Raw genomic sequence first — 72,089 nt, 5'->3', positions numbered from 1 at the left:
TGGCAATATTCTTTTATATTTATGCACAAATTTACCTTTCCGTTGCTTTTCAGTTTCTTTCTGCACCTCCAAGCTGTGATCTGTGATAATTTCCCTTCTGCCCAAACACCCATTAGTATTTTCCTGTAGGACTTCTAGTACTTTCCAGTGTTGACAAAATCTGTTTTCATTTGCCTGAAAATGTCTTTTGAAGGATATTTTTGCTGTACATAATCTTCTATGTTGGCTATTATTTTCTGTAAGCTCTCTGAAAATATCACCTACTAGGCTTACTTATTGTTGCTCCTTTGAAAGTGATCTACATTTTCCTCTGGCTACTTTTAAAATTTGTTTTTCAGCAGTTTTACTCTGAAGTAATTAGCTGTGATTTTCTTTGTATTTATCCTGCTTGGAAGCCAATAGCATTTCCTACATCTGTGGCTCAATGTCTTTCATCAATTTTGGAAAATTCTTAGCCATTATCTCTTCAAATATTGTGTCTGCCCTATTCTCCCCCAGCATCATTCTGGATATTTTTTTTTTTTGACCTTTCAGTTTACTAATTCTGTCTTAAACTGTGACTATCAATGCCATCTACTGATTTCTTAATTTCAGCTATATTATTTTTCAATTCTAGAATTTTCTTTTTATATAATTTCCAGGTCTCTACTGAAATTTCTCCATCTTGTCATGTAAATCCTTGATCATTTTAATCACAGTTATTATAAGGTCTCTGTCAGATAATGCTAAATATCTTTTTTTTTTTGCTTTAAATTTTACAATATAATTTAATTTTTACATCTTATTTAAGGGTAATGTTTATTTTTTTCACAACTCACACACACACACTGTATTTTATTTTTACAAGAGATAAACTGACACCAAGCATTGTAAATGGATGACCACAACAAAAGCAACAATGATTGCAATTACCAAACATGAAACACACTCATACTATGTCATAATATTGACATTCAGTCCAGTAATCCTCCACTGTAACAGCTCCTTTACTTTGCAGTGAAAATTGATTTGTATATTTTTTGCCTCTGAGTCCTTGTGGGATTTTTTTTTTTATTCAAACAGAAAGTCACAAAAATTATACTCATCCTCATCAGTTCACTCAGTCCCATGTAATTAATTTTTTTTATCTTGATCTTTTGTTAGCAGTTTTATGAATTCATCAGTTTTCCATTAGAGTTGTGAAAATGCTTATTCATTCAGTTCAGCAGTATAGTCAGTTACCAGAAAACTGTACTTGTCAGAGTCTTTTCCATGAATTCCTTGAAGATGAAACCCTTTTATAGGAACATTTTTGCAAAAGCATCAGAGTACACCCAGAATGTCTGTAAATGACAAAACACTTAAAAATGACCACGGTTAAAGATTTGATGAAAGTTCATAATAATGCAATTGACAAGGAAATTTAGTTATTTCTGAGATATACATTTTAAAGTAATAACTAGAATTATAACTTATAACATTATACCAGAACATATAAGATTTTTAGAAATTTCATGTAATGTCTGAAACATTTATATTAACATATTTCCATACAAATAACCCAAAGAAAGTTTAGTATTAGTTGTTTTTTTTGTTTGTTTGTTTGTTTATACTGCAGGTTCTTATTAGTCATCAATTTTATACACATCAGTGTACACATGTCAATCCGAATCACCCAATTCAGCACACCACCATCCCCACCCCACCGCGGTTTTCCACCCTTGGTGTCCATACGTTTGTTCTCTACATCTATGTCTCAACTTCTGCCCTGCAAACCGGTTCATCTGTACCATTTTTCTAGGTTCCACATATATGCGTTAATATACGATATTTGTTTTTCTCTTTCTGACTTACTTCACTTTGTATGACAGTCTCTAGATCCATCCACGTCTCAACAAATGACTCAATTTCGTTCCTTTTTATGGCTGAGTAATATTCCATTGTATATATGTACCACATCTTCTTTATCCATTCGTCTGTCGATGGGCATTTAGGTTGCTTCTATGACCTGGCTATTGTAAATAGTGCTGCAATGAACATTGGGGTGCCTGTGTCTTTCTGAAGTATGGTATTCTCTGGGTATATGCCCAGTAGTGGGATTGCTGGATCATATGGTAATTCTATTTTCAGTTTTTTAAGAAACCTCCAAACTGTTCTCCATAGTGGCTGTATCAGTTTACATTCCCACCAAGAGTGCAAGAGGGTTCCCTTTTCTCCACACTCTCTCCAGCATTTGTTGTTTGTAGATTTTCTGAGGATGCCTATTCTAACTGGTGTGAGGTGATACCTCATTGTAGTTTTGATTTGCATTTCTCTAATAATTAGTGATGTTGAGCAGCTTTTCATGTGCTTCTTGACCATCTCTATGTCTTCTCTAGAGAAACGTCTATTTAGGTCTTCTGCCCATTTTTGGATTGGGTTCTTTGTTTCTTTAATATTGAGCTGCATGAGCTGTTTATGTATTTTGGAGATTAATCCTTTGTCCGTTGATTCGTTTGCAAATATTTTCTCCCATTCTGAGGGTTGTCTTTTCGTCTTGTTTATGGTTTCCTTTGCTGTGCAAAAGCTTTGAAGTTTCATTAGGTCCCATTTGTTTATTTTTGTTTTTATTTCCATTACTCTAGGAGGTGGATCAAAAAAGATCTTGCTCTGATTTATGTCAAAGAGTGTTCTTCCTATGTTTTCCTCTAAGAGTTTTAGAGTGTCCAGTCTTACATTTAGGTCTCGAATCCATTTTGAGTTTATTTTTGTGTATGCTGTTAGGGAGTGTTCTCATTTCATTCTTTTACATGTAGCTGTCCAGTTTTCCCAGCACCACTCATTGAAGAGACTGTAGTTTCTCCATTGTATATCTTTGCCTCCTTTGTCATAGGTTAGTTGACCATAGGTGCGTGGGTTTATCTCTGGGTTTTCTATCTTGTTCCATTGATCTATGTTTCTGTTTTTGTGCCAGTACCATATTGTCTTGATTACTGTAGATTTAGTATAGTCTGAAGTCAGGGAGTCTGATTCCTCCAGCTCCGTTTTTTCCCCTCAAGACTGCTTTGGCTATTCGGGGTCTTTTGTGTCTCCATACAAATTTTGAGTTGATTTGTTCTAATTCCGTAAAAAATGCCATTGGTAATTTGATAGCAATTGCATTGAATCTGTAGATTGCTTTGGGTAGTAGAGTCATTTTCACAATATTGATTCTTCCAATCCAAGAACATGGTATATCTCTCCATCTGTTGGTATCATCTTTAATTTCTTTCATCATTGTCTTATAGTGTTCTACATACAGGTCTTTTGTTTCCCTAGGTAGGTTTATTCCTAGGTATTTTATTCTTTTTGTTGCAATGGTAAATGGGAGTGTTTCCATAATTTCTCTTTCAGATTTTTCATCATTAGTGTATAGGAATGCAAGAGATTTCTGTGCATTAATTTTGTATCCTGAAACTTTACCAAATTCATTGATTAGCTCTAGTAGTTTTCTGGTGGCATTTTTAGGATTCTCCATGTAGAGTATCATGTCATCTGCAAACAGTGACAGTTTTACTTCTTCTTTTCCAATTTGTATTCCTGTTATTTCTTTTTCTTTTCTGATTGCTGTGGCTAGGACTTCCAAAACTATGTTGAATAATAGTGGTGAGAGTGGACATCCTTGTCTCGTTCCTGATCTTAGAGGAAATGCTTTCAGTTTTTCACCATTGAGAATGATGTTGGCTGTGGGCTTGTCATATATGGCCTTTATTATGTTGAGGTAGGTTCCCTCTATGCCCACTTTCTGGAAAGTTTTTATCATAAATGAGTGTTGAATTTTGTCAAAAGCTTTTTCTGCATCTATTGAGATGATCATATGGTTTTTCTTCTTCAATTTGTTAATATGGTGTATCACATTGATTGATTTGCGTATATTGAAGAATCCTTGCATCCCTGGGATAAATCCCACTTGATCATGGTGTATGATCCTTTTAATGTGTTGTTGGATTCCCTTTGCTAGTATTTTGTTGAGGATTTTTGCATCTATATTCATCAGTGATATTGGTCTGTAGTTTTCTTTTTTTGTAGTATCTTTGTCTGGTTTTGGTATCAGGGTGATGGTGGCCTCATAGAATGAGTTTGGGAGTGTTCCTTCCTCTGCAATTTTTTGGAAGAGTTTGAGAAGGATGGGTTTTAGCTGTTCTTTAAATGTTTCATAGAATTCACCTGTGAAGCCATCTGGTCCTGGACTTTTGTTTGTTGGAAGATATTTAGTCACAGTTTCAATTTCATTACTTGTGATTGGTCTGTTCATATTTTCTATTTCTTCCTGGTTCAGTCTTGGAAGGTTATACCTTTCTAAGAATTTGTCCATTTCTTCCAGGTTGTCTATTTTATTGGCATAGAGTTGCTTGTAGTAGTCTCTTAGGATGCTTTGTATTTCTGCGGTGTCTGTTGTAACTTCTCCTTTTTCATTTCTAATTTTATTGATTTGAGTCCTCTCCCTCTTTTTCTTGATGAGTCTGGCTAATGGCTTATCAATTTTGTTTATCTTCTCAAAGAACCAGCTTTCAGTTTTATTGATCTTTGCTATTGTTTTCTTTGTTTCTATTTCATTTATTTCTGCTCTGATCTTTATGATTTCTTTCCTTCTGCTAACTTTGGGTTTTGTTTGTTCTTCTTTCTCTAGTTCCTTTAGGTGTAAGGTTAGATTGTTTATTTGAGATTTTTCTTGTTTCCTGAGGTAGGCTTGTATAGCTATAAACTTCCCTCTTAGAACTGCTTTCGCTGCATCCCATAGCTTTTGGATCATCGTGTTTTCATTGTCATTTGTCTCTAGGTATTTTTTTATTTCCTCTTTGATTTGTTCAGTGATCTCTTGGTTATTTAGTAACGTATTGTTTAGCCTCCATGTGTTTGTGTTTTTTACATTGTTTTCCCTGTAATTCATTTCTAATCTCATAGCGTTGTGGTCAGAAAAGATGCTTGATATGATTTCAATTTTCTTAAATTTACTGAGGCTTGATTTGTGACCCAAGATGTGATCTATCCTGGAGAATGTTCCCTGCGCACTTGCGAAGAAAGTGTAATCTGCTGTTTTTGGATGGAATGTCCTATAAATATCAATTAAATCTATCTGGTCTATTGTGTCATTTAAAGCTTCTGTTTCCTTATTTATTTTCATTTTGGATTATCTGTCCATTGGTGTAAGTGAGTTGTTAACGTCCCCCACTCTTATTATGTTACTGTTGATTTCCTCTTTTATACCTGTTAGCAGTTGCATTATGTATTGAGGTGCTCCTATGTTGGGTGCATATATATTTATAATTGTTATATCTTCTTCTTGGATTTATCCCTTGATCATTATGTAGTGTCCTTCCTTGTCTCTTGTAACATTCTTTATAAGTCTATTTTATCTGATATGAGTATAGCTACTCCAGCTTTCTTTTGATTTCCATTTGCATGGAATATCTTTTTCCATCCCCTCACTTTCAGTCTGTATGTGTCCCTAGGTCTGAAGTGGGTGTCTTGTAGACAGCATATATATGGGTCTTATTTTTGTATCCATTCGGCAAGCCTGTGTCTTTTGGTTGGAGATTTAATCCATTCACGTTTAAGGTAATTATTGATATGTATGTTTCTATGACCATTTTCTTGATTGTTTTGGGCTTGTTTTTGTAGATCCTTTTCTTCTCTTGTGTTTCCCACTTAGAGAAGTTCCTTTAGCATTTGTTGTAGAGCTGGTTTGGTGGTGCTGAATTCTCTTAGCCTTTGCTTGTCTGTAAAGCTTTTGATTTCTCCATGGAATCTGAATGAGATCCTTGCTGGGTAGAGTAATCTTGGTTGTAGGTTCTTCCCTTTCATCACTTTAAGTATATCATGCCACTCCCTTCTGGCTTGTAGAGTTTCTGCTGAGAAATCAGCTGTTAACCTTATGGGAGTTCCCTTGTATGTTATTTTTCGTTTTTCCCTTGCTGCTTTCAGTAATTTCTCTTTGTCTTTAATTTTTGTCAGTTTGATTACTATGTGTCTCAGCGTGTTTCTCCTTGGGTTTATCCTGTATGAGACTCGCTGCACTTCCTGGACTTGGGTGGCTATTTCCTTTCCCATGTTAGGGAAGTTTTCAACTATAATCTATTCAAATATTTTCTCTGGTCTTTCTCTCTCTCTTCTCCTTCTGGGACTCCTATAATGCGAATGTTTTTGCGTTTAATGTTGTCCCAGAGGTCTCTTAGGCTGTCTTCATGTCTTTTCATTCTTTTTTCTTTAGTCTGTTCTGCAGCAGTGAATTCCACCATTCTGTCTTCCAGGTCACTTATCCGTTCTTCTGCCTCAGTTATTCTGCTATTGATTCCTTCTAGTGTAGTTTTCATTTCAGTTATTGTATTGTTCATCTCTGTTTGTTTGTTCTTTAATTCTTCTAGGTCTTTGTTAAACATTTCTTGCATGTTTTAGATCTTTGCCTCCATTGTTTTTCCGAGGTCCTGGATCATCTTCACTGTCATTATTCTGAATTCTTTTTCTGGAAGGTTGCCTATCTCCACTTCATTTAGTTGTTTTTCTGTGGTTTTATCTTGTTTCTTCATCTGGTACATAGCCCTCTGCCTTTTCATCTAGTCTGTCTTTCTGTGAATGTGGTTTTTGTTCCACAGGCTGCAGGATTGTAATTCTTCTTGCTTCTGCTCTCTGCCCTCTGGTGGATGAGGCTATCTAAGAGGCTTGATGGGAGGGACTGGTGGTGGGTAGAGCTGACTGTTGCTCTGGTGGGCAGAGCTCAGTAAAACTTTAATTCACTTGACTGTTGATGGGTGGGGCTGGGTTCCCTCCCTGTTTGTTGTTTGGCCTGAGGCAACGCAACACTGGGCCTACCTGGGCTCTTTGGTGGGCCTAATGACAGACTCTGGGAGGACTCACGCCAAGGAGTACTTCTCAGAACTTCTGCTGCCAGTGTCCTTTTCCCCACGGTGAGCCACAGCCCCCCCCCCCCCACCTCTGCAGGAGACCCTGCAACACTAGCAGGTAGGTCTGGTTCATTCCGCCCCGGGGTCACTGCTCCTTCCCCTGAGTCCCGATGCGCACATTCCTTTGTGTGTGCCCTCCAAGAGTGGAGTCTCTGCTTCCCCCCATCCTGTCGAAGTCCTGCAATCAATTCCCACTAGGCTTCAAAGTCTGATTCTCTAGGAATTCCTCCTCCTGTTGCCGGACCCCCAGGTTGGGAAGCCTGGCATGGGGCTCAGAACCTTCACTCCAGTGGGTGGACTTCTGTGGTATAAGTGTTCTCCAGTCTGTGAGTCACCCAACCAGCCGTTATGGGATTTGATTTTACTGTGATTGTGCCCCTCCTACCACCTCATTGTGGCTTCTCCTTTGTCTTTGGATGTGGGGTATCTTTTCTGGTGAGTTCCAGTGTCTTCCTGTCGATGATTGTCCAGCAGCTAGTTGTGATTCTGGTGTTCTCGCAAGAGGGTGTGAGAGCACATCCTTCTACTCCGCCATCTTGGTTCCTCTCCTCAATGCTAAATATCTTAATTTTCTGAGGGTTATCTGTTTTACTTTCTCCTTTTTGTTCAAATCTTATGTTTTTGTATTCCTAGCTATTCCTTTTTATTGCTGAATAGACTTTGAAAAAATTATAGAGAAAATTTGAGAAATTGCACGATATTATCTTTCTTCAGAGGGGATTTATTTTTGCTTGTGGCTGTCCACTAGGTTTGGGGACAATTGCCTCATTCAATTAGGGACTGAGATGATTTGAGGCTGGGCTTCAGTCCTTGTGAGGACAGATCCATTTCCAGTTCACCTTCACTCAAGGGGTAGCCCTTTGGGGATTGAATAAAAAGCCTAGGGTGTTTAAAGGACATTTCTTCTTGTTGCAGCCAGAACTCTAATATTTGTCTCCTATGAGTCTATCAAAAATTTTGCTCAGCTTCTCTCACTTGTTCTTGAATTAGCAAGTGCTTTTAGGGGTAAAATGTGGCACCAAATGTAGGTCTCATCTGTGTGGAATATTGGTCCCTGCTTTGTTGATAGCTTTCTGACGCCCTAATAGATATCTATCTTCTGACTTTTCTGGTTTTCTCAGCAGAGGGCTTGGTGCAAAACAAGTTAATCACCCATTGCTGGAAGCTAAAGTCTCTACATGCTTTATTTGAATGATTAATTTTAAGGAATTCAAGTTCTGAAGTAAAATAGACTTTATTCTGTCACTTACTACCTATAGGACTTTAAGTGAGCTATTTAACCTCTTTGAGTCTTAGTTTCCTCATCTGGAAAATGGAAGTAACAGTAGCACCTACCTTGAATTGTTTTAAGGATTTTTTTTAAATGCAGGTATAGTATTCAGCACAGAGCCAGGAATATAACAAATGTTCATATGTTAGTAATAACAATTTTTAAAGCATTATAATGGTTTTTATTGTTAATTATATAAATTAACACATAATGGCAGCCTCTCTCCTATGCACCCTCTGTGAGGAGTGGTAACTGGTAAAGACCCTATACAGATCTTAATTTTTCCAACTTTCCTATGGCTTTGTAATACCTGAGTGGAATGGCTTACTGTACCACATGAAATAGTTTATGCAGGCATCAGTATGTTCATTTTGGAAAGTAGATCAACTGGAGTAAGAGAGTTAGAATTTAGCAGCAGGATCAAGGAAGTAAGCTTTGGCAAGAAGACTCATGAAACTGACACCCTAGACTGGGGCCTCCAAGGCTTATCCCCCAAGTGTGATGCGAGACAGTAACCACCAAGATTTGCTCTGGAAGGAGTCAGATCTTTTGCTGCCCTCCCCCTATTAGGGCTGAGACCTCATTGTGCTGGGAAAAGCTTTCTATCTACTTACTAAGACTCCTGGACAGTAGAGAAGCTCCAGAAACCCTAATTATTCTGGGCTCTCTTTGTAAGAAAAACCTTTATTTAAAAGATTCCATAGTGTTTTAATAAAAAAGGCTTGCATTGCTCAACAGCACTTATGTTTAAGAAGCATCACCATTTATTCCTCGTTTTTAAATATTTAAATGTTTTTAAATGCTACTGTTATTATACACTTTAAAAATCTGTTGAGAGTGGACCTCATTTTAAACATTCTTACCACAATTCTTTTTTTTATAAATTTATTTATTTATTTATGGCTGTGTTGGGTCTTCATTGCTTCGCACGGGCTTTATCTGCGGTGCGTGGGCTTCTCACTGTGGTGGCTTCTGTTGTTGCGGAGCACAGGCTCTAGGTGCGCAGGCTTCAGTAGTTGTGGCACACGGGCTTAGCTGCTCCACGGCATGTGGGATCTTCCCGGACCAGGGCTCAAACCCATGTCCCCTGCGTTGGCAGGTGGATTCTTAACCACTGCACCACCAGGGAAGTCCCCACAATTTTTTAAATTCAAATGTTTAAATACTGAAACATCCGAAATACTGTTTATGTGTAAGATATAAAATATAATAAACATGCTTTGTACCCACCATGCAGCCAGTTTCCCAGGTTGCAGTTAGAGCGTGTGATGCCACATGGGGAGGTGAGTCAGCCAACCACACTGGGGCTCCCAGGAAAGATTGGTAGTTGGGAATACCACATTCCAGAGCCTGGTGGAGTTTTGCAGATCCATCAACACAATTCCAGATACAACAGGTCTTAAGGTCTGATTTACACCAAACTTACAGAAAGCTGACATACAAATCAGCACACCTCAGTCTTTTCTCAGTGAAGTAAAAACTGCCATGGGGCTCCAAAACTAATGAAACTCCAAATGTGGCCTCTTCTCCCTTAATTTGAAAAGCCAAATTTCAACAGTGATGATGGAGCCAGAGCCAGAGAAACTAGTTAGAAATAATGATGGGTGGTAGCATCAAACTATAGTGAAAATATCTCCAATTCTTCAGCCCTCAGATCATTCTTTCCTTTTACCCAGCTAACAAAATCAAACCGTCTCACCTATACTGCTTGACTGTAGAAAGTCTAGTCTTTATTGTGATGTGTAAGAAATGGGAAAAGTCCTGGGAAGTATTTATGTCCCATCCTGGTTGTTGCTAGTCACCATTTAGCCTAGAGACCAGTGTCTGGGCTTCTGTGCTGCTCTTTTGCCATCTGGAAACCATCTCCAAGCTACCACTGCCCTCTAGGCACCATCTGGCCCCAGCATGGACACAGCTCCTCCCTTAACATCTAAACACAGCTGACACTGGGCTGTAGTTTCTGACAAAGACTTACTGAAAGTAAGACTAACATGAGGGAATTAACAATGTAGGGAAAATAATTAAAATTGAGTAACACATTCCACTGTTCTTAGAACCTTTAGCCACAGCCCTTCAGAGGGGGAGTCTATGACCAGCATCGTTTTCCTTAGGCTCCAACCTACAATTAGGATGCAGAGACCTGCTCATTTCCTTCAGATGGGTGTCCCGCACAATAATGCTCCCCTCTATGAATTCTATGGCTCCAATTCTCCCCTGTCCAACTCCCAACAGAAGAAAGGAGACTGATCAATCTCATAATTATCTTTGCATTCTTACTCTACTCACCTGCTCTATTTTAGCATGTGACCTATGGAACACTTCTTCCAGCTTTGACAGTTTATTTATTTAGTTCCCAGGTTAAAATCCAGACCCTCCCTCTGGATGCAATGATTGCATCAGCCCTGAAACAAGCCATCCCTAACTATGGACCCAAACAGTGTACAAATATACCATAGCTCACCCTGTTGAACATCTGTCAGTCCTAATTTTTTCCTGTTATAAACAATGCAATGAAAATCTTAAAAGGTGGGTTTCCCTGGTGGTGCAGTGATTAAGAATCTGCCTGCCAATGCAGGGGACATGGGTTCAAGCCCTGGTTTGGGAAGACCCCACATGCCACGGAGCAACTAAGTCAGCATACCACAACTACTGAGCCTGCGCTCTAGGGCCCGCGAGCCACAACTACTGAAGCCTGTGCTCCTAGAGCCTGTGCTCCGCAACAAGAGAAGCCACTGCAATGAGAAGACCGTGCACTGCAACGAAGAGCAGCCCCTGCTCGCCAAAACTAGAGAAAGCCTGTGAGCAGCGACAAAGACCCAACGCAGCCAAAAATAAATAAATAAAAATAAATTTATAAAAAAAAAAAAAAAAGAAAATCTTAAAAGCTAAATCACACATGCATGATACCCTTCCAAACCTTTTCTGATTCAAAGGGTGTGCACATTTTCAATCACTCATGCAGTACTGAACTAACTACTGGGCACTCTTCTGGTATGGGGGATACACTAATGAGCATATATTCACTCCCCAACCTTTTAGCTCTCATGTTTTGTAGGACAAATAAGGAAATAAATGTAAACTACCAACAGTGCTAAGTGCAAAGGCCATTAGCTAAGAGCTGATGATTAGTAAGTGGTCACAAGGCAAAGAAGGATGGGACTGTGTTCCAAACAAAAAGAACTGTCATTTTAAATGTCCTGGGGCTGGAAGGAGAGTGCCGGAATTGGAAAGCCAGCCTGGCTAGAACAGAGGTATTAAGGAGAAACACAGATTGAGAGGTTGCAAGGACTCAACCTTTCAGGATGTAGTAAAGCCATTTTTAGGAGTCTGATTTTATTCTACGACCAACAGGATAACACAGCAATTCTGTGCACATTTTGAAAATCTGATACTTGCTGGAAAGGCTATATAGTATTTTACATTCCTCTGTACCTTTACCAACACTGAGTATTATTATCTTACCAATTTGTTAGTCTTAACTTGTCCACATTACTTTTTTTTTCATGTTTATTGCCCATGTTTGTATCTGTTATGGACTTAATGCTTGTGTCCCCCCAAAATTCATATGTTGAAATCTTAACAGCCAATTAGGAGGTGAAGCTTTGGGAGATAATTAGGGCATAAGGGCAGACCCCTCGTGAACAGAGCTGGAGCCCTTGTAAAAAGTGACAGCAGAGAGCTTGCTTCGACTCTCTGCCATGGAGGACACATGAAGACAGCCACCTACAAGCCAGGAAGGCCTTCACCAGATACTGAATCTGCCAGCACCTTGGTCTTGGACTTCTCAGCCTCCAGAACTGTGGAAAATAAATGCTTGTTGTTTAAGCCCCCAGCCTGCAGTAATTTAGCATAGCAGCCCAAGCTGACTAAGAGATTGCCCTTGCCCATTTCCTACTGGGATTTTGTCTTTTTTTTAAGCTAAATTTAAGACTTGCTTATTACCGTTTTAATATTTTTTTCCTGTTTGCCTTTTAATTATATGTCAAAACATTATATACATAAGCAACCTTTTCTTTTAGGGATTCTGTCATAAAGGTATTTTTCTCCTCCCAATATTAATAAGTATTCATCTATATTTTTTATTAGTAATCTCATGGTTGAACTGCTCGTATTCAATCATGATGTTTCGACTGACATCTATAAACAGAAACCTAATTTTACTTTTCAAAGGGTAACCAGTTACCCTTGAAATGTCACCTTTAACACTGGAAGTAAAAAACTTAGAGAGGGCTTCCCTGGTGGCACAGTGGTTGAGAATCTGCCTGCCAATGCAGGGGACACAGGTTCAAGCCCTGGTCTGGGAAGATCCCACATGCCGCGGAGCAACTAGGCCCGTGAGCCACAACTACTGAGCCTGCGCGTCTGGAGCCTGTGCTCCGCAACAAGAGAGGCCGCGATAGTGAGAGGCCCACGCACCGCGATGAAGAGTGGCCCCCGCTTGCCACAACTAGAGAAAGCCCTCGCACAGAAACGAAGACCCAACACAGCCAAAAATATATAAATTAATTAACTTAAAAAAAAAGTTAAAAAAAAAAAAAACTTAGAGAATAATTCATGGAGTCTTCTTAATTTTATATTTTGTTCTATTATCTAATCATATATTACTGTACCAGTACCATATATTACTTTATAATACATATCATGAGATAAAAGTTCTTCCATAGTAAGCTCTCCTATCCTCACTTATTCAATTTTAATTAGCTACCCTATAAGAAACTTACTCATTTCTTAAGAAATATTGAATTGACTTTCACAGGGATTTTTAAATAAACTAATGAGGTTTCAGACTACCAGAGAACTAGAAGATATCCATCTGGAATGGAAAGAGGTGAAAATGACCTTGAAGACTTTAGCAACCCCAAAACTACTGAAATTTACATAGATTTTGCATGTAATGGGTACATTATGGAAGAGTTTGAATAAATATCCCATAAGACAGTTTACCATAATTGACCTTTTATTTTAAAAAATTACAGGGAGCAATTTCCAGAATCTTATTTTATAAAAGTACTGCCTATATCAAACATTTTATATCACTATTAATTCCATTGAAGAGCTGCCTTTTTTTTTAAGGTACTAATTCCAATCGATGGGATATGCCCTTAAAATAGAAAGTTTCCATTTATTCAAATGTCAAAATTAAGATTATTGAGAAGTTTATTGCTTTATGGCTGGGCAAGATGCTACTAGCACATTTTAGGTAAATAATATTCTTTGTTAAAAACTATGAGGTCATTCTGTTTAAAACTTTCAGGATAATTCACAGAAAATAGATATATGTATTCAAATTATACACTGAAGGGCTGAGATATTAGCTAGACATTTATATGTGAAGCAGCTCTTTAAAGAAGACACACAAACAGGTCTGTCTTGGTATAATATACATAATTGAAATTAATAAAACCTGGAAGACCAATATTATTACGCTATGTTAAGATCTTAAAAAAAAAATCACACATTTAGTAGTCCATTTGTGCTTAAAATATTCATATGCATGAGAAGCTTAAAGAAAAAAAAAAACACCTCTATACATGATGATGAAAAGAAAGTAATAAATTTTTTTGAAATTGCACTGTTATTTAAAACACTTTCCTAAATTCAGACCCTCCTTTGCAACTGGCACAGTTTTTCAGGTCTAATTGGCAACCTGGGGAGGCCCCTCTGGTATTAGTGAAGTAAAGAAGGTGGTGATAAAAGACCAAGCTGATGCCATTAATCCAGGCCTTTGAATTGCACTGGCATCTTCACCTGCATCTTCTCCACTCTCATCTTCAAGCCCATCATCCATAAGACGCTCCTTTCAAACAAAAGAAGAAACATATTCCTAAGTGATCTGAACAGCTACCATTAACTCATGACAGAAAAGGAGAGAGTTAAATTCTTCCCAAAGAAGGAATATGAGCATATAATAAGGAAGTGGAACTTCATGGTCATTAGAAATCTTCATTAAATCCAAAATTGATAAATTCCTCATTCAAGTTCAAAGGGATAACTGCCAATTTAATACAATAAATTCTCACTGTGTGCATAATTTTCTTTTTAGACTATTTTTGGGAAGAATGATATTAGTTCTTTCCACTTAATTCTAATATATGACTGACAGTATTATAAATTCTCCTAGATGAAACCACACATTTACATGTTAACTTTTCTTCAATACTATGGAATACCCCAAGAGTCTTTTATTATGTTGGTCTCATACAGTACTGAAGAAACATCTATATTTAAAGTATACTAAAACCTCATTAGCATACCATTTCTTCAAGTTCTAGATTGTTTGCATTCTGCGCATCATTGTTGACTTCGGCATTATTGTTGGGAGCCTGTTGCTGACCTCCTTCTTGCCTAAAAGGAAACCATCCAGCTTGGTGTCTGCTCAGTAAAATAAAGAGAAAAGAAAATAAGTCACAACTGTTTATATTTGTAACACTATCAAACATTAGTGTCCTACAAGAGAAAAATGATTAGAACTATGATAAATGAAAAGACCAAATCTCCTACTTCAGGCCAAGAACTACCCCTCTCAAAACAATGACAGGAAAACAGGAATCAATTTAAGTCTAAAGTCTATCATGAGCTTAACTGACTCTATGCTAGATATTAAGACATATCAGGAGTCATAAAATCATTTTTTGATATTTTTCAAAATGAAATTCAACTAGATATTTGTTTGCCTCTTGGGAAAAAGGGGGGGGCAAGGGACAGTTAGTCTGCTTATGAAAAGAAATCTGACCTATACCTATAGGACTTACTATTGATAATATAATTAATTAAAAAGCATATCCTCTGCAAGACTGCATCATACACACCTCAAATTCTAAATAATTGATAGAGCATGTCTAACTGAACTAACAATTTTTATAAAAGACAGTAAAGGAAAAAATCTGCTTCTAGACAATTCTGATAAACGTTCTTATGTAACATAACCTGCTTTGCTTTTGATGCCAGATATCTGAAGGCCAACATTCATATTCCTTCACTCAACATTCACAACAGACTACCACATGCCAGACTCCGTGTTGAACAGTTTTAGAAAGTAATTAAACCACAAAAAGTGAATGAATATCACTCACAAATAAACCAGTAGCATGGCTCCCATTACCATGATAAACCGACTAAAAGAAGAATAGAAGTACACAATGCTAAGGAGAATTGCAGCTCGTGAGAACGTGTACATCCAGTCTAGCCAGTCTCGATTGAAGTCTTCTTCGTTTAGCACTGGACCTCCCTGTGCATTCATTTGAACATTCTCATTCATGGGTCGATTTTCTTGGGCCACTAGGTTTGGAGCTGGCGGGGGTTCTTCTCCGGGAACGTGTGCCAGATTTAGAGGCTGTGAAGCAGCAGGCTGGGCTGGGTTGGCATTTGATGTGGCCTGAGCTGAAACTGCAGCTTGACTGAAATATTCACCAAAATAAATATTAAAAAGAAAAAAACATTTATATACTATATTTTTCAAAACTTCCTGGGAAGTCATATGTATTTGTCATAAACCTAATATGGAATATCACAACTCCCGCACCTCATTTCCTAGGTAAGCATAATTTCCAGTGGAAAAGTGGAGCCAACATGGACGGCAGGAGTAGCTCAGGAAAGGATGATCTCCCAGCCTGGTAGTCTAGGTTAGCAGGGAGAGGTGGAAGAGATCAGAACAGCCATGTGATCACTACTGTTTCTCTCTTTCACTAAATTATAAGGTAATGACCAGATCTTTTCCCAGAACTTTTCACTAATGGCCTCTTTTGCTCTTCTACAGACGATAAATGACCCCCACACCCACCACCTGTTCCTTAGACCCGTGTTTTGAAAGATTTGTCTAAAAAAGTACATTAATCATTACCCTGTGTGTCCACTCTCAGTGATAAATGATTTGTATTAGTATTTTAAAATATTAACAAGATCCCAGGTAACAATCCCTCAACCCCAATCCTGACTTTTGGGAACTCCATCTGGAGAACACTGGTGTAGGTCCTTGTCAAGTTATGAAGAACTGTGGTCCTGAAGTTTGCTTATAATTTGATTGCTTAAAAGTCAGAATAAATGTTCCTGTAAAAGACTCCCGGTAAAATGATAATATATCTGAAATTTGCTTTAAATTATTTAGCAAAGGGGGAAAGTTGTAGAACCAGACTGTCATGAATTGATAAATGTTGAAAAGCTGGGTGATGAGAACACAGGGATTCATTTCACTCTTCTATCTTTTTATATGTTGAAATTTTTCTACAATAAAGTTTTAAAATCAAGATAGCAAAATAAAATAAAATAGAAGTTTTCCAGGCTACAAAAGCCTATTTAAGCCAGTTATCTAATACATTGTATATGTAGAGGGTTCTTTCATTTCCAAAGCACTTCCTATCTCATGGACATTCTGATTCATAGGTGAGTTATTTCATTAAATGTGAAAACTTGAGGCTCAGAAGTTAAATGATGTACATAAGATTATATGATTCAGTAGCAAACTACGATAAGCCCCACTTATCTTACACAGTTCTTTTGAGGTTATAAACAAGACAAGGGGTGTAAAGCATCTAGTGGAATACTAAGGACAAAGCAGTCACTCAAACGATAACCATTACTATGGCGACAGGTAAGGTATAAAGAGCCTTCCTGGAGCCAAGGGGTTATACAGGAGAGCATTAGGATATGAAGTTAATAAAGCAGGTTAGCTTCATGGGGTAAGGTCTAGAGGAAGGATAAGGATACAGACTTCACACTGTAGGCAAGAGAGCCATCAGATGTTTTAGGGGATGGAGAATGACAGACTCAATTATGTGTTACGCAAATTAACCTGGCAGTAGTACAATGAAATACAGTAAAGAGCCTAAAAGGAGAAACAGCGATTGCAGTAAAGTGGGTCTAATATTAGAAAAGATCTGCACAAAATATTGGAAGTAAGATATAGGGAAGGACAGAAACTAGAAACAACATACTAACTCATCTTGGTAAGTTGTTGGATTCAGGGATAACAGAAGCCAGAATCAAAGCTGACTAAGGTTAAGAGCTTGGAGGATGATTAAGAAGAGACAGTATCACTGACAAGGAAGTCAAGAAGGAGAATGCACTTAAGAGGATGGTGCAGTTAAATTTCAGACATACTGCATTTAAGGGAAAGGCAAATTTCTCTATGGAAATCTCCAACAATTAAGTGGAGACACAAGAGGAGGCACAGGAGATGAAGAACGGGAGTCATCACAGAAAGCTAACAACTAAGGCCACGGAAAAAGGAAATCCAAGATGACTGGCCCAGGACTGAATCCTATCTTCCCTACCAGACTGAGTATCACAAGGCACATGGTAGGTATACAAATACCTAACTGAACAAGAAATGTTACCATTTAGAAAAAGGGAAAAAGCAAAGGACACAAAATGAGTGATCAGAAAGAGAAAAAGAATGAAGAGGATGACAGAATCACAGAAACAAGGACAGGAAAACATTAAAGAGAAGCTAGAAATTTTAAATGAACACACAGGAAGTCCAGAAGAAAGAAAACCAATAAACTGTATTTGGTACTAAGATTGTTCCATGCTGATCAGAAGCAAGACTTACTAAAATACCAACAGTCCAGAAAGCATATTAGCCACAACTGAGCCTACATCAATATGAGCCTCCCTGACATATGATTCTTTCTATTCCCTTTTTTATTCGACATCCTACCTTCACGTAGATTTGCTGCCTTTCAGTGAAACTTTCCTAAGTTTTCTCCTCTTAAATAGATAAAATGTTCTATTAAAGAAAGCACCTGAATACTGCTAAATATAATTAGGGGAGAGAGAGAGAGAAGCAGAGAATAGGTTTAGTTGATGTGAACAGGATGTGAACCCTTTTTCCTTTAGCCAAATACTTTAAAATAATTTTTAAAAACCAATGAAACACATCAGTAAATGAAATCCCAAATCAACTTACTTAGAATCAAAAAGAAAATAAAGCAAATAACACAATGAGTAAAAAAATAAACTCAAATTAACTTACTATTGCATATAATACTGATGCGCATACATCTGTTGCCACCATAGCATCTGCAGTGGGCTGAAAGCGGGATACACTGGGAATCCAGCCGGAACAGCCTGCCCAGGAAGCTGGTTGTCTACATTTCTGAAATAGAGTAATAAAGAAATGCCTTTTAATGCTCCAGAAGACGTTGAAAGCATTTTTCTACATTTTTATTTCTGAACTACAAGTAATCCATTGACAAAACGTATTAAATCTTAATGAAAAATACTTATTTTCAGCATTCCTCAAGTAAGACATTATAGCTTATGTAAGATGACCCTGACCCCAAGCATACAGAACAAGTAACATCACAGCCCAATTTTAATGGAAAAATAAAGCAAATGTGTGGCCAGATTAAACATCTGCTATCTTCTCATTTCAGCACAGAAGTCAAAAAATACTTTCATTACATTTTTAGTACATTCTTCTTGAGAACCAAAACCCTAAACTTGGGGGAATTAGCAAAAGGATATTTTACATTAGTAATAAAATATTATTTAAAACATAGCACCTATCAACTGTAAAATAAAAAATGAACATTATTAAAATCTGTAAAATATTTTTTAGTTAAATAACCAAGATTAGCAGAACATATTTATACATGCATTCCTAAAGTAGATTAAAATTCTATTAATTCAGTAAAATTTGTGGGTGGTCACATTTAACTTTTCTATGCCTCAGTTTCCTCATCTCTAAAATGGGGCTAATAATAGAATCTTCCTCACAGGCTTGCTAGTCTGTACTCAGTAAATGTTAGCTATTTTTATTTTTACTCTCCCCTACCACTAACTCTGAACATGACTTCAAAGTGTGTAATGTGAGGTTTGCAGAAATTCGCATACCTCAAGACAACTACAGGGATAAACATATAAGTAAATGCAGAATTTGTGAATTTTGTAACTCTCCTTTTCTTCACATTACTTGAATTTTATCTTAGCTAATATTAGTTTGATCTATCCAGAGTGAGACAAGAATAATTAACAAATTCATGAACTTTAATTTTATACTCTAAAGACTGTTAACATACAATTAGTAAAAATTGATTATAGAAACCTAATTTAGAAGAGCTGGGGAGGCTAAAACTTATCAACAAACGGTACTGAAGGCAACTTGGTGCTAGATTAAGGCATCAGCTCTCCTGCATGTAACCTGAAATTTCCTCATCCTTGGAGGAATAATAGGAGCCATACAGTGGCTCCCATCCTCAGAAGATCCTCCTGCCTCCTGAATGCAGCCCTCCCCACTACTTCCCAAGCTTTCCCACATACTGAATGAAGAAGGAAAAGCAGAGAATCCTCCATGAGAGTTCCTCCCAGCTCTTGATAAACAAGTCCTGTATAAGAAGAGGAAAAGAACCTTACCCCACCTATACATTTAAAAAGATATCAATTAGTGATCAAATCTGGAGAGAAAGCCATACCACTGGAGCAGAGACGTATTATAAAACATTTATATAAATGTTTTTGGCATTTGTATAAATGCTGTTAGCATTTCCCCCAGTGAACTGATGCATCTGAGCAAAATGAAAACTATCTAAATCAAGTATTAGCCACAATATGAGTCTGTATCTAGGTATATATTTAAATTTTCTTAGTATTTCCAACTAAGAAAAAACTCATCCCCCTAAAAGTAGAACTCAACCAATCTCTACCACTAAGAGGAAATATAACCTCACACAAGTCCATTACTTCAATTGTTAAATGTCAAGGCTGGACTTTGTCAGTGTTTTTAAAGGTCAAGGGAAGAAAAGGCCACTAACAATCACTTAGAAAAAATTACTATAGCTTCCCACCTCACCTTCCTGCAGCCAAAAACATACATGTGATTATTGAAACTATGTTGTCAAGAAAATAAATTAATAAATTCCCCTAGATGCTTCTTCCCTTTCTCACCAATAAGTTAAAAACTACTGGACTGTATAATTGCTAAGGTACATTCCAGGCCCAGGTTGGTATACTACAACTTTCCATTGTGTTAATTATCCTTCAGACAAGATGTTATATATTTGGTACTCTACAGAAAACAAGAAAAAAGAGTTTATTTGATATGAAATTATAAAGTTACTGTTAAAGCACATAATAATAGAGTAGTGAAACATATTACATAAGAATTTAATATATTCTAGAGGATGCATCATTAAATAACACAATAGAGAATTATTATTTGGAGCTGGTTAAAGTGATGACCAAATTGGTGGTTGGGGGAAGGGAGTTTAAAGGTTCACCTCATTCCATATTCAAATGAGTTTCAAGTAGTTTCAAATGAGTTTCAAGTAGACTAAAATAAAGTATTGAGTTAAACCACAGAAACTCTAGATGCAATTAGAATTGACTATTTACCAAAACTATGGAAGGAGGAAGACTTTCCTAACTTATAAGCAATAGAAGAAAGCACAAAAAAGATAACGTATTTGACAACATAAAATTTAAAGACACTGAGCTTAGAAAAAAACATTTGCAATAAATATTAGTTAATATCTTTTCTAAATAAAGAACTCATAGAAATGGAAATAATCATTAGGACACCAAATAAATGCAAATAAAATAAAGATAGGGATTTTTTTATCTGCCAATATCCAGTGTTGGCAAGGGGTACAAGTGAAACCCAACTCTTTCATCGCCAGGAGGATAAACTGGAATAAGGCTTTAAAAAACAATTTCATAAAATTAAATACCTTTAAAAATGTTCACTTATACTCAACTGCCCAAGTAATTCTGCTCCTGAGAATTAGCTTGAAGAAATATGAACTATGGAAAAAATTTTCACATGTCTGCCCTTTTAAGCCTTTGTACGTACTCATCCCTCTTAGGAACCACACACTCAACCTACTCCCACTCCCAGCCTCCTTTCCCCTAATAACAGAGAGAAACTGAAAACAAGGACAGTAGCTCATGATTAAAAAGAGAGAACCTTATCATAGCACTTATCAGCATGCTGAAATCACCTGGGTTTTTTTTTGTTTTTTTTTTAAATTTATTTATTTTTGGCTGTGTTGGGTCTTCATTTCTGTGCGAGGGCTTTCCCCGCTCGCCGGGGCCACTCTTCATCACGGTGCACGGGCCTCTCACTATCACAGCCTCTCTTGTTGCGGAGCACAGGCTCCAGACGCGCAGGCTCAGTAGTTGTGGCTCAAGGGCCTAGTTGCTCCGCGGCATGTGGGATCCTCCCAGACCAGGGCCCGAACCCATGTCCCCTGCATTGGCAGGCAGACTCTCAACCACTGTGCCACCAGGGAAGCCTGAAATCACCTGTTTTTAATTCCAGTCCTATGAAGGTATTTATTCTCTCATCTATCTACTTTGACCTACTTCTACTTCTAGGAGTCTATCCTAAATATAAATGGCAAAAATCTGAAATGATATACGCACAAAGCTATTCATTACAACACTATCTGTAACAGTAAAGACGGAAAGTAACTCAAATATTCATCAATAGGAGAGTGGATTTCACAATTTATGCAGTCAGTGAATTGGTATGCAGATGTAAAAAGGAATGAAAATCTCCATATCCTCCCACAGAATGACCTCCTGTATATTGTTATGTGATATTTTGTTAAAAAGCAAGGTGCAGATTATGTATAATATGCTATCTTTCATGTTAGAATGAAAAGGATATATTTATACGTGTGTATATACATTGTGTGTATGTGTGTGTATACACACTTTCTTAAATTTTCACTATGAAACAGTGGAAGGATAAACCAAAACCAAAAAGTCATAAAAGTAGTTACGTATTATGGGGAGAGAGAGAACAGGAAAAGGGAATAAAATGAAAGCAGGGCTCTTAATGTATCTTGTTTTATAGATTTGAGACTGTAACCATAGAAATGTTTTATGCAATTAAGAAAAAAGCTAAATCAAAAAGAAAAAATAACAAGACATAAAAAAAATTCAAAGAAACTGAAACAAATGAACTCGTGTATCAAGTCTGCAGCATACCACACAGAGAAGATTTATTCTACTGACTTCAAAACATAGTATTTTAACTGTAATAGGATAAATTCTAAAGACAAAAAAGAACCATACTTGGGGGAAGGGAAACACTCAACTCCAGTCCCCTCCGCCCATCCTGTCCCACCTAAGGGGAAGGAATACTGAGAAGCACCAAGTAGGTTAGGCTCTGATAAACCCTAGCATGTGATGTTCTGGTAAAATCGTTTCTCCTGAGGGCAGACCTTGTTAAGAAGAACAGAATGGTCTGGTGTTATTTCAAAATCATTTTCTTTTCTCCTCTGCTTGCTAGAAACACGAAGGAATTCCTCTCTGGTATTTACTGTGAGGACCTGGTCAAGCTCCTAGAAGCAAAACTGACAAACGTGTGGAGGCCCACATATGACTGGGTCCCTCTGGAGTTTTTAACCCCAGAGTCGTCCATATTGACCCTCCAGCTCAGTTTACTGTAACTGTAATTCATCAATTACAATTCAGGTTTTCCTACCCCAGCACTGGTTCCCATGGAGGTTTCTCCTCATGGATTTCTGCTTCATTAAGTTGTGATTCTCTGTATATGTCTGTCTGTCTCTCCAATTTGAGGGGCAGCAGTCTGCCCTATGACCTCAGTTCTCTGACAGACCTAAGAAGAGTTACTGGTTTTTCAGTTTGTTCAGCTTTTTATTTGTTGTCAGGATACAGTGGCAACTTCTAAGCCATAGTTATTTGTTTTTCCTACCTAAGTATACCTTCTTTATCAACTCAGTCCCTGTTTCCTATGGTAAAGTGATAAACAGATTTGTTTGTTTTTTAAAGTAAAGTGATGCACAACAATAAAGATGAAAATCACGCTCAAAAAAAAAAAGAACCATAAAAATTTTAATCTATGAATACTATCTCTCATCAGGATTCCCTGGGAATGGGATCAAGATGAGCCTGGAAAGTCTAGTCAAGCATGAATCTAGGACACTATCCAAAAATTACTAAAATAATGCAAAAGGACACAGTAGAAAATTGAACAGGCTCCTATAGGCCAAAGATGAATCAAGAGTATCAAAGAGTATCAAGATGAATGACTACCTTCTTTCAGTAGATAGTCTGTAGACCAAACACAAACATATTAAAAGCCTTAAGTTCAGGGACTTCCCTGGCTGTCCAGTGGTTAAGACTCCCCCTTCCAATGTGGGGGGATGTGGGTTCGATCCCTGGTCAGGGAGCTAGGATCTTGCATGCCTCGGGGCCAAAGGGCCAAGGCATAGAAAAGAAGCAATATTGTAACAAATTCAATAAAGACTTTAAAAATGGTCCACATCAAAAAAAATTCTTAAAAAAATAAAAGTCTTAAGTTCACATTGACACTCTAAAAAAACAAAAACAAAAAAACCTCATTCATCACCTTTCATGGTTACTAGGGAAGCAACTACTACTCTGAAAACTGATAAAGAACCCAGCATTTATCAGACCTTTCTTGAATGGATTGTATTTTAGGATAACAAAATGATGAGAGAAAGTGTGTTATACAAGAAGCATAGCTAATAAACAGAAGAGAAACGATAGGATTAGGAAATTACCATTTTGTAACAATTAATGAAATAATGGATCTAGTCAGTGATTATCAGTGACTACTAAAAGGCTGACAAGGAACTGTACGATGGAGGATCAGGCTGGCAACACCTGTGCCCACTGTTCCACTTTAACATGACGAGAGGTAATAAGACAGCCAAACTTTAGGTGCCTCCTGAAGCAAGGCAAGGACACAGCACTACCTACAAAAAATTCCTTTGAAAAAAAATAAGCGGAAGGGAGGGAGGGAGGGAGGACACTTAAGAGAATGTACACATATTAAAAACATGAAATCAGTATTTCTCTTTCCCATTTCCACACACTGTCATCTTTCATTGTATAACTGATCTTGTCAGCCAAATAATTAAACATTACTATTTACAATGCTTATAATTTTATAGTGTGTGGAATCAGGTTTGCCTTTGGCCGCATTATACAGAGAACACAACCTATGGGAGCTTAATCAGATAGGCTGTTCAAAGAAGACAGTATGTGGAAATGGAAATGAAAAATAATGCTCTCATGTTTTTAATATGTGTGCGTTCTCTTAAGTGTCCTCTAACCAGTCTGTTATAAAAAGTAACTTAAGAATTTTTGCAAATTTTCAGTTATTCCAAAATAATGTTTTTTAATGGCCTAAAGCAGACCACTTAGTCATCAAGTAGATAACAGATCTTTTCCTGGTTTGCTCAAATCTAAAGCAGAGTGATGGAAATTAACAAAGTCTTTAGGTTAAAATTATCCAAATCAGAAGTACTAGCATATAGAGAAAACTGACTTTTCCTTATCTTTGGTAATTTTCTGTTTACATGATAGAAATATATGATATAGCAATCAAATTTCTAGTATTTATCAGTTAAAAACAGCATTTGAAAACATCTACTAATCATGAAATAATTTCATGTATGAAAGTTTTTTAAATGGGACTGGCTGTAAAAGAAGCATGAGGTGTTGCTTCATGATACATGCAATGTTTTTCAATTTTTTCAATGAAATTTTTATTCTTTCATCTATATTTATATGCACATTCCATTTTAGTATTGTATTTAAATACAATTTACTGTTTCTTATTAAAAATCACAGTAAGATTCAGCTTCTGTCATAAGAAAATCATTTGTAAAATATATTCTGCAGCATCCTCTGTGCCTGTTTCCTTATATAGGTATGAGAACATTTCCTATCCCATAGGGTTGTTAAATTATATATATATATTAAGCACATCAATGTCTGGTACAAAGTAAGCAAATATTAATAAAATATTGTTATTATCATTGCTAGGGAGGGAAATATAATGATGTGTTCACCAAAATCTGTGCTTTCCTCCTATAGTTTTCCTCCTTGAGTATCTGCTGGGAAGTGTGTCTCCCCAGCTAGGGACTACATTTCCTAGGTCCTCTGGCAATTCATTGAGCTATGTGGCTAGTTCTTGCTCATGTAATGAGTGACAGTGGAATATATCACTTCTAGGCCAAGGTATTTACAAAGTAGGTGTGTTTCCCTATGCTCCTTTCTCCATTTGCCAAGTACATACAGATGAACAGACGAACTCCAAGATTTTATGAGCCTTTTTTCTAATTTTAATTTTATATTATAGTTGATTAACAATGATGTGTTAGTTACAGGTGTACAGCAAAGTGATTCAGTTATACCCATACAAGTATCCACTCTTTCTCAAATTCTTGTCCCATTTAGGTTATTACAGAATATTGAGCCGAGTTCCCTGTGCTATACAATAGATCCTTCTTGGTTATCTATTTTCAATGTAGTAGTGTGTACATGTCAATCCCAAACTCCCAATCTATCCCTCCCTTTTTTATTTTTGGCAGCACAGCTTGCGGGAGAGCTCAGTTACCCGACCAGGGATAGAACCCGGGCCCTGGCAGTGAAAGAACCAAGTCCTACCACTAGACTGCCAGGGAATTCCCTTATGAGTCTTGAAAAGCCATAAAATTGAAAAAACCCTGGGTCTTTGAATCACCAAATGGCGAAAAATCACCTAGATGGGATTAAACACTAGAATCAGACTACTACATGAGTAAGAAGCAAACTTCTATGATGTTAAGATTCTAAGATTTGTTAGTTACATTATTATTTGTTAATCATCTGTCAAAATGTTTTATAAAAGTGAGTTAATAAAATTCACATTTTCCACATAAGCTAAAGTAAAAAAAATAAATAAAAATAAGTTGAACTTTAACTGAATTTAATTGAGCTCTAGATCTAACTACCAGTTTACAGGCAATCTGTGAAAACAAAGGAAAATATTAATGATGCCACAAGGATGTAGTGAGCCGAATCTAGATAGACTACTATGGGAAATTACACAGAACAACAGAAAAGGCATAAAGTAAAAAAAGGTAGGGATAGGGATTAGATTAGAAGAGCCTTAAGAAACATCAACCAAATGCAGTAGGTCAATCTCTTTCAATACTGACCCAATCAAAACAACCATAAAAAGACATTCGAGACAATCAGGGAAAATGGATCACGAATTTGATATTAAATGATATTAAAAATGTTTTTATTTTGTTGAGTGTTCTAATGGTATTGTGATTCTTAGTCCATATCTGTCACGTCTGTTACAGATACACAGTATTTACAGATGAAGTGATATGATGTCTAGATTTTACTTTAGAAATACTCCAGCCCAAGAAAAAAAGGAGGAGCAAGGGGGAATGGTTGAAGAATAGTAGTCTATTAATAGTTGCTGAAGCTGGATGTTAGGTAAGTAAGGGTTCCTTATGATAGACATTCATTAGTATGCTTTTTAAAGTTAAGAATTATAAAGGAGAGGAGATGAAAGGAACTGGAAACTTCAACAATCAGGGACAAATTCTTTCATAGAAAACCTGCATGGAATCCCCACTTTGTTTCCAGAATATGCCTTTTCAAGACTCTCCACACTGCTTTGTTCTCCTCTGCTGAACCTCCCTTAAAATCAGCCAAAATGTTACCAATTATGAAGCCCTCTCCCTTCCTCCAAGCAGAGACAGTCACTCCCTCCTCCAGGCTCCTGCAGAACTTTTTCAAGACCATGATAGCACATCAGTGAATGGCAGTTTATTTGCCGATCTGACCTACTTCCATTGAGGGCAACTACATAATTCATTTTCCTGTCTTCATTGCCCAGCTACAGCAAATTCTAAAGTAAACTTTTCCTGAAGAAAGCCACAAGATCCTCATACAGACAAATATGCTTATTCAGTCACCAGTACGTAAAATCTGGCCAATAGATCTTACTAGAGAAAAGTTTTAAATGGGAGAGCAGAGGGGAGAGAACCACCATTATAAATGAAGTCAAAATACAAATGGTAAGCTAGGAAATTATATTGAAACAAATGACAGACAAAATATTCACTTCAACAAGACAGTTAACACAGACTTTCAAGTCAGATATGGATTTGAACTTTAGTCCTGCTACTGACCACTTCTGTGAACTTAGGCAGGCTACATAACCTTTCATCCTCCTTCTCCTCATCCATAAAATGGGAGAGAATAGAGTTGGTAAAAAGTTCAATGAAATAAAGCATGTATAAGTGCTTAATACAATGCTTAGCCTGAGCTAAGTGCTCAATAAGCATTAATTATTAATATCCTTTTAGATAAAGAACTGTCACAAATGAACTTTTTAAAATACCAACACGCCAACAAATAAGCATTTCACAAAACAAAAAGAATGTCTCTTTATCGTGTCTTAGATTAAAACAAGGACATCCCAACTTATCATACTGGGAAGTACATACCTGTAATGGTATGGTGAATTGGGCTCTTTTAACAACTGTTATTGGAAAAGTAAACTGGTATAACTTTTCTTTTTTATGGCTGAATAGTATTCCATTGTGTAAATATGTACCATAATTTCTCTAGCCATTAATCTACCTATGGACACTTAGGCTGCTTCCTTATCATGGCTATTGTAAATAATGCTGCAGTGAACATGGGGGTACATATATCTCTTCAAATCAAGTATTTTCATTTTCTTCAGATAAATACTCTGAGGTGAAATTGATGGATCATATGGTAGTTCTATTTTTAATTTTCTGAGGAGACTCCATAATGTCTTCCATAGTGGCTGCACCAATTTACATTCCCAACAACAGTGCACAAGGGTACCCTTTTCTCCACGATCCTGACCAACACTTGTTATTTGTTGTCTTTTTAATAACAGCCATCTGACAGGTGTGAGGTGGTATCTCATTGTGGTTTTGACTTGCATTGCCCTGATGATTAGTGATGTTGAGCATCTTTTCATGTACCTGCTGGCCATCTGTATGTCTTCTTGGGAAAAAGTCTATTCAGATCCTCTGCCCATTTTTTAATCGGATTGTTTGTGTTTTTGCTATTGTATGAGTTCTTTATATATTTTGGATATTAACCCCTTATCAGATATATGATTTGCAAACATTTTCTCCCATTCAGTAGGTTGCCTTTTCATTTTGTTGATGATTTCCTTTGCTGTGCAGAAGCTTTTTAGTCTGATGTAATCCCTTTATTTTTGCTTTTGTTGTCAAATCTAAAAAATCATCACCAAGTCCAGTGTCAAGGAGCTTATTTTCTTCTAGGAGTTTTATGGTCTCAAGTCTTACATTCAAGTCAAATTCATTTTGAGGTAACTTTTTTTTTTTTTGGCCATGCCCCGCAGCTTGCAGGATCTTAGTTCCCCGACCAGGGATTGAACCTGTGCTCTCGGCAGTGAAAGCATGGAGTCCTAACCACTGGACTGCCAAGGAATTCCCATTTTGAGTTAATTTTTAAGTATGGTATAAAATAGTAGTCTAGATTCATTCTTTTGCATGTGGCTGTTCAGTTTTCCCAACACCATTTACTGAAGAGACTGTCTTTTCCTCATTATATATTATTGCCTCCTTTGTCATAAATTAATTGACTATATATGTATGGGTTTATTTCTGGGTTCTCTATTCTGTTCCATTGATCTATGTGTCTGTTTTTATGCCAATACCATATTGTTTTAATTACTGTTACTCTGTAGTATAGTTTGAAATCAGGGAGTGTGATGCCTTTAGCTTTGCTCTTCTTTCTCAAGATTGCTTTGGCTATTTGAGGTCTTTTGTGGTTCCACACAAACTTTAGGATTGTTTGTTTTATTTCTGTGAAAAATATCATTTGGAATTTTGATAGGGATTGACTGAATCTACAGATTGCTTTGAGTAGTATGGACATTTTAACAACACTAATTCTTCTAATCCATGAGCATGGAATATCTTTCCATTTATTTGTGTCTTCAATTTCTTTCATCATTGTCTTATAGTTTTCAGTGCATGGCTCTTTCACCTCCTTGGCTAAACTTACTGCTAATACAGACTTTAAATGTTGTAGATTTATATTTGATCTGGAAATATGTCCAGGCTACATTATGCTTTTTTAAAAGGTTTATAAAATAAAGTAGTATGATATTTCTATTTAAAAAGTATACTTAGAAAATTATTTGGAAGGAAACTACAAAAATGTTAGCAATAGTTATTTCTGGGTGGTGGGTTATAAGCAATTTTTACTATTAAAAAATCAGATAACACAGAAGGGTACAATGAGTAGGTTTTCAGTTTTAGTAATTATAAAACAAGGTTGTTACTATTTCAGGGGGAAAAATTGAGTGTACAAAACAGTGGGTATTCTATAAACCGGTCAGCAGTTTTTAGAGTTAAATAAATATGACAGCACAGCACACTGAGTCCAAAACAGTCAGTCAAGATTTATAAACGTGACATTATAAATGGATAGCCAATGTGGTGATATACATGTACTGTTTGGTCTTCTCATGTTTCCTCAAGATCTTGATGGGCAAATAATCACCTGCATTAGAGCTTCTTAAAAAGAGAGGTTCCCAGAATGCTGTTAAGTTGGCAGATTCCTAAGCACTACCTAAACCTAGTGATTCAAAAACTCAGGGAGTAGGGATCAGAATTTAGCAATTTTAACAAGTTCACTAAAGATTGAGAGTACTAACCTACATGGTGGAAAACACATGTGACTAGTTAAACATAAGCTGTACTGAAGTCTATAAAAGGTGTGCAGAGATTATATTTTGTTGGTGAATTCTTCAAGGTCACTAAATTACTGCTCTTGTACATTTAAGGCTAAGGCTGTGTTCAATAAAATTTACTTAAAGACAGATGTAAAGTCTTCATTAGTAAAAAATTACAACTATAAGATGAAATTAAATCACGTTCATTGTTGAACTGAGTAACTTATTTACTGAACTTTCCCTTAAATTGTTTTGTAAATCACAAAGTGCTCTTTCCAAATATAGATTCATTTTCCAGCACCTAGCACTGGCATTCATTCAAATGTTTCAGTGCATCAGACTCACAGATGACTATAAATCTGTTTGCTGAATGAATGTACAACATTCATTTATAAATATGAATGCATTTATAAATATTTGCTAACACATCAGTAAACACTTTACATACGTGAACTCTTAATCCACACAGAAATCCTGTATGATAAGTACTGTTATCTCCAGATCATGAGCAAACTGAAACAAAGTAGAGAAGAGACTTGCCCAAGCTAGTCAGTGGTTAGGGCCAGGATTCAAACCAAGGCAGGCTGGCTCCTGAATCTGTACATCCTCTAAGCTATACTGCCCTCCTGATTTAAAACATTATTCATCTAGTAATAGATTGCCTAAGTGAAGCTCAGATCTTTAAGGATTTTATTGCTTATCATCTTAATACTCATTTTTAGCAAAATAAACACTTTCAGATTTTTCTAATCTGTTTTATATACTTCTAAGAGCTAAATGCCTTTGTCTCCACAGTTTGTTGATTTTCTCAACAGCCTAAAGAAATTACTAATCTTTTCCCAAGATAACCATGGTCTTATTCTGAAGATGTGCAACTTTACACACTTTGTTTTGTTTATTACAAAATATATTCACTGTAAGTATGAGAAAGAGTTAAAAATCTTATTGTGCAGAGATAACTATTATTAACATGTCATTACATATTCTTCCAGGTTTATTATATCCATAATTTTCTCACTTTCTATCACTACCACCGTATTTGGTAAAATATTAGTAAAATCACTGTATAAATTGAGAGGAACTGAACTGTCTTACTCTGCAAAAAAGACAGGAAAGGAATCACTGTCATAAGACAGAAAGTATTTTAAGCCATTATTCTATAATGTAAACCGTGACAACACTGTTTTTTATAAATAACTAAATTTTGGTTTGTAATAATCATTTTCTGAAAACAAAAATATTGATAGTTTCATAGGATGCTTCATAAAAGTCTACAATCAGCCTCATCTAAACACTTATTTTTAGAAGAAAAACTCAAGAATATGAGACAAATGAGTCCTTTAAATATTTTGCTATATACTCCGCTTTGTTTTTCTGCATTAAGAATTGAATTAAGTTTAAAGTTCTAAGTAGAAAGTACCTGTATGTTATTACACCCTGTTTGGCATAACAGCCAGTGGCTACTCCTTGGTTATATCACTTACTACCATTCTGAGGGGTCCTAGCCATTTCCTTATTTCCAGCCTCACCAGCATGGATCCGGAGCACTGTCACACACTGCAGTCCCACAGCATGATACGCAACACAAAACAACTGCCACTACCTATTATTCATGTTTCCTTTACTTCAAAAGTACTCTGGTTTTAGACATAACCCAGGTCTAAACTGTATTCTCCAAGATCCTCCTTTCTGAGCTGTCTGAAAGATGTGCTGTGGCTGTCGACTGCATTCCCCCCTGGAACTGCCTAACCCAAGAGGCCTGCTGTAATTGCTAAATATAAGGTAGCCATAGCAAGCTTCTTGAGTAAACTCCTCTAAGAAAGACTCTGGATAACATGCAATGGTTAGCATATCTTCATAATACATCACAGTTTTATTCTACCTCAGTTGTTACCAAGCCTGGCTGATCATAAACACCAGTGGAAGTTTTTAAAAACATATTACTGGGCCCTGTACTCTTCCAAGAACACCCTTACTCACCCATCTGCTCCCCAGAAGACTAATTTGCATAGACCTATAGTGAGACTGAGTAAAAACAAAAGTTTTAGTTACCTAGATCCTTGTTATTCAAAGTATGTTCTAAGCATCAGAAGCATCAGCATCACAGGGGAGCTTGCTGGAAATACAGAATCTCAGGCCCCATAAGACCTACTGAATCAGAACTGGCATCTTAATAAGATCTCCAGGTGATTAGCACAAACATTAAAGACTGAAAAGTACTGCCCTAGACAATTCTAATGTACAACCAGCTTTCAAAAGCACTGCTCCTGGGCTTCCCTGGGGGCGCAGTGGTTAAGAATCTGCCTGCCAATGCAGGGGACATGGGTTCGAGCCCGAGTCCGGGAAGATCCCACATGCCGCGGAACAACTAAGCCCGTGCGCCACAACTACTAAGCCTGCGCTCTAGAGCCCGCGGGCCACAACTACTGAGCCCGCACGCCTAGAGCCCATGCTCCGCAACAAGAGAAGCCACCGCAATGAGAAGCCCGTGCACTGCAACGAAGAGTAGCCCCCGCTCGCCTAAACTAGAGAAAAGCCCACATGCAGCAACAAAGACCCAGCGCAGCCAAAAATAAAATAAATAAAATAAATAAATTTAAAAAAACAAAACAAAACACCATTCACTTTAAAAAAAAAAAAAAATCACTGCTCCTGGGAATTCCCTGGCGGTCCAGTGGTTAGGACTCCATGCTCTCACTGCAGAGGACCTGGGGTTCAGTCCCTGATGAGTGAACTAAAATCCCAAAAACCGTGTGGGACAGCCAAAAAAATTAAAAAAACACTGATCCACCTAACCCTCTAATTCTCAAAACATATAATCAGGTATATGAATAAATTTCAAATGTACTTTGATTACTGAAGGGGACTACCATGAAAGTCTGGAGTCACAGGTTATTAAGAGGCCCACAGCTATCAGTTTCACTCACCCTTGCATTACATATGGGAACTGATGACTCTGTGCTGGGTCGGTTTGTGCTTGTGGAAGGGTTCGTTGCCTCAATCCTTCTGAGGACGAACTGGTAGCTAAAGACAAGGTTTCTTGACTGGATGATGGAGTTGATGATCCTGACAGATCTGAACTCTACAAACAAAAATGTAATTATTTTTTCAAGGACATTTAATTCATTACAATCACAATATTATAGACACATTGCTAAAAATGTACTTATGAAATCCCTCTGCAAAGAGTGAATTTTAGAAATTTACTGATTTGACTCCTGTGCCCAGCTTAATAGGTAGATATTTTAATTCTTACGAGACTGAAGAGTTTAGAATATCAAAATCACTTAATTACACAACATTAGTCCATTTCTCAACTATAAAAGGCTGAGTAGTAATTATATACAAAAATAATAGCATACAAAATTTGTGAAAATTAAATTCATACAAAGCTCTTTTCATGATGCTTAACACATAGGAAGTGTTTAATAAATGGTACTAAAAACTGTGTCACTTAAACAGTTACTATGAACTACTACTGTATAACAGCTACTGTATAACATGCTATTAGTAGTACACTCGTTTAAAATATTGAGGAACATGCTAGAATTTGGTGCTATCTCTGACATTAACAAGGAACATAACCTTAAAATTCACTTAACCCCTGAGTCTCAGCTTTCCTATAAAAAATGAGATTGAACTAGATTTTCAAGATTTCTTTCAGTTCTAAAATTCTATTAGTTTATAGATACCACCAACAAATATTGTTTTTTTACAACATGAACAAGATACCAAACAGGATTTTAAAATTCTCATGCTTCAGTGATGTCAGTAACTCACAGACTCAAATAACCTCAAACAATATAATCTCTTGAAGACCACCTCAATTTGCTGCTGCTTGAAAATAGTTTGTCAAGTGTTTTATGTAAATTTAAAACACAATTACATTTTATATAAATTACCCACTTTAAAAAGCTGGGTACAAAATAATTTCAACATCCTTCCAAGTTCATTAAAATTGCATTTACCTGTACTGCCTTCCTATTTACAGCATGTCTTTTTGCCTCTCTACCTTCCTTAGTCCTGCCATGTGAAAGGTCCCACGGACACTGGTCTTTTGCAAAACTAACAAAAGCTTTAAGATGTTATTCCACACCACATAGACACCAGAAACCTTACTAGGGAGCCTGATTGTTAGGCACATAACCTGGAAAGTGTTCTTTTTTGGCATGATTTCTTGTTAAAGGGACCATCAAAATATGGTGTTCATTAAAAAATTAATAGAAGAAAGGCCTAGCCATTTGGCAGCACAGCCTAATTTCTCTAGAACTAATTATTTCTGGCCTTATTGGATAACTCTTTCATGAACAGATTTTTAAGACATTTTCAAGTCCCATTGAAATTTATCTGCCATAAAAAATTAAGAGGAATTCAACTTAATTCTCCTTTGATACTTTTTAGATTTTTATAACACACCTTAAAAAAACTGAATATATATACTAATGACATGAAATCATGAACGAGGAACCACTAGAAAAGTGAGAAGGTTCTTCGTCAACAAAAACAGGAGCAACACAACTGTGTCCAAAGACTATATACAGAACTCTATTCCAATGCCAGGGTTTTGTCCCTTCTTATGCAAGGTAGGAAACATAGAAAGACCCTTAGGTTTACTGACAAAACATATCTCAATTTAATGTAAGCTAAACTCCCATGGCTGGTACTAGAAAATACCATTGAGGCTATGCTAATTAAATACAGCAACTAGAAGATCTAGTTTCTTAAAGAAGCAGTTAACTGGCAGTATCTATATCACCCATGCCATTCATCCCCTCCTTAAAAGTTTTGGCTAGATTCTTGATAAGAAGGAAAGTACACTTAGCAGTACAAAAGTTCCCTGCCCAGGAAGTTTTAAGCAAGCTTCCACTCATCCAGTCCTTTTCTTTCACCTCCAAAAGTGTCACATAAAGGTTTTACGGGAAACCAAAAATAATTTAATATAGAAGGATTTGAGACGGTGTCTCTAAAACTTGTAGACAATATCTAAGTTGAAACGTTCAACTAGTTTTTAAAATTTCCAAAACAGTTTTAAGCAGATGTAAAAATAAGAAGGGAGAAATGAATACTCAAGTCTGAAGGAACTGAGTAGGTTAAGTAATTATTCCTCCCACAGTTGAAATATAGGCTCAAATGCAATCATTTTAAAAAACAAAGTTCTTGACCAAGCAATCTACCAAGAAGATTTAGGAAACTTAAAGTTTAAATAATTTAATCTACCTTGATTAAATATACTATATCAAATACTTTAAATATTTCTGAAATACTGGCCCTAGAGTTTATATTATATAACCAGATCATAATTCTGTCTTTTGAGTATTTCAGTAATTAAACCCCTGAAGATTGGATCTATTACTGACCTGCCATATAGTAAATTATAACTCATGGGGAACAGGCTTCAGGGGATAACACTGTGTATTGGATCTCTAAAAATGAAGTTTAAATGGTTAACTTGAGCTGTTCAAAACACAGTCTCACAACCCAGAAGAGCGAATTGTTCTGTTTTCCACTTAATTTTTAGAGGCAAAAAAGGATAATCAGAAAACTTCAACATTTACTCTGCCCAAAACAACTCACAGAATTGCTGCTGGATGTCAATGCTTCATGACTTTCTCTACTGGTGCTGGATTTTGGAGAACTGGGAGGAGTCCGAGAAGTACATACTAGATGAACCATATGATACTCATCTTGCTAAAATTAAAGAAGATTACATTTAAAGAGTAGTACTGGAAAATACACAGCTCAAAAATGTCAGTAGCTAAGCAGAAATACTTAATTCAGAACTTAAGTTCCTTCCTACCACAGCCATATTATTAGTAATAAATTGTTGTCATTAGGACCCTTGTGAATTCAATATTTTGTCCATGATTAGAAAATGGTCTCAATACTCAGGAATTGCTATATGAAAAAAATGATTATTTTGTATACCAAGGTGTTTTGAAGCAAACACTGCTGTAAAGTTGTGTCAGCACTATCTATTATTTCAATATAAAAACATCTAGCATGTTAATATCAGAACTGTGATAGTCACATTTAAGTTTAGGCCTACAAACTTTGAGTAGTGAAATGTTTTCATCATTTGAGACCTTACAGCGATAAAGAAACTCAAATAACTTCACTATAATCTCATTTGTCTTAGTTTTAGCAATAGTGTTTTATTTTTTTAAGTCAAAAACTGTTTTTATCTATAACACTTATGCACAGACATAAAGCATATATTTGAACTATATTCTGTAAATATTCCAAATGTGTTGCCATAAATCTACAACTACGACTGAAGGAAAATGTGCTAAAAATGATTAGAATTGGCATTTTAGCTTAGCAATTTCATGAGTATATTTATAGTTAGGCATAAAGCAAGTAAATAAGATGGAGAAAGGAAAGAGAATAAAGGGGGGCAGAGAAGAACAAAGGATGGCTCAGCAATTTTAAAAAAGAAAGAAAAGGGACTTCCCGGGAGGTCCAGTGGTTAAGACTCCACCTTCCAATGCAGGGGGCGTGCGTTCAATCCCTGGTTAGGGAACTAAGATCCCACATGCAGCGTGGTGGAGCCAAAATTTAAAAAAAAAAAAAAAAAAGCATGTGGGATCTTAGTTCCCAGACCCGGGATCGAACCTGTGCCCCCTGCAGTGGAAGTGCAGAGTCTTAACCACTGGACCACCAGGGAAGTCCTGAGGCATTCTTCTTTTAAGTCTTCTGGTTGGAAATGATTTCTGGCAGCAAAAGCCTTTTTAAATGTACGCATGTGCAGCCTCTAGCTATACTTGGGTAAAATAATAAATATATATTTCAAAGAGCATATAGCAAAAAGGTTTTTAAGGATAAAAACAGAGAAAGAATGAAGAGGTGAAGCACAGAGGATTTGGGGGGTAGTGAAATATTCTGTACAATACTATAATGGTGGATACATGTCATTTTACATTTGTTAAAATCTACAGAATGTACAACACCAAGAGTGAACCCTAATGGAAACTATGGGTTTGGGGTGATAATGAGGTCAATGTAGGCATCAACTGTAACTATTATACCACTCTGACATGGATGTTGTTAGTGGGGGTAGCTGTGTATGTGCAGAGGCAGGAGGTATATGGGAAATTTCTATACCCTCTGCTAAATTTTGCTGTGAACCTAAAACTACTCTAAAAAACAAAGTCTATTAAGAAAACAAAGGCGGGGGGTGAGTCTGCTGCAAATTCCACTATTTTTGAGAGGGAGAGAGAGCGAGGGAGACAGAGAGGTTATTAAACCACTTTGGCAACCTGAAACTACATGATTAAAATGAAAATGACAGCAAGAAGTCACACTGGCAAAGCTAAAATGTCAACTATCTAACAGAAGGAACACACCAGTGTAAGATTTTTTAAAGTTTCCCACAGGTGATCAATAAACATACAGGAGAGGATAGAGAGATTAGGGATATCCAGAAAACACTGAGTTAAGTCAAAGATCTAAAGCAAAACATTAACAGCTATATATTCAATTCTGCTACACTCACAACCAAAAAGAATCTCAAACATAGAAAAGTTCTAAAAGTATAAATTCCACCAATAAACATGAGCTAAAAGGCTGCCATTAAAATAACTAGCATTCAATCTGTCAAAAAAACTGTATTCAAATATATTTAACTCTGAGTACCAGCATTCAAAGTTTGCTAACTGATGGACCAATTGGGCTTCCTTCTATTTTCTGTCCTGAAATTAAACTCCTAAGCCAAGTTAACTTGTATTAAAACGTAGTTTGGTCAGAAGGGTATTTAAGAGAGGAGACTATTATCAATGAAAATCCTTCACCACTACTTGAGCACTCTACTCCTGCACAGTTTACTGATAACTCAGTACTGCTTTCTTACACAAGATAACAAATCCCTGAACACAAATATATAATCCTATTTCAGATTTAGCTATCAGATGGATATACAAAACTGTTACCTAAACTAATCAGAATCACCTATTATGCTACCCAAAAGAGTTGATTTTAAGTATCTAAAAACTAAACTGGTTGGATATCAATAAAACTTCAGAACATATCTCCTCTGGCACTCTGAGTATCTGGTATCAAATAGTGGTAGAAAAGCTTACTTTTCTGAGAATGTCTTTCAGCTGCAGGTGATCGGGAAGCAGTCTGCCAGAATACACCAACCTCTGATCCTTTGTCAACTAAGAAATGGGACAAAGAAAAGAATTCAACTTTTTCTAATTATACAAATTGAAGGTTGGGAATAAGATGCCTTACAATGGGTAAAGTAAAACTCCCTTTAGGCACAAATAAGCAGAAAACGGACATAATTTAAGAATTTTGTTTTTCCAAATTCCACTTAAGACATTAAAAGTTCAGCAAATGGTAGCATATCTACTGTAGATATAATAAAATACAGATAATTACCAAATTATTTTTAAAACGAGGAAAAAAAGGTAAATTGGAAGTTTGTCTTTTCAGCCATAATGCAATCTACGTGTGACTGTCATTAAAAACCTTCAAGGGCGGCTTCCCTGGTGGCGCAGTGGTTGAGAGTCTGCCTGCCAATTCAGGGGACACGGGTTCGAGCCCTGGTCTGGGAGGATCCCACATGCCGCGGAGCAACTAAGCCCGTGAGCCACAATTACTGAGCCGGCGCGTCTGGAGCCTGTGCTCCACAACAAGAGAGGCCGCGATAGTGAGAAGCTCGCACACCGCGATGAAGAGTGGCCCTCGCTTGCCACAACTAGAGAAAGCCCTCGCGCAGAAACGAAGACCCAACACAGCCATAAATAAATAAAAAAAAAAAAAAAAAAAAAAAGAAGACTCCTCCATCCCGCCCCCGCTCGAGGTCACGCTCGGTCCCGCCTTAGGCCCCGCCCCTTTAAAAAAAAAGGGCACAAGAAATACTCAAATCAAAAACAAACAAACAAACAAAAACCTTCAAGATTATAAATGAGAAGGTGGCTGACTTTCTATTAACAGTCAACAATGGGATAAAATTCCAAGGTCACCAGTGTTATTTTGCATTGTCAGTATTTTTAATCAAAAGTAAACATAAGATTTTATTCTTTACTAACATCATGCAGGACAATTTATTGGTTTTAATTCCAAAGCCATTTGGATTTAGTTACAGCTTTAGGTAACTATTCTTGTTTTTATTATTCCTGCCATTCTCATGAATACCTTCATACATTTTTCAAAAACACAAGACTAAAGAAAAATCAACTCAAGTGCATGGAGATTCAAGTGCCATCTCCATATGCAACCCAAAATAGGAGATATGTTCTGGTTATCTCTGCCTTATTTTGTACTTAAAATAAATCTGCTAAGTGCTCACACTACAAGCATTAAGTATTTAAAATAAAAGCATTTATGTAGAGTCCCCATAAGACCTCCTATTTCATAACTGAGAAACAGGCAAATGTTCCTTGAATTCTATTAAAACAGTTAAATATCAGCTATATCAACAATTACTAAACATGCCAAATCCAAGCAATAACTATAACAATCTTCAAACAGACTACATATGCAACATGGCTACTAAAAAAGTCTTACATTAAAAATAACCATAGTAGAAAGAGTCATACTGAGTAATATCTGTGATTCAGGGGTCCTTAGGTACCAAAGATCAAGGGAAGGTATAGTTGTCCTTCCAAGATACTTAGCTTTTAGGCATAATTTAGCTTCCCCTGTAAGTATTTTTGAGTGTACCATTCCTAAAATGCACATATAAAAATTCTTATATTAACAACCAAATACAACAAAGGATTTTTTTTAAATTTATTTATTTATTTTTGGCTGCGTTGGGTTCTCATTGTTGCAGCAAGTGGGGGCTACTCTTTGTTGCGGTGCGTGGGCTTCTCACTGCAGTGGCTTCTCTTGTTGCGGAGCACGGGCTCTAGGCGTGTGGGCTTCAGTAGTTGCAGCGCGTGGACTCAGTAGTGGTGCGCAGGCTCTAGAGCGCAGGCTCAGCAGTTGTGGTGCGTGGGCTTAGTTGCTCCGCGGCATGTGGGATCTTCCTGGACCAGGGCTCGAACCCGTGTCCCCTGCATTGGCAGGCGGATTCTTAACCACTGCACCACCAGGGAAGTCCCAAGGATTTTTTTTAAAATACGTATCACAAGTCTTGAAACTTCAATCGATACATATAAATATTGAGTGGAGCACAAATAGTAAATTATATAACATAAGTTAAATGCTAAGTAGATAATGACTGATTTAATCCCTGGACAAATGAATTATGTAACGCTTTATAAGTTTCCACAATATACTTATTACTTCAGCTGCAACCTAAAGAAGTTTCTTTGATAAATACTACAGCCATCATAAACTATCATTCTTTCACCAGTCCAAACATTTAATAGATACTTCTATGTCATATCATTCTGTATAAAAAATATCAGTTCTTTCCTTACTTTACTATGAAACTTCTCAAACATACACAAAGTGGAGAGAATAAAATGAACCCCCTTACCATCTTCAAGAATTCCCAAATATCCAGCTCCAACAATTATCAACATTCTGCTATTGCTGTTTCATTTACCCACCTACCCCCATTTTTTTTTTGGCAAGGAAGAGAGTTTTAAAGCCAATACCACATATTTCTTTTTGCCTGTAAAAAACAGAATGTATCTGTAACAGTTTTTTTTCCAACTACCCACAATATTACCACATTCAACAAAATAAATATTAATTCCTTATAATGTGATATCCAGCACAGCTCAGTTTTTCCCACTTGCTCAAAAATGTCTTTTTAGGAATGGTTTGTCTAAATCAGAATACAAACAAGGTTCACACATGGGATGGGGCTGTTACATCTCTTTTAATCTTCTAACAGCTTCCACTTCTTTAAAATTTTTCCCTAGCTATTTGTTGAAGAAAACATGTTGCAATCTGGATTTGGGTGACTATGTCCTCCTGGTATTGTACAGCATGTCCTGTAGTCTCTGTATAATGCAGTTAGATCTAGAGGGTTGATTAAATTCAGGTTCCTTTTTGTTTGACAAGAGAACTTCCTGTTGCATCACATCATTATTAGCACACTGGATTGAGTGACTTACTTTTAGTCATGTTAAGTTTGATCAGTGGGTTCAAATGTTGTCAGCCGAATTCATCCCTTATAAAGTCTGCCATCAAACATTCACCTTATTAACAACCTAGATCCAACTGCCTAGATCCATTACTTCATTAGGGGTAGAAAATATTTTCTAATTCTCTAATTCTTTCTGTATTAGCTGTGCTTCTTCTAAAAGAACTTTACCTCATCAACCATTTGCATACCTAGATTACACAAGAAAGACAGCAAAAATGCTCAATTTATTCCCTTTATCAGTTTCCAGAATGAGTGCCCAAGCAACCTCCAGAAGTGACCAAAAAGTTTTGGTTTAAGTATCATTATGAGCTTGTGGAATTTTATGTTTTTCAATATACTGCCACCTGGTTGTTTTTTTGTTAATCCTCAAATTGCACCATCTTTGGCCAGTAGGAGTCCCTTCAGGTTGGATCCTATGTCACCTTGACATGACCTCTGTAGTCTCTAAGAGCTTCCTTGCTTTCGGGCACACCAGGTTCATCTTCCACATTTCTTTCCCCAGGCCTGGAATCAGCCACTGTTCCAGGGGCCTTGATTCCTTTTAATGGGAAATGGCATCTAGAGACAAAATCTGGGGTCTAAGAGTGCTTATTGTCACTTGCTATTATTTCTAAGATTCTTCATTGAGGAGAGCTAGAAAATATGTATTTTTGAGAAAGAGAAACTTAAACCCTGAATATATATTCATATTTCCAATTTTAATTAAACAGTATATGGTTTTTTATTTGTATCTCTATCACCCTGAAAATCTTTCTTGCTAATGATATTAACAAACGTATGCCATTAGCAAAAGTACTTATATGCTTTATCGTACTATGTATAATCTCAAATAATAATAATAATATTGGATGAGGTTTAAGATTTCTTGTCACTTTTTTCCGTCCTTAGATATATCCCATTAGGGATATGCAGTCAAAATACTGTTTCAAAATTACTTGTAATAATTCTTCTTACAGTTTTGTCACCATCCTGACATTGTTAAATTCTTTTGTTGCCATTTAGGAATTTTTTTCTATTTAATTTTTTTTAATTATATACAACACACATGGAAACAAAGTAAAAATTATAGAACAAGGTACAAAGAGGTTTAGCTTCTGTCCCTACCCTCTTTCTCTGTAATTCTGAATTACCCTTCCATCATTTTTTAACAACATAACAAACCTGAATACAAATACACTTGTATTTCCCTTCTTTTCTCACATAAAAGATAGTACACGATACTCCTTTGTACCTTGTTTTCTCACTTACTGTACCCTGGAGATTACTCCTTAGCAGTATAAAGATGTCTTCCCCATTCTTTTTAACAGATGCATAATGCTCCATTACACAGAAATACTAAAGTTTACAGTATGGATACTTGAGTGTTTACAGGCTTTTGTTATTAATCGTAGTGTCCTTCTTTCATACTATTCTATTTATTTCTCTATTCCCCCACCATATCCTGGAACATGGAGCTCCCTGGTGATCTTCATAAAAGCAATCTTGGTGGAACAGTAGGGTAAAAACTTAACTGGAACGGATTCAAGAGAACAGGAGAGGAGTACAGATACAGTGAATATTCGTAATTTATAAGGAGTTGTGCACTAAAGACAGGAAAGAAATAAAACAACAGCTAGAAGGGAAGTGAAATCAAAGAGGGTCTTGTTTGTTTTACTGTTTCGTGTTTTTGTTTTTTTAGGAAGAGAGAAATAACATGTTTGTATGCCAAGAGGAATAATCCAGTAGAAAGGAAAAACTGAGGATGCAGGAGAGAAAAATAGAGAATTTCAAGAGCAATGTCCTTGAGTAGCTAATAAGGGGTAGAATCTCGTGTGAAGGAGTTGGACTTAGAGAAGAATATGGCAGATAGGTGAAGAAATGTTGAGAAACTTGTACATGATCCCACTACCACCAGTCTGTGCCTCAGTTTTCTTAACTGAAAAATGAGGGCAATAATAGTACCTATTTCACAGGGTTGAATTTTCACAACAATGAAAATGCACACAAACCTCTAAGAACAGGGCAGAACACCTAGTAAACATTCAATGAACATGTGATACTAATCTCTAATACCTGCTTCTCTTACATCATGCTGTTTCCTGAGGATCTAATGAGAGATTATGTGAAAGTATTGATAAGTTGTATGACTAATAGCAGACTATCTTCATTATGTATAAGAACATGATTAGGACACTGCTAAATAGGTTTGGTTAAAGTTGCAGTAACTATCAGTTTTAATGACTAAAAAAGCAAGCCCTAATCCATGTTTGAAGAGCTTTCAAGAATCAGTTTAAAATGACATTTACAAATACCAAAAGGAAAGCTTTTAATTAATTTTAGCTTCTCTACACAGAGAGAAAAGTAATTTGACATTGGTAAAAAGAAGTCCATGTCCAAAACATAAGTTACTTACCTTCAGATTTTTAGTGAAAGGATGTATTGGGTGCTAAGATGAAAGAAGTTATTTACCAACTACTGCTTCAAAATGTAAGAAATCTATATATATTACCTGCTTTCTACATAGGTAACCTCCATTTTACTATTAAACTGTAATGGTAATGGAATTAATCATGTACTTTATCACAAGTATCACTTTTAAACAACATGGGGCATAAAAATATGCTACAACACTCATTATTTTGGACTATTGGCAAATACATATATATATAAATTAAGTACAACGGCAACCAACTTAGACAGTTTACTCCCGTAATTATTTAGTAGATAAGTTTAAAACAATTTTTTTTTCACAGAAACAATACAGATCACCATCAGTCAGCAACCTCACAGATTTCAGAAGCCCATGCTTGAAAAACTTAACCATACAAATTAAACATATTTAGAATGATCACTTACTTTAAAATGCAGGTACTAAATCTCATGAGAGTCAGCTACAAAGTAATCATCCTGTTATCTATAATGATAATTTTTACATCAAGATAAAAACCCAAAATTAAAGATTTCGGAGATTGGTTCAAGATGGCAGAGTAGAAAGACGTGCGCTCACTCCCTTTTACAAGAGCACCAGAATCACAACTAACTGCTGAACAATCATCGACAGGAAGACACTGGAACTCACCAAAAAAGATACCCCACATCCAAAGACAAAGGAGAAGCCGCAATGAGACGGTAGGAGGGGCGCAATCACAATAAAATCAAACCCCATAACTGCTGGGTGGGTGACTCACAAACTGGAGAACACTTAAACCACAGAAGTCCACCCACTTGAGTGAAGGTTCTGAGCCCCATGTCAGGCTTCTGAACCTGTGGGTCTGGCAACGGGGGGTAGGAATTCCTAGAGAATCAGACTTTGAAGGCTAGCGGGATTTGATTGCAGGACTTCGACAGGACTGGGGGAAACAGAGACTCCACTCTTGGAGGGCACACACAAAATAGTGTGCACATCGGGACCCAGGGGAAGGAGCAGTGACCCCAGAGGAGACAAAACCAGACCTACCTGCTAGTGTTGGAGGGTATCCTGCAGAGGTGGGGGTGGCTGTGGCTCACCATGAAGACAAGGACATGGGCAGCAGAAGTTCTGGGAAGTACTCCTTGGCGTGAGCCCTCCCAGAGTCTGCCATTAGCCCACCAAAGAGCCAGGTAGGCTCCAGGGCTGGGTCGCCTCAGGCCAAACAACCAACAGGGAGGGAACCCAGCCCCACCCATCAGCAGACAAGCGGATTAAAGTTTTACTGAGCTCTGCCCACCAGAGCAACAGTCAGCTCTACCCACCACCAGTCCCTCCCATCAGGAAGCTTGCATAAGCCTCTTAGAAAGCCTCAGACACCAGAGGACAGACAGCAGAAGGAAGAAGAACGACAATTCTGCAGCCTGTGGAAGCAAAACCACATTCACAGAAAGACAGGACTTTCTACCAGATGAAGGAACAAGACAAAACCCCAGAAAAACAACTAAATGAAGTGGAGATAGGCAACCTTCCAGAAAAAGAATTCAGAATAATGATAGTGAAGATGATCCAGGACCTCGGGAAAAGAATGGAGGCAAAGGCCGAGAAGATGCAAGAAATGTTGAACAAAGGCCTAGAAGAATTAAAGAACAAACAAACAGATGAACACTACAATAGCTGAAATGAAAAATACACTCGAAGGAATCAATAGCAGAATAACTGAGGCAGAAGAACGGATAAGTGACCTGGAAGACAGAATGGTGGAATTCACTGCTGCGGAACAGAAGAAAAAAGAATGAAAAGAAATGAAGACAGCCTAAGAGACCTCTGGGACTACATTAAACGCAACAACATTCACATTATAGGGGTCCCAGAAGGAGAAGAGAAAGAGAAAGGACGTGAGAAAATATTTGAAGAGATTATAGTCGAAAACTTCCCTAACATGGGAAAGGAAATAGCCACCCAAGTTCAGGAAGCATAGAGAGTCCCAGGCAGGATAAACCCAAGGAGAAACATGCTGAGACACACAGTAATCAAATTGACAAAAATTAAAGACAAAGAAAAATTACTGAAAGCAACAAGGGAAAAACGACAAATAACATACAAGGGAACTCCCATAAGGTTAACAGCTGATTTATCAGCAGAAACTCTACAAACCAGAAGGGAGTGGCACAATATATTTAAAGTGATGAAAGGGAAGAACCTACAACCAAGATTACTCTACAAGCAAGGATCTCATTCAGTCAACAGAGAAATCAACAGCTTTACTGACAAGCAAAAGCTAAGAGAATTCAGCACCACCAAACCAGCTCTACAACAAATGCTAAAGGAGCTTCTCTCAGTGGGAAACACAAGAGAAGAAAAGGACCTACAAAAACAAACCCATAACAATTAAGAAAATGGTAACAGGAACATACATATCGATAATTACCTTAAATGTAGGTGGATTAAATGCTCCAACCAAAAGACACAGGCTCGCTGAATGGATACAAATACAAGACCCATATATATGCTGTCTACCAGAGACCCACTTCAGACCTAGGGACACATACGGACTGAAAGTGAGGGGATGGAAAAAGATATTCCACGCAAATGGAAATCCAAAGAAAGCTGCAGTAGCAATACTCATATCAGGTAAAATAGACTTTAAAATAAAGAATGTTACAAGAGACAAGGAAGGACACTACATAATGATCAAGAGATCAATCCAAGAAGAAAATATAACAATTATAAATATATATGCACCCAACATAGGAGCACCTCAGTACATAAGGCAACTGCTAACATCTATAAAAGAGGAAATCGACAGTAACACAATAATAGTGGAGGACTTTAACACCTCACTTACAACAATGGACAGATCAGCGAAACTGAAAATTACTAAGAAAACACAAGCTTTAAATGACACAATAGACCAGACAGATTTAATTGATATTTATAGGACATTCCATCAAAACACAACAGATTACACTTTCTTCTCAAGTGCACATGGAACATTCTCCAGGGTAGACCACATCTTGGTCACAAATCAAGCCTCGGTAAATTTAAGAAAACTGAAATCATATCAAGTATCTTTACCGACCGCACGCTCTGAGATTAGACATCAATTACAGAGAAAAAAACGTAAAAAACACAAACACATAGAGGCTATACAGTACGTTATTAAATAACCAAAATCACTGAAGAAATCAAAGAGGAAACCAAAAAATACCTAGGGACAAATGACAATGAAAACACGACAATCCAAAACCTCTGGGATGCAACAAAAGCAGTTCTAAGAGGGAAGTTTAGAACAATACAAGCCTACCTCAAGAAACAAGAAAAATCTCAAATAAACATTCTAACCCTACACCTAAAGGAACAGGAGAAAGAACAAACAAAACCCACAGTTAGTAGAAGGAAAGAAATCATAAAGATCAGAGCAGAAATAAATGAAATAGAAACAAAGAAAACAATAGCAAAGATCAATAAAACTAAAAGCTGGTTCTTTGAGTAGATAAACAAAATTGATAAACCTTTAGACAGTCTCATCAAGAAAAAGAGGGAGAAGACTCAAATCAATAAAATTAGAAATGAAAAAGGAAGAGTTACAACGGACACTGCAGAAATACAAAGCATGATAAGAGACTACTACAAGCAACCCTATGCCAATAAAATGGACAACCTGGAAGAAAGGGACAAATTCTTAGAAAGGTATAACCTTCCAAGACTGAACCAGGAAGAAATAGAAAATATGAACAGACCAATCACAAGTAATGAAATTGAAACTGTGATTAAAAATCTTCCAACAAACAAAAGTCCAGGACCAGATGGCTTCACAGGTGAATTCTATCAAACATTTAGAGAAGAGCTAACACCCATCCTTCTCAAACTCTTCAAAAATTGCAAAGGAAGGAACACTCCCAAACTCATTCTATGAGGCCACCATCACCCTGATACCAAAACCAGACAAAGATACTACAAAAAAAGAAAATTACAGACCAATATCACTGATGAATATAGACGCAAAAATCCTCAACAGAATACTAGCAAACAGAATCCAACAACACATTAAAAGGATCATACACCATGATCAAGTAGGATTTGTCCCAGGGATGCAAGAATTCTTCAATATATGCAAACCAATCAATGTGATACACGATATTAACAAATTGAAGAAGAAAAACCATATGATCATCTCAATAGATGCAGAAAAAGCTTTTGACAAAATTCAACACCCATTTATGATAAAAACTCTCCAGAAAGTGGGCACAGAGGGAACCTACCTCAACATAATAAAGGCCATATACGACCAACCCACAGCCAACGTCATTCTCAATGGTGAAAAACTGAAAGCATTTCCTCTAAGATCAGGAACAAGACAAGGATGTCCACTCTCGCCACTATTATTCAACATAGTTTCGGAAGTCCTAGCCACGGCACTCAGAGAAGAAAAAGAAATAAAAGGAATACAAATTGGAAAGGAAGAAGTTAAACTGTCACTGTTTGCAGATGACATGATACTATACATAGAGAATCCTAAGGATGCCACCAGAAAACTACTAGAGCTGATCAATGAATCTGGTAAAGTTGCAGGATACAAAATTAATGCACAGAAATCTCTTGCATTCCTATACACTAATGATGAAAAATCTGAAAGAGAAATTAAGGAGACACTCCCATTTACCACTGCAACAAAAACAATAAAATATCTAGGAATAAACCTACCTAGGGAGACAAAACACCTGTATGCAGAAAACTATAAGACACTGATGAAAGAAATTAAAGATGATACAAACAGATGGAGAGATATACCATGTTCTTGGATTGGAAGAATCAATATTGTGAAAATGACTGTACTACCCAAAAGCAATCTACAGATTCAATGCAATCCCTATCAAATTACCAATGGCATTTTTTACAGAACTAGAACAAAAAGTCTTAAAATTTGTATGGAGTCACAAAAGACCCCGAATAGCCAAAGCAGTCTTGAGGGGAAAAACGGAGCTGGAGGAATCAGACTCCCTGACTTCAGAGTATACTACAAAGCTACAGTAATCAAGACAATATGATACTGGCACAAAAACAGAAATATAGATCAATGGAACAGGATAGAAAGCCCAGAGATAAACCCACGCACCTATGGTCAACTAATCTATGACAAAAGAGGCAAGGATATACAACGGAGAAAAGACAGTCTCTTCAATAAGCGGTGCTGGGAAAGCTGGACAGCTATATGTAAAAGAATGAAATTAGAACACTCCCTAACACCATACAGAAAAATAAACTCAAAATGGATTAGAGACCCAAATGCAAGACCGGACACTATAAAACTCTTATAGAGGAAAACATAGGAAGAACACTCTTTGACATAAATCAGAGCAAGATCTTTTTTGATCCAACTCCTAGAGTAATGGAAATAAAAACAAAAATAAACAAATGGGACCTTATGCAACTTAAAAGCTTTTGCAAAGCCAAGGAAACTACAAACAAGATGAAAAGACAACCCTCAGAATGGGAGAAAATATTTGTAAATGAATCAACGGACAAAGGATTAATCTCCGAAATATATAAACAGTTCATGCAGCTCAATATTAAAAAAACAAACAACCCAATTAAAAAATGGGCAGAAGACCTAAATAGACATTTCTCCAAAGAAGACATACAGATGGCCAAGAAGCACATGAAAAGCTGCTCAACATCACTAATTATTAGAGAAATGCAAATCAAAACTACAATGAGGTATCACCTCACACCAGTTAGAATGGGCATCCTCAGAAAATCTACAAACAACAAATGCTGGAGAGGGTGTGGAGAAAAGGGAACCCTCTTGCACTCTTGGTGGGAATGTAAATTGATACAGCCACTATGGAGAACAGTATGGAGGTTCCTTAAAAAACTAAAACTAGAACTACCATATGACTCAGCAATCCCACTACTGGGCATATACCCCGAGAAAACCATAATTCAAAAAGACACATGCACCCCAATGTTCACTGCAGCACTATTTACAATAGCCAGGTCATGGAAGCAACCTAAATGCCCATTGACAGACGAATGGATAAAGAAGATGTGGTACATAATACAGTGGAATATTATGCAGCCATAAAAAGGAACGAAATTGGGTCATTTGTAGAGACGTGGATGGATCTAGAGACTGTCATACAGAGTGACATAAGTCAGAAAGAGAAAAACAAATATCGTATATTAACACATATATGTGGAACCTAGAAAAATGGTACAGATGAACCAGTTTGCAGGGCAGAAACAGAGACACAGATGTAGAAAACAAACGTACAGACACCAAGGGGGGAAAGTGGCGGGGGTGGCGGGGGTGGTGTGATGAACTGGGAGATTGGGATTGACATGTATACACTGATGTGTATAAAATGGATGACTAATAAGAACCTTATAAAAAAATAAATTAAATTTTAAAAAAAATTAAAGATTTTGAAAACTCCTAGTCCTAAAACTATGAATCCCAGTTTCAGAAATACAAATACTCATCAAACCTTTAAACCTAATAGCACATAATCTATTTAACCCAAAATATAGCCAATTGAAATAACATTACTAGAAGCCCAGAGGCTGATAATCCCTTATCCCCAAGTCCTAGTTTTTTAAAGCCTATACCCACTGAACAGAAAAGCTGGGCAATGGCTAAGCAAGTCCCTCAGCAGGATGAGGAAACAGCATGACCAACAGCACCCTGCAAAAGGTTTGCAAGAAGAAAAGACCACAGCATTCACCATTTGCACCTCTGGAAGAGCAATCAAGGTTTAGAAAATCCATTAAGAAGCATTTGTACATTTCATTCGTATCTTTAGCCACTGTCCCTCTCCAGTGTCTTCCATCCAATTCTAAAAGTTAAGGAAGCTTCTTCAGCTGAGATGCAAATTTGCTTTTCTATCCAAGGCCTCTCTGTCCCTCTCAGACCCAGATCCAGATATCCAACTGCTTGTTAGACATCTGACACTTTCAAATATCTTTTTTTTTTTTTTGGCCGCACCAGGCAGCATGCGGGATCTTATTTCTTGGACCAGGGATCAAACCCATGCCCCCTGCAGTGGAAGCATGTAGTCTTAACCACTGGACCACCAGGGAATCTCCACCTTCAGATATCTTAATAGGCAACTCAAAATCAAAACATCTACAGGGGTTCTCAATTCCCAATTCCCCAGATCTTTCCTCTTGCTTGTTCCCTATTCCATAGCAACTTGCCACCAGTTGTTTAAGCCAAAAATCTGGGCATTATCCTCAATTTTTCTCTCACCTTGTCTAACATATCTAACCATCAGCAAATCTTACAGACTCTATCTCCAAAAGTCCCTCTCAGTCCATTTCTTTCCATCTCTATTGCCATTACCCTAACCTAAAACCATCACCTCTTGCCTGAACTTCTGTAATAGCTTCTTAACTGGTCTTTACACTGTGTTCTACAGTCAGTAAATAGAGTGATCTTTTAAAAATGTGAATCACTCCTGTGACTCTCTAATGGATTCCTACCACTCTGGATTGAATTCTAATTCCACACCATAACCAGATGGTCCCAGCAGATCTGGTTTCTGTCTCTTTCCAACCTCCTCTGATCATAATCTTTCCTCCTCACTCACTAGCCAAACTGGCATTCACTTAGATCCCCAAATATGCCAAGCTCCTCCCCAACTCAGACATCCTACTTGCAACAGTCTCTCCCAGCTCTCGCAGGGCTAGCTCTTAATCATCTTTTGGGTCTTAGCTTTAAAATGACCTCCTCAGAGAGGTCTTATCTGATTTACAAATTTAAAGTAGAGTATTTCCTTTCACACACTCAGTTTGTTTCCTTCATAACACAAGCCATAATCTGTAATTATCTGCACATGTTTATTTCCCTAAGTGGAATATGAGTGCCAAGAATAAACGAGGGTCCATGTCTGTCTAGCTCATCCCTTTACTCCCAGAGCCTAGCACTGTGTCCTGCAGAGTAGATGCTAAATGCCGATTTATTAAATGAAGTGTTATGAGTCCAAAGGGGCTTACACAGATTTGGAAGACACAACTTATTTGAAGTTCATTATATCAGTTATTTTACATGTAATCATTAAGAATGGAAATGAAGTATTTAGTCTGTGAATCACAATACTAGCTTAAAACACTTGCTGGTTCTAAATTCATTTGGTTCATTTCTACAAATGGTACTGATATTAGCATATTATTATACTATTGAAGGAGCAATCATGTGTTAGTATCTTAGTATTAACTTTACTCTAAATTAATAGTCAACTTAAAGTAAATATATCTTTTCACAGCAAGGGAACATCAATTTTCAAAAAAGCAGAATGTAACAAAATTACATGGAACTTCCCGAAAATACATGAAGCAAAAACAAGTGTGGATGAGGATATGAAGAAAGTAGAACTCTCATACATTGCTGGTGGGAATGTAAAATGGAACAGCCTCTGGAAAAGCTTGGCAGTTCCTCAGAAAGCCACCATATGACTCAGTATACATCCAATTCCATTCCTAGGTATATACCAAAGAGAACTGAAAACAACACGTCCACACAAAAACCTGTAAAGGAATGTGCACAGCAGCATTATTCATAATAGCCAAAAAGTCGAAACAACTCAAATGCTTTGATGAATGGATAAACAAAATGTGACATTTACATATAATGGAATATTATTTGGCCATAAAAAGTAATGAAGAACTGATACATGTTATAACATGAATGAACCTTGTAAACATTATGCTAAGTGAAAGAAGCCAGACATAAAAGGCCATATATATTACAGTTACATTTATGTGAAATTTTCAGAATAGGTGAATACATATAGACAAAAAGTAGATTACTGGTTACCAAGGACTGGGGGACAGAGAATGGGGAGTGACTGCTAATGAGTATGGGGTGATAAAAATGTTCTGGAATTAGACAGTGGCGATGACTGTACAAATTTGTGAACTACTAAAAACCACTGAGTTGTACACATTAAAGGGCAAACTTTACAGTATGTGAATTATATCTTAATTTTTTAAATTGTTGCTTTAAATTGAATATTCAAACACCTTCAGATATCAGAAGTAAAAGGAAAAAGAATTCTTTAATTTTACTTTGGGTGAAAACAGAGAAAAAGTTTTCATGTGCATAAATTAAGAAGATTTGAAATTTTTTCTACTAAAAAAATTAGTGAAAAAATTCAGTTTAAATCAGTGAATTTAATTTAAATATCTGGAAAACCAGTGGTTAGACATGATAACAAACCACACAATAATCAACTGAATTTTCAATTGGTTTGCATTATAATCTACAGTATTAGGAAAATAACAGATTTTGAGATCTAAATTCAAATTCAGTTTAACTTGTAAAAGTGACACAATTTTATTTATCCAGACCTACTAACAGTATTTTTTACCTTGATGAAAAATCCACTTCTGTATTAGGGTAAGTAATGCTAGCTGCTATAACGAACCTCAAGATCTCAGTAGCTTAACACAATAAAAGTTCATTTTTCTCTCAATAAAAAATGTTACATGGTATCCTTTAAATGTAAGAATTCAGAAGACTCAGGATTGGAAAATCTAAAATGAAGTACTAATTAAATTGTCAATGAAAATTTTCTTCTGTTAAGATACTGGCTACACAGATTAACATATAAATATACTTGACTACCTCTGTTAACAACACCACCAATTCTTCCTGTTGCTCACATCCTACATCTAACAGTCAGCAAATCTTCATAGGTACAGTACTTTACCATCTCCCCTGCTCCACCCTAGACGAAGCCTGGTGATATACGGTAGAGTAGAGGCAGCTAAATTACCAAGTTGGAAACATCCTGTTGGCACTCTGAGTAGCCCAGAGACAAAACTATACCACTCCAAATATACGGCTGCTTAACCAGCTGGCCCAAAAACTCTGCTACCCACTTAACAGAGGTTGCTAAAAACCAAGGTGAGGAAAGCTCACCTGCTAGTATAATATGCAAAAATAAATCCTAAACTGGGGAAAGATGTTTCCTTTCTAAAAGGTTTAAATATATTTTATCTAAAGTGTCTGACTTTTTAATGTTTATTTAACTAGATAGCAAAAACAGATAAAATACCATGTATCCCTAATGCACTTAAAATATTCACAAGAGTCTAACAGATGAGTTCACAAGGTGAACAACACTTTTATATTTCTGGAAAGTCACCTAGTTGGTATCAAAAGATTAGATTTTTTACGTGAAGGACTAAATGGGTCTTTCATAATTATGAATGGCTTAAAAAAATCATGTCCTTAGTATACCCAACTTCAACATAATCAAATAGCTCAGTAAAAGCAACGGTTAACTTATATATTAGTGCAAAGAACTACAGCCCAATTTCTTTGAAAGTGGTAATTATTAACATTTCAGTTCTTATATACAGTTCAGCTGTAAGTGTCAAACAGCTTTAAAGAGCTGGTTCTCAGTGCACAAAATATCGTTTCTGTGGTAAATGAATCCAGTGAATTTGTACTGAACATATCTCCCTCCCATTCCCACTAAATCCACCCAATCGAAAGCCTCGGGAAATTCAGAAACACTGTAAATGGAAGCAGAGCTTACCCAAACTGCCTCTACCTCTTATCCCCTTGCAACAACAGTAAACAAAACCAGCTTACAGAGCTTACACAACAATTTCCTCTGGAACTCCAAAGGGACATTCCCTGCTTAGCTGTTTCTACTGACAGGCCAAATCAGGTATGCATACAACAGAGATGCCAAAATACATGACTGCTATGGTTCATACAAACAAGCAGGGAATGTGAAAAGACAGGGCAAAGCAATGTACTTGGAAGTCTTAAGATATTATGTTCCCATACCGTCCCTATAATTTATCAAAATTAACAAAAATAACCACACACTAAGCTGACATGCATTAGAACGGTATTAAGACTATGTTACCCATTCATCTGTAGCCTTTAGATGACAAACCATCTAAACACACACGCCTTTTTACAGTCCACTTACTTCCTTTTAATTTGCAAGTATATAACTGAGCTGGCCAAATCCCTAAATGCCTTTCCTTCATCTTATTATATATAACCACCATATGGTTAAGACCTGAGGCTTGCAAGTCAGACCAACCTGGGTACAAATTCCGATTCTACTACTTAAAGTTCTATGACCTTGGGCAAAAAAAAAATCACCAAGCCTCAGTTTCCTCATCTATAAAACAGAGCTGATAACAGAACTCACAGCGTAAGCTGTCTATGAAGGATAAGTATGATAAACATATAAAGTGCTTACCAGAATGCCTGGTATACATAGCAACCTCTTAGTAAACGGCAGTTTAAAATCACAGCACCAAATATGACAGTTAAATAAAAGCATTTACGGGCTTCCCTGGTGGCGCAGTGGTTGAGAATCCGCCTGCCAATGCAGGGAACACGGGTTCGAGCCCTGGTCCGGAAAGATCCCACATGTCGTGGAGCAACTAAGCCCTTGCACCACAACTACTGAGCCTGCGCTCTAGAGCCCGCGAGCCACAACTACTGAAGCCCGCGCGCCCTAGAGCCCGTGCTCCGCAACAAGCGAAGCCACTGCAACGAGAAGCCCACACGCCGCAATGAAGAGTAGCCCCCGCTCGCCACAACTAGAGAAAGCCCGCGCGCAGCAACAAAGACCCAACACAGCCAAAAATAAATAAAAATTTTTAAAAATCATTGAAAAAAAGCATTTAAGACCATCAAGTCAATATTCATTATGTGTGGGAATTCCATGGTGGTCCAGTGGTTAGGACTCCATGCTCTCACTGTTGAGGACCCGAGTTGAATCCCTGGTGGGGGAACTAAGTTCCCACAAGCAGCGCAGCGCAGACAAAAAAAAAATTATTATGTAAAGGAGAGAAACTTAAAGTTCTAGAAAAATCCTATTTTTAAAAGCACTGATGCATGATTAAACAAAACATTACCTTCACAGTACTGTTATTTTCCAAAAAAGACATTAGAAAAAGGCAAGGAGTTAAACAAAACAAATTTCAGTCAGCACTCATTCAAAACTTTTAACTTTCCATCAACCTTTGACAAGAGTCTTATAAAACAAAAATTATTTGTGTGTGTGGATTATAGCCCCTTTAAATCAACAGTTCTGAGATGGTTAAGCAAGCAAATTTTAAAAATGACCTGCTTACTTATGCTAAGTGAAATAAGTCAGACAGAGATAAATACTGTATGATATCACTTATATGTGGAATCTAAAAAATAAAACAAACTAGTGAATATAACAAAACAGAAGCAGACTCACAGATATAGAAAACAAACTAGTGGTTACTAGTGAAGAGAGGGAAGGGGGGAGGGGTAATAAACAGGTAGAAGATTAAGAGGTACAAACTATTAGGTATAAAATAAGTTATAAGGGTATATTGTACAACACAGGGAATATAGCCAATATTTTACAATTTTTTAAAAAATGACCTTCCTGGGCTTCCCTGGTGGTGCAGTGGTTAAGAATCTGCCTGCCAATGCAGGGGACACGGGTTTAAGCCCCAGTCTGGGAAGATCTCACATGCCGCGGAGCAACTAAGCCCGCGAGCCACAACTACTGAGCCTGTGCTCTAGAGCCTGGGAGCCACAACTACTGAGCCCATGTGCCACAGCTACTGAAGCCCACACACCTAGAGCCCGTGCTCCACAACAAGAGAAGCCACTGCCATGAGAAGCCCACACACCGCAACAAAGAGTAGCCCCTGCTCGCCACAACTAGAGAAAGCCCGTGTGCAGCAACGAAGACCCAATGCAGCCAAAAATAAATAAAATAAATAAATTTAAAAAAAAAATGACCTTCCTAAGTAAGGTAATAGAGAATTGCAAAAATGAGACAGATATAAACCTCAAATTATATTATAAAAGCTACTTCCACTGACAATGAAAGTAAGACTTCCATCTGAACTGTAGGCAATTTGGTTATAGAATGTTATATTCTCAGAATAGAATCTATGCAACTGGTTCTATTCCTATTTCTTTAATTCTAACAAATCTCAGAGCAAAGGCACAACTTGAAAAGGTGCCAAGAGAGAGGAGGTCTATCCAGAACTGAAGGACATGTTCAACAGTCATTTTGACCTCAAGACAAAAATGGGAAGCAAAAGGATACAAGCCCCAGAAAGGTTTGCCTTCAAAATTGAATTCAGGGTGAGTCAGGTCCATCGTAGTTATTGTTTGTGTATAAGAACAAATAGTAAGAAACAAGATAATGAAAAAGGTGCCTAACTGGATTTAGAGGATCTTATTTTTTATTTTATTTCTTATTTTTAAAGTTTTCTCTAGGATAGTCCATTCTACTGGATAACATTAAGTTCAACCATTTTGATTTTTACATACCTAGTAAATAAGTCTAAACTAGATCAAAGTCTGAAACTACTCAAGTAAAAGTGGCCCTCTTGATAGGTTATCTTCACCCACTAGCAGTAATTACCTAAATTTCAGAATAATTATTTCACACTACAGGCCAATTTTAGGAACTGAAAACCTAAAGTCATGAAGTAATGACAAATGTCATATTAGAATATGATTCACAATTATATACACTATCAACATGAACTGATGCACTCCCCAGTTTTTTTTTTGTTTGTTTGTTTATGGCTGTGTTGGGTCTTCGTTTCTGTGCGAGGGCTTTCTCTAGTTGTGGCAAGCGGGGGCCACTCTTCATCGCGGTGTGCGGGCCTCTCACTATCGCGGCCTCTCTTGTTGTGGAGCACAGGCTCCAGACGCACAGGCTCAGTAATTGTGGCTCACAGGCCCAGTTGCTCCGCGGCATGTGGGATCTTCCCAGACCAGGGCTCGAACCCGTGTCCCCTGCACTGGCAGGCAGATTCTCAACCACTGCGCCACCAGGGAAGCCCCTCCCCAGTTCTTAAACCAAGTACCAAACCAATTATCAATACCATTCAAAGTTAAACAAAACTCCACCACAGCTCAGTTTCACACCTGAGGTTTTTAGTAATGACTTTGTAAACTTCTGTATAAATGTGGCAATTGCCTTGCTTCCTAACTAGAAAACGCTCCCCCCTTTTAGCCCATTATGGAGCTATAATCCTTTAACATAGTACTATACTACTAAGTACTATAATAATATAAAGCATTTAGAATCATCAGTGCAACAATAGCTCTGAAAGAACAGTTAAAAAAAAGAAAAAGAAACTACAATCTTATCTGACTAAAACTTATCAATTCTTCAAGAAAAATGTCCCTGTGAATCTTTTCTTAAAACAGCTACACATTCCCTTACCCTCACTCCAGAGTGGACCATTCCCTTCCAGTGCTCCTACAGCACTCAGTACATCCCTCTTATATAACACTAGTACATAATATCGTAGTTATTTACTTATATGTCTGTATCCCCCACTAGACCTGAGCTTCTTAAGAGCAAAGGACTCTTACCACCTTTTTGCTTAGTATATACATAGACCTTCAAATGCCAGGTCAATAAATTTCTAATTAAATAAATAAATGAAGCCCAAGAAAGTGTGCTTTGGAAGGAGGGGTATATTTGTTGTGGGTTTATTGAGGGGAGGGGAGGTTGAATTTAAAATATCCATGCGAATGGAGATTATCTGTGATTAAATGAAGTGAATATCTGACCATAAAGCTAAAATCTTAAGATTTTACACACTGTTGCAGAGTTTAGCCAGAATTCCGTTAACAGCATGTAGGCATGTGACCTATCCTTGTAGACATCCTAAATGAACAACTTCAAATCTCCATTCTTCTCCCTCCAGCAGCTCTCATTTATTTTCCTAGAAGCCACTGTCCACAGGGACCAAGGCCCTCTACCTCCCCTGACCCATCAGATCCCATAAGAGAAGTGTCTACGAACTGTTCTACTTCACACTGGGGAACACTTGCTTCTACCAGGCACTAAACCCTTCTCTGCTTCCAAGTCCACCCACCTCCACCTTTCTTATGCGCCAGGAATCAGGCATAAGAAATGATCTGTTAAACACCAAACAGCACTTGAGACCCTTAAAAACAGAATCAATGTTAAGTAGTCATTGTGGGTGGTCATAAGAATCTAAGCTTCCTTTATATTAAATCAACAATATAATATTGCTTATATTGTTAAATTTCTCTGTTCTAAATAACAACTTTACAAGTAAACTTTAAGGACTCCAATTCCTATGCTGAGGACTACCTATGGCTTTGGAGTATCAGTAAACAGTTGGTCTGTTAAACAACTGTGATACTTCAAATCAGTTCTAAGTGATAAAACGTTAGAATGTGAGTGTGTCAATAACCTTACAAAGTTTTCAGTGAAGTTCTATGAAAATAAACACATGTGCGCTTCCCTGGTGGTGCAGTGGTTAAGAACCCGCCTGCCAATGCAGGGGACATGGGTTTGATCCCTAGCCCGGGAAGATCCCACGTGCTGCGGAGCAACTAAGCCCGTGCGCCACAACTACTGAGCCCACACTCTAGAGCCCGCGAGCCACAACTACTGAAGCCTGTGCGCCTAGAGCCAGTGCTCCGCAACAAGAGAAGGCACCGCAATGAGAAGCCCGCGCACCGCAACAAAGAGTAGCCCCTGCTCACCGCAACTAGAGAAAGCCCGCACGCAGCAACGAAGACCCAATGCAGCCAAAAATTAAAAAAAAAAAAAATTTATAAAAAAAAAAGAAAAGAAACACATGTACACCATCCCCACCCTCATTAACCTAGAAATAAACTTCAGATATTACAATTCACTTGGAGAAAACTTGCTGGAAGAGGAAAAAAGGTTTGCCACAAGTTTAGGTAATTAATAGGCTGTATATTATTTGGTACACCTTCCAAAAGTGCCTCCAGTGTGTACTAGAAGCAAGCGGCTTAGGGGGGCGGGGTGTAGATAAGTTTGCAACTGATCTGTCCTCCAGCAGCTGACTGATCCACATGGGCACTGACAGCACTCCACTGAGATAAGTGCTAAGATGGCAGAACTCCTGCCAAAAACAGGCTTATCCCAGGAGCAGATAAGACAAATAGGGTTCACACTCCTCTCTTAGATACTTTTTAAAAAAGAAAAAGTTTCAGAAAAGTGATAACTCTTGTTCTATCACAGTGCAAACCAAGTCCCTTTTGGTTTAATCATATAATGTAAAAGATCCTCACATAAGTATACACTTGAGCATATAACTAAGTACTTAGATATATGCTCAATAATGTACTTAGGAATGGCTATGTTATGAACAGTGCTATGGAAGTCTATGGCTTTCAATTCTGCCTATCCTGAAAAGCTATCTTCGACTTCAAAAATGTGTAAAACAAGTCATATGCAATAGGAAATCTTTTGTAAAGCAGAAATTTTTAAAAAGAAATTGTTACCCCTGTGTAAATCTTACCTTTCAAGAAAAGATTTGAAAAAATGAGAGTTCCAACTATTTTGTTCCAAGTACTTAAATACTTCAGGGTTTTTATTTCTCCTACTAAAAATATCTGTAATCAAAAAGTACTGACAAACATAGCTAATGCCAACTAAGAGTTGTTTTTCTAAACCACCTGTTTTTGCAATAACCACCCTATTTCTATAGCTATTCTAGAAGCCTAAATGCCTAACTAAACTTAATACTGTAACACTGAAACAGTCCTAATTCATTAACATCTTAATATAGATCAAGTGCCTTCCTTACTTATTTGCATAAAACAAGTGTTAAGTAAAACCTAGAAAGCACAGTTGCCTTCCAACACATCCTGGGGCTGGCTTAAATTTGCCAGATGCCAAAAATATTTCCCACCCTAAAAATCCAAGCTTCTTCATTAATTAAAAAAAAAGGTTTAGTTATCACTGAAAACTACTTATTCAGGAATGAAATTTTTACACAATGGAGAACATGAAAGCCTAACTTTCATACACACTACACAACATTATACTTTTCTAAATTATTCCAAGACTTAGTTATCAACTGTGTTGATAACTTTCAAATCTAACTTTGGGGACAGATGGAGCCGTACTGTCTATTTATTATCTTTGCAATATCCAGATGTGATTCAGAATGAAAAACACTGCCGCACTGGTTTACAAATGGCTATATGAAAGGAATAAAATGATGCACCAAATGGTGGGGGTGTGGAAGGACTGTTCTCTTCTAAATGAAGAAAATTTCTGTGTCCTCTACAGGAGGAAAATGAGAGAGGGAGGGGCAGAAGAAAGTGAATCTAAAACGTTTAACTCTTCGCTTCTTGAAACATACTAGTGTGTAAAGTATAACTTTCATAGGGGTCACATACTTATTTCAAAATTCGCTCTTCAGCAATGAGCAAATTTCTGGGCCAGATGTTGAAAGTAAAAAGGAATTTTAGTCTAATAAGCAATAAAAGCTTGAATATGGATTGCAGTGCTTATCTTTTTTTTTTTAAAGGATGCACCTGTCATTCCCATTTTAGGTTGATGACTTTGAGTCCAAGGAAAACGGTCCTATTGTATGCCTGCCAATTCTCATGTGCCTTGATATTTCACTTACTAATTACACTTACTAATTAACTGGACCTCATCAGGAAAATATTAATGATGGTTCAGACACTCAAGAGAGTCACATAACCTCGGAACGCAAAATGCTTCGCGGTCAAAATACTTTGCAGTCAAAAAGAGACCTATTTGACTCAAGAGGGGTGGGGATAAGCAGGGAGTAAGGGAGTATATGACACGAAAATCTGCTGGCCAGAGCAGCTGCGCCCAGCTTTTAGACACTTACTGGTTTGCTAGGGTACACGTTAGACAGATGCGTTTTTAGTTTCCCCACGGTCCAGTTCAAGAAGCAGCTAATAGCCTGGTCACTGTATTTCTGATTCGGTGCTTTAATGATGAGGGTCACAGGAATCTCCATCCCATTTTGGTCCATGGTGCCTCCAAGGTCGAACAGTCAAGAGGAGCAGCAGTTAAGCCCAAATGAGCCGAGGTGGTTACTGCCGGCGCGGCTGGGATGGGGACGGAAGCGAATGGGTTCTTAATATTCCTTGTTCAAGTCAGTCACAAGTGCATCGGGCGATACAAAGGCCATTGCCGGTACCGAGGATGATGGACAGTGGCGGCGGCGGCGGCGGCGGCGGCGGGGTCTGGGGGCCCGGCCGGGGGTGCAGTTTTCCCCGCCAGGTTCGGGCTCCGCCGGGCTCCGGTCTGCAGAGGGAGGCCAAGGGGAGAGAGAAAGCGGTGAGAAGGTAGGGAGGGGTGAGGACGCGACAGCCCGAGCCACCGCCCCGCCCCCGCCGCGACCCCTAAGCTGAAACGCAACAAGGCCCCGACGCGACGGCCTCGCCACGCGGGCTGGAGAAGGGGACGGGCCGCTCAGGGTGGCCAACCGCGACAGGCAGGGCTACCTGAGAGATGGCTGCGGGGCCCGCCACCGCCGCCCTCCGCCCCCGGGCACGGCCACCGATCGCACAGTCCGGCCGAGCGTCCTCCGCGGCGGCCGCTCCCTTCCTACTGCTCGGCGGCGCCCACGGTCCGGCCCTGGATCTCGCGAGGCGGCGCGGCGGCAGCGGGAGAAGTTGGCCGAAGGGCTCTCCGCCTGACGCCTCCGGCAGGGCAGCTGGGGCGCAAGGCCGGGCGCAGCCGAGGCGGCGACAGGTGGCAGGAGGGCGGGGACTAGAATAGGGGCGCCGGCCGCGAGTGCGCCTGTTTTGTTGTTGTTGTGAATAAGGTCCGGGTCCCCTTTAAGCCGGAAAACGCAGGGCGGAAGTGCGTCAGGGGCGACTCGCCCACGCGCGCTGCTCTCCAGGTCTCGTCGCCGACCGCCCCGGGCGGCCCAGGGCGGCCAGTGCCGAGTTGTGTGTCGCCTCGAAGCCACTCGGGCGTGTCGATCCCGCCCTGCCAGGCCATTTCGCTCCGCCTTGCCTCCCCAGCGGAACTCGGGCCTCCACTAGCTTCGCTGGCGTTAGCACATTCTGTTTTGACCACACCCGGAAGACTTGGGAAGTGTTCCTCATCCTTAGAGCTGTCTCTGCAAAAGTTAGTGTCCTCCCTGATGCTCAGTCAGACTTCTGCCCATAATTTCTTGTGTCGACTCTCTGCAAAGCACGGTACCTGGAGCTTTGGGGAAGGAGAGACTGTGGGTACATTGCATAAGGAGAAGGCTTTCAGTTAAACCTGAAGTCTACCTCTACTTTCCGTGTGACCCTGGCTAAACTTCCTGAGCCTCAGTTTACTTCTCTAAATGGGGACGGTAATGGCTACCTGACTGTGTGCTGTTGATTAAATGAGCTATGTAGGTAAGCCATCTGGTACAGTTCTGGCGTATATCAGTCTCTCAACTAAATATTAATTTCCATGTATTTCCTCTCCGTCTTCTCAAAAGTTGGCAAGTGTTTGTTTACTGAGCACCTACTGTGTGCTCAGCACAGTGGGAGATGAAGACGGATGGCAGTGTTATTTTTCTGGTTTATGGTTTACACGTGGGAACGCGAAGGTTCAGGCTATTGCCCAAAGCCGACTTACTCTCCATTTTCTGCACAGGTTTAGGAGTCAGTGCAGTAAGTTAAGAGATATGCATTTGCACAGGTCCAGGCTTCCACTTATAGGTGAATACAAGCAGATAATATAGGGGGCTTTGGGGACCTGGTCTCTTCCTCTCTCAGTTGCAGAGGAGTTAGTGAAAGTTAGTGACCAAGAGGAAATTCTTCCTTTCAACAGCTAGGGCCCCAGGATCCTTTACACCCTCTCCTCCTTCACCTCTTTTCTTTGTGATAGGACACCTACCATATCTTAGCCTTACCTTCTCAATGCTCTTCTAAAATAAGAGTGAAGTTTCCTTTATTTCTTGTCATGGAATGAGAACAGTTTACTATGACTTGGATTTCCTTTAGCAGACCCTTTTTCTACCTAGTATCTAGTCATCTTAATAGAACCTTAACTTAATTCTAGCTACAAGTACTTTTTCTAGCTCCCTTACATCTAGCAGCAGCCATTCGACACAGCTGTAGTCCATAAGATGAAAGGTGAAGTTGCTACTGGGGCTTCCAGATGAACATGTTCTGCAGACCAGAGCTCATCCCTGCCCTACACCTGTCTTTCTTCCTGGAGGAATGTGATGCCGGCGGTGGGGCAGCCACAGCTCAGTCCTGAAGCAACAGACAGGAGAACAAAGGCCTGTATTACAAGGATGGCAGAACAGAACAATTGAAAGAGGTTGAATCCTTTATGGCATAAGTGTGCCACCATGTAAGTCCCAAGCTGTCTGCTCTAAGAATTCTTTTATGTCCAATTCCTGTTTAAGGCAGGAAGTCTCCCCAACCGCAACTGCCACAAGCACCACCACCCAAGCCAGAGGCTCCTGTCACTTATGCCTGTGACTCACTTCCAGGAACCCCTTAGAGTAATGTGGTCATCCCCCTTGGTTGGCACTCTGAAATGTACGTTATTAATGAGAATTATATTAATAAATATTAATATGGAGAGAATGCATTTCACTGTGATAGATACTATTTAAAGTAGAGTTCATCAAAGGTTCACTAACATGGACAAAATCATTTTAAAATGTAATGAACATTCAAGAATTTGAAATATATGAGTATAAAGATGATAGAGTATCTGACAGAAATGATTTTTTTTTTTTGCTTTACAGCCACCTGAATTAACAACCTAAAAATGCTTTTGATGCTGTTGAACTTGCCCACAATAAAAACAGTATGTAAATATGATCCCATTTTTGTTAAATTACGTGTATGTGTGTATAGAAAAATGTATGAAAGGGTAGTCCCTAGACTATTGATAGTGTTTAACTTGGAATTTGGAGTAGGAAAAACAGCATGGAGGGGATGCAAGATAGCAGTTACTTAGAGGCTGCTGTGAGCTGTTTGTTCTTTGTCCATGTTGCACATAAGAAGGGAACAACTACACATCTCAGTTACCATTTGCTACTTAAAGACAGCCTCTAATGAGAATGCTTAAGGGTAGGATGCTAATAGATAATAAAGGATTTGTGATTGTTAAGGCCAAATCTACTTTAACAATATTAACTATCCAATGCACATAATTTTAGTAGCTAGTTCAGTAATTCAGGGTGATTTCTGCCCATGGAGTAACTTTCTTTGTTGACAAAGTAAAACACTTAAAGAAAATTATTTGTAAATAATAAAACTGATTTCCAGTATTTGTGGGATATTTACTTCTAATTCTTTTAATTGGGAAGGAGGACAGCTAGCAAAGCTTATATCGACTCCTTCTGTGAGATTCCAGTTTCTTTTAAAATTTTAAAGAAAATAGAGTGCTTATTACTGAGCTTTTCTTACTAAAATTTGGAATACCTTCCAGGAAGGTAAAATACTTTATGATGTTTAATAATATAGTTTTCAGTGTTTTGGTTTTTTGTTTTTGTTTTTATGATAACTCTCTTGGGAAGAAAGACTTTAGTCAAGTGATGATCTTGCAGTTGAAAATTTCAAAGATGATGATAGCCATCTGGCTTCTGATTCCTTCTACTTCTGTTTACACCAAACTTGTCTTTTTTTTTTTTTTAAGATGCTGTGCCACAAAGCATCTAATCAAATCTCAATCAAATTTATTGTTTAAAAACAAGTGAAATCCTCCACTTCAAGCCTAGGAAAATTAGCTCATTTCAACACTGCACTTTCAAAATCTTAATTGGTTCCAGATGTTTGATTATAAACCATACTGTAGAAAATGGAAGGAAGAAAACCACACATGCATTAAATGCCAAGTGGATGATTTAAGTGATGTGTCATTTAATGAATTTTCAGAACAGCCCTGAGAGGTAGTGAGGTCAGTGAAGCTCAGAAAGGCTAAATGTCTTGCCCCAAGCCACACAGCTAGTAACTTCTAAACAGAATTCTGATTCCTCTGTAATACACAGTCTTTCCACTACACTGAACTGTCTTAAAGATATTCATGCATAACAAGACACATTCAGGAGGAAAAGGCTTTCAGGAACAACATCTTAGAGGTCATCTAGATAGCTTTCCAAGTACTGCCGGAATCACTCTTACTGCATCTCTGAAAGGCAGTCAGCCAACTTTGGCTTAAACCCTTCCAGGGAAAGGGAGCACCATAGTTTTCACTACAGCATGACCTATTGTTAAACAGCCATGGTTATTATAAGTGAATTAAAATCTGCATTGCTATAATTTGTCATTAGGCCACTTTTCTCCTCTTGATTAATTCAAAATATGTTTACTTTTATTCCACGTCTGCCCTTCAAATGGTTAAATGCTGTCTACATCTTATCCAATCTAAACATCCCCAGATTCTTCAACCATCCTTAAGAATAGTTTCCAGATCACTCAAAACATTGACTCACCTTTGAACACACTAGTTTGCATAGCCCTCCTCAATTATGGTGGCCATAATGAGCATTTCAACACATGATTTCCCTAGAATAGTCTTCATAAGGACACATCTATATTTCTATTTCTGTATTAATATAAATCTTCATAAGGTAGTTTAGCAGTTGGATTTCCTGCTTTTCAGAAACTATATGTCTAGTCAGTTCTTAGAGCGACCATTTGGGTAAGACAGAAGTCTAATTTCTCTGATGAGTTAATCCACTGACTTATTTATCATAACACTTGGAGAAAACTGTAGCAAATAGCATCTCACTGACCTCCTTTAGGTGACCAGAGGAAGGGGGGAAGGGGAAATCCCTTATATTTTTCACCCTCTAAAGAATTTTGACCTAAATGTATGTATTAGTTATTTATTGCTGCAAAACAAATTGCCCCTAAAACCGGGTCAGAATTTTGGGAGCGTCTTTGCTGTTGGTTCTGGTTTTGAGTCTCTCGTGAAATTGCAGTCAGGATTTCAGCTGGCATTTGGTTATCGGAAGGCTTGATTGGAACTGGAAGATCTACTTCCAAGATGGCTTACTCCTAAGGCTGGCAAGTTGGGCTGGTTGTTGGTGTGAAGTCTCTGTTCCTCCCCATGTGGGTCCCTCCACAGGACTGCTTTTGAATGTCCTTACAGCCAGACAGCTGGATTCCCCCAGAATGAGGGAATCCTAGAGACCAAGGCTGAAGCAGCAATGCCTTTCATGACTTAGTTTCTGAAATCATACATTGTCACCTACATGGTGTGCTATTTGGTCACAAAGGCCAGCCCTGAGTCATTGTAGGAGGAGAGTAGTATGAGCATGAATACCAGGAGGTAAGGACTTCCTGTCATATTGGAGGCCAGTTACCATAATGTACCTTACCAAAGCATAGCAGGTCATAATGGATACCCTGCTCCTTCTGTATGCAGCTATCCAAGTCCAAATCCCAATAGTAACCTTGCAGTTGGTTCACAACTGCATACCCTTCCTCTGGCATTTAGCCTCTCTCTTCCCAGAGATGTTTCACCAATTTCCTCCCCCCAAAATTAGAACTATCTAACTCTATTGGCTGTATTTCTGAAATGTTTATAAATGTTTATCTTTTTTGCTAAAAGTAAATATAGTTTAGCTGAGTTTGGGAATATTAAATTTGCTACACTACATTCAAATAAAGGTAAGAATAATCACTAAATTGAACATGGAGAGTAGTCATGGGCCTAACTCAGGGGTTCTTAATCTGGGTCCAGAGACATACCCTGAATTATCTATAGGACTGTGTACATATGTACACATGTGCATTTATCTGGAGGGAGAGTCCATGGTTTTTATCAGCTTTTATTTGTTTGTTTGTTTATTTATTTATTTTTGGCTGCGTTGGGTCTTCATTGCTGTGCGCGGGCTTTCTCTAGTTGTGGCGAGCAGGGGCTACCCTTCGTTGCGGTGCACGGGCTTCTCATTGAGGTGGCTTCTCTTGTTGCAGAGCACGGGCTCTAGGCGCATGGGCTCTAGGCACGCGGGCTTCAGTAGTTGTGGCTCATGGGCTCTAGAGCGCAGGCTCAGTAGTTGTGGTGCACGGGCTTAGTTGCTCCACGACATGTGGGATCTTTCCGGACCAGGGCTCGAACCCGTGTCCCCTGCATTGGCAGGCGGGTTCTTAACCACTGCGCCACCAGGGAAGCCCTTTATCAGCTTCTTGAAGGGGCCATTTGTAATGCCTTTCAGAGCAGCAACAAAATTTAGTCCTCATTGTAAGGTTTTTCCAGTTAAAGGAAATGGGTTATTGAGCCAATTACCAAGTTACTGCCTCAAGGGCCCCAAAACACTGTTCATTGCCTGCTTTGTGATAATAGAAATAAATCCTGTAAATATCAATACTTCGCCTTTTCCAGCTCTCATGATATTAAGCTTTGTCAGTAAAGAGCACTGGAGGGACACTAGAGGAAGAATAGAGTTCTCTACCTGTGTAGTGTGGTGTGCTCCCTTAGGCAGGCTCTTACAGCACGTGTGGCTTCTGCAGCTCTCAGTTCCAGCAGTGCCCAGTGGCCAGCAGTGTGTAGCACCTCCCGTGAGCAGGCAACTTTGCAGGCAACACCCATGAGCATCTTCCCCTGGAACCCCATCAAGTGGCTTCACATGGAGTACCACCAGTACAACACTGTTCATGAATAGCTTCCCCTCACACCCCTTAGGCAGCTTTTCTCCCTCAGCAAAATTCTCTGACATCAAATGAGCCACAGTCACTGGACTTCTTCAAGGAGGGTCTATCTCAGCCCTTAGGGCAGTAGATGATCACTATATCTGATTTTCCTATATTCTTTAGCATTTTCTTAGTTCTTTACTATCCATCTCCTTATCACTCCAATTCCTTGTTATAAATGGTAATTCTTTATATTTAACCTTCCATGTTCAAAATATTGTTTGATTTCTGTCTCTTGATTGGACCCTAACTGATACAGAATTGGTATCAGTAGTGATCCCAGGAGAGAAACACACAAAGAATTTGAGGATTGCCTTGGTCATGCCCTTTGGCTGGGTTCCTCTCCACTGAGAAGTGAGATGAGGGCATTAAAGTAATCAAACTGTCATCTGTGGTTGATCGTGATGACATGTCAACTGAAGCAAGAGATTGCCCAGCTGGATGCTGCACTTGACCATTATGGCAGTTAAGATGTCTCTAAGGACAATGGTATGGCATAGAGTCTTCTGAGTGTCCTTTAGCACTTATAGAAAGAAAATCGCAAGCTCGTTTCTTTCAACTCTCAGCTCAAGTCACAGTCTAAGACCAGGAAGCTTCTATGATAACTATAAAAGAATCTTTTAGTTCTTTCAGACATAGGGGTGATATTGTCAAAAATCAAGCACAAAATTTTATTATATGGATTGCTGAACTGTAACAATAGTTGTATTCACAGTTCCATCAAATTTTTCACACGACAAACTAGCGGTTAACAGTGGCAGGGGCGGGTGGTATACAGGTGGGGGAGTGAGAGGTACAAACTATTGGGTGTAAGACTGGCTACAAGGATGTATTATATACAACATGGGGAATATAGCCAATATTTTGTAATAACTGTAAATGGAGTGTAACCTTTAAAAATTGTATAAACATTTTTAAAAGGAAAAAACAGAAAAGAATGGGCAGAGAAGAAAGACCAGGGTTACAGAAAAAAACAAAGTGTACTAGGCAAAAAGAAAAAGTGTGCCAAGAAGGAAAAAGGGAAACCCAAAGTAGGATGCAGCCTGCATTTTTTAACATTATCATCATCATCATCATTATTACTAAAATAAAATGGCTAAATTTTTTTTCATTTTTTACATAAAAGTTAAAGCATTGAATGAGAAAGAATGGGATCCTGAAAATTGGAATGGGGACAGCTGCTTGAACACAGATGAAGCTAATCATCTTGAAACTACAAGTCACTCTAAGCTACCTCTATTAAAGAAAGAAGTTTGCCCTCTGGAGACTAGCCTTCCTTTGCTTAAAAACTCTGTGATAACCTCACCGGGGAAGATGCCTTAAAACGGAATATTTATTCTCCACAAGACACACTATAACCACCCACTATTGCCCCTAGACCTAAAACTAGGGTTAAATCTCAGCATTCTCCATGACGACAGGTACACACAGTGACCCAGGAAGAAATAGCTTACACACCAAGATAATTGCAAGACTTTACTAATCTATATCAGCAGAAATAGGAAGTATATTCTAAGAGTGTTAGACCTCGGAGGGTGAAATACAACACTAGGTTGAGCCAAATTAATGGATATAGTGCACTTAGTAGATTCCAGGCTTGATGTGTTAGTTCATGAAGCTGAAGGTAGCTCTCACAATTGATTGATTGGTCGACTGAAACTTGGACTCAACCATGGCCTACATTTAATACAGCTGAGATACCAGAGCTATCTACATCATGTAGATAAAGGAATCCAGGGGCCTAGGGAAATAGGTATGTTAAATGTATTGCGTGTTACCTGCACACCCACCCGTCCCCTTCAACGTTCCATGAGAAGGCCCAGAAGACACTCACTTCACTAAGGCATTGAGAAATACATGAGTGAGGGGAGCTCCCACATCCTTGTAAAGCTCTGTGTTGCTCTCATTTGTAGACCAGGCATGACTGAAGGGGATGCTGCCACTGAGATGAACTCCCTAGTTATAGTGCCATTTGGAAGACAGCACCCTGAAAGGATGGGAATCTGTTTCATAGGATGCAGTATATCCTTTGGATCAGAGACCATTATATGCAGAGGAATGTCAATTCTTAGCTCAACTGCAACAATACTTAATGTTCACCATTTACAATAATAATATTTGTGCTACTCACTATAATAGAGGACACAAAGAATAGTAAGATGTACTTGCCTTCAAGGGGTATACAACTTAGGAGAAAATAAGACAAGCCCACAAATGACTGTAAGACAAAATAGAGTAAGGGCAGTATCCCAGGCCCTTCTGCAACCCAGCCAGTTTATGTCTCAGCCAAAAGCAGAAGAGGAAAGTGAGCGATTTGCTGTATTGAAGTGGGCTGGGGGCAATTTGCAAAAGGCAAACAGTAATTTGACTTGACTCTTCCTTTCCTCAGCTTTTTCCAACTTTTTCTCACATTTCCCCCAGATTATATGCTCATTAAAACCAATCCACTGCCTTTCCACAAGCCCAGCCGACACTGTAAGTTCAGAGAGGTCTAGCTATGCCACAGGAGATAAGATGGACCTCACACTACCAGGCATGCATGTCTACCTCCCCCTTCTTAAGGCCTATTTTTCACTGTGCCATTCTTAAGGACAGCTTCATCCTTTTTCATTACACTCTCCACCATCCCTCCCATTTCACTTCCAGTAACTGCAGCAATTTCTTTATGTTGGTAGTGGCTTCCTAATTAGCTGTGTTAAGATTCTGAGGCCAGATCTGGGATCAGCAGGATAACTGATTGATTTAACTGACATGGGTAAGGAAAGAGAATGACAACTAAGTCAAGTGCTTCAAATACTGTGCCCTAGAAACCCACTTCATTCATTCAAAGTATTTCACATTTCAAAGGTTTTGTACTTTTTATCTTATCTCGAAAAATACTGCCAAAAACATGCATAGCAATTAAGTAGTTTCATAACTGGTCAATAGAAAAGGCCAAAGTTCTTGAGAAAAATCTTGTCTTCTTAGTTTCTTTCTTTGTGTCATGACTCCCTAGGGTTTGTAAACTAGGCTGAGTCTTTGAAACAGCAAACTAGCTTTGACTAAGAAAATTTGTTAAATTCCAGGCTTTAGAGAGTAATAGGACAGCTTCTTGAGTATAGTCTTTCTAACACTCATTCTTAAAGAATGCAGGATTTTATCTCCCTGAAGGAATTTATGTTTCACAACTTTGATGTTGCCCAGTGCAAAATGCTCAGCTCTGTTGCAAAAATTTGTAACTAAGATCATTCCAGAATGAAGACAAAGCAATTTAACATTAATAGAGTGGTTATTACAAATGTGGAGCGTGCTAGGTGTGTTTATGTAGTGATCTCTTTGAATCCCTTCAAGATGAACCCTGAGCCCTCACTTGCAAACTTTCCCTGCCCCATCCTTAGATGTTTTGTCTGTGCTTCTATGTGAAATCTATTTCATTTACCATGTGATAATTATCTCTTGATAAGTCTGTGAGCTCCCTGAGGCTACATATTATACCTTAAACAAATTTTTTATCACTATTGCCCAGCACAATCCCTTTTTCTTAATAACAATGAATATTATTGACTAAATGGTAATACTCAATTTACAGAGACGGTAAATGAGATAAGTAATTTGCCCAAGGTGACTCAGTTAATAATTGATAGAGACGTTGATACAAAAGCCTCTGAATTTTATGGCATTTCCTATTTGTTTGTGTTTAACACCACTTCTAACTTCCGTATCTGTAGGATTTGGGGTAACCATCTATGTCCTTATTCATGTATGCAATAGCAGACAGTAGAGTGTCTGGGAAAACTACAGGACAGAAATCTGGGCCAAATTGAGGAGATGTACCATGAGGTCAGCAAAAGCGTCACAGGGACAAAGTTCAGAAGTGATGGGGGGACATCACTCTTCAGACATCTGCTAGGAATCTCAGGTAGCCAAAAGCAGCATCCCTGATTAAGTATAAACTTGCTCGTTAACTATGCAGAAAAACAGAGAAAAAAAAAACACAGGAATTTCAGCATTGTACCTAATTATCTCTTATATACTTTCCTCTGACATTTAATGATTAGCTATACCAGAGGCATTTTCCTGCTAACTCCTCTGCCAAACTCAGTATTTTAATCTATTATATTTTATTGCACATATGACTAGAATCTCCTATAATTATTATACACTTGCAGCTTTTTATTTTGTGTCTATGAAAGTTATTCTTTGTTAACACAACCATTTTTATTCACTCTTATTCACTCTCACCCCAAATTGCAGCTTATAGAGTAACTCTTCAGGAAGGGAAATATTTGAGGCACTCTCCTTATAACCACCTGCGTTTGTGAGGATGCCAAGAAACCTATGAAAGAAAATATGCTTAAAGAAGGAAAAGAAAGCTCAGCATAAATTAATACTTTTTCTCAGATTCACGTGAGAGACGGTCTTCTTTGCTCCCCATCATTTATGTATTGGTTCTCCAGGGGTTTTTTGTTTTTTTGGTTTTTTTTCAAAATTCATTTAGAAACCTCCATTTTGGATAGGGGGTCTCATTTTGACTTATTGTCAATAGAAACCATTTTTCTTATTATTTCATAGGATTTTTTTTATCAGCTATGATTTTCTTTTATTTAAAACATTTTTTAACTTCATAAGAAAT

At 38.0% G+C, this 72,089-nt stretch overlaps 1 protein-coding gene across 1 annotated transcript; it reads right to left on the bottom strand.

Moving 5' to 3' along the window:
- Positions 1 to 13,108: 13,108 nt before the first annotated feature.
- On the bottom strand, positions 13,109 to 61,712 carry HERPUD2 (HERPUD family member 2). Its single transcript, XM_036863625.1, has 9 exons — positions 61,337 to 61,712; positions 60,715 to 61,136; positions 37,711 to 37,788; positions 35,210 to 35,323; positions 32,563 to 32,717; positions 18,140 to 18,262; positions 15,243 to 15,566; positions 14,424 to 14,541; positions 13,109 to 13,966 (listed from the first exon to the last, which is right to left on the bottom strand). Exons 2-9 carry the CDS (start codon positions 60,859 to 60,861, stop codon positions 13,805 to 13,807), a joined length of 1,221 nt encoding a protein of 406 aa, XP_036719520.1. The 5' UTR covers positions 60,862 to 61,136; positions 61,337 to 61,712; the 3' UTR covers positions 13,109 to 13,804.
- Positions 61,713 to 72,089: the final 10,377 nt, after the last annotated feature.

The sequence above is a fragment of the Balaenoptera musculus genome, chromosome 9, assembly GCF_009873245.2.
Source record: "Balaenoptera musculus isolate JJ_BM4_2016_0621 chromosome 9, mBalMus1.pri.v3, whole genome shotgun sequence".
In the NCBI taxonomy this organism is placed as follows: Eukaryota; Metazoa; Chordata; class Mammalia; order Artiodactyla; family Balaenopteridae; genus Balaenoptera; species Balaenoptera musculus.
This window is presented reverse-complemented; position numbering and strand designations above follow the sequence as displayed.

Coding starts and splice junctions, on each gene's coding strand:
- HERPUD2 (XM_036863625.1), bottom strand. CDS start 60,861: ATGGACCAAAATGGGATGGAGATTCCTGTGACCCTCATCATTAAAGCA. Junction 32,718..35,209: donor TGACATCCAGCAGCAATTCT/GTGAGTTGTTTT, acceptor TTTTGTTTGTAG/AGTTCAGATCTGTCAGGATC. Junction 15,567..18,139: donor CATCAGTATTATATGCAATA/GTAAGTTAATTT, acceptor TGAATATTTCAG/TCAAGCTGCAGTTTCAGCTC.